The following is a 72,089-nucleotide window of genomic DNA, read 5'->3' on the forward strand; positions in this document are numbered from 1 at the left end:
AAAATATGGTGGTTAATATGGGAGGGAAAAAGCTGGTGTGACTCCAGACTTCTGGTCTGGATAAATGGGTGGATGTATAGCTATCTACTTGTGTTAGTTAGATTCAGTTGTCAACTTGGCCAGGTGAGCATACCTAGTCTTGTTGCTGTGGACATAAGCCAGCAGTACGTGAATCTCATTTGTTGCTAATTACATCTGCAGTCAGCTAGGAGGCGTGTCTGCTGCAATGAGTGATGTTTGACTTAATTGGCTGGTGCTTAAATGAAAGAGCGCAATGTAGCACAGCCTAAGCAGCTCAGCATACCTCACCTCAACACTCGCAGCTCAGCCAGGCCTTTGGAGATGCAGAAAGAAGACCCTGGGGAAGGTTGTCGGAACCCAGGGGCATGGAGAGTAGACCAGCAGAGACCATCCTGTGCCTTCCATGTAAGAAAGAACCTCAGTGGAAAGTTAGCTGCTTTTCCTCTGAAGAACTAACAAAATAAATTCCCTTTCATTAAAAGCCAGTCCATCTCTGGTGTGCTGCATTCTGGCAGCTAGCAAGCTAGAACACTACTGCTATTGGGAACACAGGAGGAAGTTCAGGACACAAAAGAAATATAATCAATCCAGTTAGATTTAATTTTAAAGTGTTCTTAGGACATCCAAATGTGTGTGTGTGTGTGTGTGTGTGTGTGTGTGTGTGTGTGTATATGTATTCAGAGAGGAATTGGTATGAGTCTTTACCTCAGAGGAACTTTCAGGAATAAAAACATAGATTTAGGAATCACTAATATGTAGATAATAGTTAAAAATCATAAGCATGAATGAGTCACCAAGGAAGAGTATTTACCTGGAGGTAGCAGTGAGCTCTGTCAGAACCCTGGGCATCACGAGCTACAGGAGAAGCCTGAGGTAAACTAAAAAAAGGCCCAATAAAAATAGTGTCAAGGAAACCAAGTGATGATGAGCAGTTGCTTGATCAGGCAAGCACTGGCCTGACCATTGCTGCAAGAATATTTTGTGGCTGGTTGATAAATCACAAACTGGTATATTAAATCATCAGACAGTTGATTGCATCTGTGACTGATTACATCAGCAATCAACTAAGGCATGTCTCCCACAATGAGATCATCCAATCAGCTAAAGATTTTTAAGGAAAAAGAGAGATTCTTTCACTGCTTCTTCAGCCAGCAGAACTCTACTGTGCAGTTTATCCAGACCCTTCATTGGAGCTGCCAGCTTCACAGCCTGCCCTATGGATTTTGGACTCTTCCATTCCCACAGTTGCCTGAGACACCTTTATAAATCTCATATTTACACATCTCTCCTGTCGCTTCTGTTTCTCTAGAGAACCTTGACTAACACACCGAGTGATTAGATTATTTTCCAAAAGAGCTGAAGAGTCATCACATATGAAGAAAGAGATAATGATGGAAAGAGTGTCCACTGGGTTTAGCCACTAGACATCTTCGCCAAAGCAGTGTGAGTCAAACAGGGAAGTGAGCACCAGAGAGCAATGGGGAGGGAGGACACAGAAAAAGTGATTGCAAGCTGCTCTTTGAAGAAGGTTGGCTAAGAAAGGAGGTCATGAGAAAGGGAGGAAGAAAGAGAATGAGATAGAGCCAAGAGATTTAAGTAGGTTTACAGCCTGTAATAAAAAGAGTAGAGAAGAAGGTACCAGAGTGGACTGCTGATAAATTGTGTGGTATTTGTAACTAGACATACAGTTTCAATTAGACCTGACTGGCTGTGCCAGCCTGAACAAATTAACAATCATTTCTAAGACAAAGTTTCCATATTAAAATAGGAATAATAATAAGACCTACCTCATCTAGGTTGTTATAAAGTTTAGATAAGAAGCAGATCTATATACCTATATATAGAGAGAGAGTATGGCACAATGACTATCCCAGAGTAAGCACAGCCCCCGGCTAATGATGTCTATTATCCTGGCATACATAAGATAAGGTGACAAAGTAAAGAAGCATGTGCTTTTGGTAATGGTAATGATAAAAAACATAGAGATAAGGTATTTTAGTTTGCTCAAGCTGACAAAATGCAATATACCAGAAATGGGCTGGCTTTTAAGAATAGGGATTTATTAATTTACAAGTTTACAGATCTGAGACCATGAAAATGTCCAAATCAAAGCATCAACAGGAGATCCAGTGGTCCTGAACTTCTCTGTTCCATGGCGAGGCACATTGCAGAGTCTGGTGGTCCCTCTCTCTCAGTTTCTGGCTGCTTCCTTTCTGTCTGACTTTCTTTCTGAGCTCTCATGCCTTGTCCTCTGTCTTCTGTGTATGTCCTTCCCTCTCCTTTTCTGGCTCTTTCTCTCTGTCTTTCACCCTGTTATAAAGGACCCCAGTAATAGGATTAAGACCTACCTGGAGCACCCTCAGTGAAAATAACCTAATCAAAAGGTCCCACCCACAACAGGTCTATACCCGCAGAAGTGGATTAGTGCTGAGAATGTGATTTTCTGAGATATATACAACTTCTAACCATCACATAAGGTTGTACAAATATAAAGCTCTATATTATACATTAGAAAGTTTAAGCAATGTGTCCTAAATAAAACAGTCATAAAAAAAAGAAAACTAGATAAATGTTACATTGATGAATACTACCAATAATTAGCAGAATAGCTTTGCTGTTGGTAGTGTTAATAGTAGTAGTTGTGCTAAGTGTTTCAGCTAGTGCTAGTAAGCTCTGGTGCCATACTAAAGACCATGTGTTAACATCTACTCACACACCTCTGATTATCACCTTCATGCAGCTAAATCCTAAATCTATGTGAGAGTTCCAACTTTCTACATCATGTCCTGATAGAAATTCCCAGCTAAACACCTCACTTAATGTCTCAAATCCAGATGTTCTAAATCAAACCACATTTTTTACTCTATTTTTTAAATCCATGAGCACAGTTGTCTATTTAGATAACCATAGGAATATGGAAATGCATGATGGCTGAAAAAGGAGAAAAAAAGAGATGGAGAAAATGAAAATGAAGAGAGGAAAAGACAAGTATAAAAATAAGGTAGGTAGAGAGGGATATTGAATTCCTTGACAATGTCTGAAATCTTTAAATTAAAAATATTTTAATTCAGTAATATTTTCTGTCCCTTGCTGTTTTTTTTCACTAGGAATAACCAAACTTTCTAGACAAACTGATTGAACCACTCATTCATCCATTCAACAAATATATATTTTACCATAAATTGTGAGAGTAGTCCTTATAGGTATCGCCAGAAAGCAGAAAAGTTAAGAGCCACAATCCTACTTTCAAGTTGTTATTAGCAACTTGGGAAAAAAAGAGTTAAGTTATCAAAAAAAAAAAAATCATTAAAGCCCAAACCAGAGGGTGATGTTCCCAGACTTCCATGGGGCAGAGGTTAGTAGACTTACTATTCAGCAGCTTACTTTTGAAGGTTCCCCTTGGAGAACTCTAAACAAAATTAGCAATGTAGCAAAGGCAGTACTGTGAGGGAAATCTACAGCTTTAAATGCTTACATTTAAAGAGAAGAAAGGACTCAAATCAGACACCTAAACTTACAACTGGAGGATTTAGAAAAAGAAGAGCAAAGTAGAACCAAAATGAGCAGGAGGAAGGAATTACAATGGAGACGAATGAAGTAGAGAATTAAAAAATAATAGAGAATCAACAAAACCAAAAGTTGGTTCTTTGAAAAGATTCATAAAATTGACAAACCTTTAACTAGACTTACAAAAAAAGAACAGAGAATACAAATAACTAAAATCAGAAATGTAAAAGAGAACATTACTACACAAACCACAGAAATAAGAGGATACTATGAACAAGTATACGCCAAGAAATTAGATAACCTAGATGAAATGGATAAAATCCTAGAAACACACAAACTACCTACACTGACTCAAGAACAAACAGAAGCTCTCAATAAAGACAAATAAAGATGTTGCATAAGTAATAAAAAAAAACTCCCAAAAAAGAAAAACCAAAGACTAGGTGGTTATGCTGATGAGTTTTACCAGACATTCCAAGAAGAATTAACATCAATCCAGCTCAAATTCTTTCAAAAATTTCAAGTGGAGAGAATACTCCTGAGCTCATTCTATGAGGCCAACATCACCCTCATACCAAAGCCAGAGAAAGATAACACAAGGAAATTGGACCATTTTCCCTTATCAGTATGGATGCAAAATCCTCAAAATTACAAGCAAACCAAATCTAAGCACACATTGAAAAAATATATACCATGATCAAGTCGGATTTATCTCAGGTATGCACGGGAGGTTCAACATAAGAAATCAATTAATGTCATATATGACATTAATCAAATAAAAGAAAATTCACAAGTCTTTCAATTGACACAGAAAAGGCATTTGACAAAATTCAGGATGCTTTCATGACAAAAACACTAGAAAACGAGAAATGGAGGGCAACTCAGTTAGAGGCATATATATAAAATCCACAGCTAACAACATACTCAATGGTGAAAGTCTACTCTCTCCCTCTTAAGATCACAAACAAAACGAGGATGCCTACTGTCACTACTGTTATTCAATATTGCACTGGCAGTTCTAGCCAGAACAATTAGGCAACAGAAAGAAATAACATGCATTCAAACCAGAAATGAAGAAGTAAAAACTTTCCCTATTTGCAGATGATATGATCCTATATATAAAAAACTCTGAAAAATCCACAATATAGTTATAGAGTTAATATAGAAATTCAGTGGAGTTTAGGGATACAAGATCAACATGGAAAACTCAGTGGAGTTTCTATACAAAAATAATGAACAATCTGTAAAGAAATCTAAGGAAAAATTCCATTTACAATAGCAACTAAAAGATTCAAATATGTAGATACAAATTTAACCAAGGATATCAAAGTCTTGTAGTGTTAAAAAAATTGTTAACAGAAATTAAAGTCCTAAATAAATAGGACATTCCCTGCTTATTTATTGGAAGGCTAAATATTATTGAGATACCAATTCTACCCAAACTGCCTTACAGATTCAATGCAGTACCTACCAAAATTCCAACACCCTTCTTCTCAGAAATGGAAAAGCCAATCATTGAAGATATAAGGAAAGCAAAGAGAAGTGTTCTAAATAGTAAAATTATTTGGCAAAATAACGATGAGAATTTGAGTAGGCAAGAAGAAAATTCTTTGCTTAGTGGAAAATTACTCCACATTTCTCTGTAAATCATGATTGAAAAGCATGCTCTATTACCCACAGCAGTAAATGCGAGCTAATTGCTCCTAAGGCCATAAACAGTAAGGTCTGCTCAGTAAATACCAAACCTTGAACTGGTTCTTGTCTTGATAAATTCCCTTTTACATCCTACACATTAACCTTTAAAACAATTTAGTCCTTTATTCATTTCTAAGTAATTACCAAACACATCTTTGCTTTCTTTTCCCCCTTCCCCAAACTAACAGTTCAAGGTGTTTTTTTTTTTTTTCACAAAATATGCAAAAATGGTTTTCTGTGTGACAGGCTAACCTGAATGGCCTTGCAAGGAACAGCTGCATTCATCTATAGATAGAAAATGAAAAATCATAATGTTTAGGTCAAATAGCCTGCATTCGGTGACTAGAATGAATATTACTAATAACAATGCTTTCAGAGTAACTGAGATAGCTCTAAGAAATTTTTTCTGTATAAAGTTTCCTGTAAATGACAATATGCTGTTTGTCTTCTTCAACTAAAACAGCATCTATTAAAGAGAACTTTCCTAGGCAAAATATTAAAATTTTACAAAATAACATGGTAAAGAAAAATGACAGAGCATTCATTTAGATGTTACTACAAATAAAACCCAAGCAATGTAAAAGGTAAACATCCTTTGGTTCCCTTACCTTCATCTTTTAAAGCAAATGACACTTGCTTGCATTTTATGAGACTCCGAAAGATTAAGATGCAATCAAAGTCCACACAGCTACTAAATGACAGAGTGAAAACTTGAATCTGGGTCTCTCGAATGCTCAGGTCCTTTCAATACAGTCCATTGTTTCCCAAAAGTACTAGGTAACTTTGAACAGAAGAGGAGAAAGCCTTGGAGGAGAAATAGGATTGATACATTTACCTATTCCTTATAATTAGAATAAAATAATATGTCAAAGTCCTGAAACGCTAAAAGGTCACATCATTTGCAAATTCAAACACAACTTAGCCAGTGTGTTCATCTTGCTTTAGTAATTAAAAGATACCTAAAGAGGTAGCATATATCTCTGCCAAAATCAAAAGTATGTATGTTGCACATTTAAAAAGAAAAGTCATCATACTTCAACCACAGCAGATGTAAATGATCTACACAGATCTCAAGCAATTCAGCTTGGAGGAAATCAATGTGGCCACAGTTAAACCCGAAAATGTCTCAGTCTGCTGAGTACGTTTTCTTGACTGTATATAGAAATTTTGGGCTAGGAAATATGTATATAGTCTATCAAATCCTGAAGAAAAATCATTTTTCTAGAATATGTGTGTAGGGGCATTTTGGGTAATAGGCTGACTAGAAGGAAGGAGGGAAAGTCAGGAAATCAAAGTGTGAAGTAAACCAGTGTTGTAGAGTTAAAATTTTATGTAAAGTAGCAATGTCTACAAGATAGACTGAAGAGTGTCTTTTCTAACATAAAATATCTGGCCTAATAGACCATCAGGAAAAATTGTTCATCTTGGGAGAGTTACACTTTTGCTCACTTATCTTGTACAATCAGGAGTAAGAATCTTGAACTTAAAAGACTAATTTTGTCCATAGTCTCAAGGAGATCACTAGTTTCACACTTTTTTTTCTTCCTCAAATCACAACTTTGTATTTGGGAGCATAAATGTTGCCACAGCCTTATGAAAATGTCTCACCCAGGGTAAATAAAAACATGTTTATGCAACAGCTTCCTTTGGGCTTGAAAAATACAAGGAGTAATCTGATAGAAAAGGAACACTGAAAATCTTCAGTTGGGATTGAAATTCATCCCATGAAATTACTTCTCATTCTCTTAATTGGCTGTATTTCCCCTAGTATTTCAACACACATGTTTGAATGGTTTCCTGTGACTCTTTAGAGGGACAATCTGATAAGAAGATCCTACTTTTGTCACTTTCTATTTCATGACAGAATTTTTCATGCTCTAATTACACTTAAAGGACTCTGCTTTATTAACCAAATGACAGAAAAAGCAAAGGCATCTAATACTTATTCCACCTGGACATTTCACATAGCTGAATGACTCTTCCTATTTAAAAATGCCTCTCTAGTGCATTTATTAAAATGAGCTTTCAACAAAACCATTGAACACAGACAGAAGATAGCTTCAGCTATGCTAAATCCTGAATTCCTCTGTGTACCAAAATAGCTTCATAAATATTTCAGAACAGAAAGGGGGGAAAGCACTTAGAAATTAGAAGTATGGCAGTGTCTACAATTTTAGGTATAGTCACAAAGATTCAAGTTAATTCAAAAGTTATAGAGCACCTAGTATTGTGTTGATAATACTAGGCTATGGTCAACACAGGTGACACAAAAAACAAATAGCAGTTTCAACTTTCAAAGAATTCATGGGTCCAAGTGAGAAAGGTAGACATATGAACAAACAATTCAAAAATATTGTGTTAAGTGCTCTGGTAGAGGCCTGGAAAGATTAAACAGAAGTAAATAGCAGCTTCAATAACCTTGTTTTTAGCCTCTGCCATGTGTCGGTGTGCTAAGTGCTGTCATCCATGATATCTCATTTAATCCTCATGACTAATGTCACAGTTAGATATTTTGAGGGCTGTGAATTCATTTATTCAGAGAGGATTTATTGAGTTTCACCATATGCTGGCACTACTTTATGCACCGATTAAATAACAGACAAGACACAAAAATCCTGATAGAACTTCCATTATTTTGGAAGGAAACAGAAAATAAGCAAAATAAATAATTAATTATCTATTACAAGGGAATAAGTTATATGGAGTAAATTAAAATAAAATGTGGAAAGAGTACGGGGAGTATAATTTTAAAATGGAGTCAGGGTCAGGAAGTCTCCCAGGAGAAAGTGACATGTGAATGAAGATCTGAAGGAAGTAAGAAAGTGGAAGGATGCACTGACTGAGAAGTAGATTGGTGAATGATTGTGGATACATATGATCGAATATTGTGCTGCTACAAAAAGGAATGAAGTTGTGAGGCATGCAATGATATGAATGAACCTGTGGGACATTTGATGAGACAAAATAAACCAGAAACAAAAGAACAATTATTGTTTGGTCTTCTTTAGAAAATGCTTATAAGAAAACAGGGGCCTAGATTGTAAACTTTATATATATATAACCCGGTATTTAGAGATAAGAAAAAAGCTGATCAGGTCAGATTAAGGAAGGAATACAGGAGTAAGGAGGACATTGTCTATATTTTAGAACCACACATACTCTTTGAGATCAAAGGAAGAAAGGTTTATTTGGTCTGGAACCAAAATTTTCTGTAGCGCATAATCTAACTCAACCTATCTGTGTAGCTCATTTGAGAAACTGAAACACAGAGAGCCCATAATAAGAAAGAGGGCCTTTAATCCTGAATAGCTTAATGTAATGCCTGGATATACCATAGAATATATTAAGCAGATGATTAAAAAGCAATGACAAAGTCCCTTGAGGGAAGGGAGAAAAAATATTGAACTATTAAACCTTACCTCAGAGAATCTGCTGAAACTCTGCCAAACTTTAGGGATGCCCAAATAAGTAGGCCAAGCCCTTGATCTTGAGGCTTACTCTTGTGAAGCTTATGTAGGTTAGCAGAGAAGCTTAGCCTACATACAGATAAGCCTAAGAGTTACTTCTGGAGGACCTCTTTTGTTGCTCAGAGGTGGCCTCACTCTCTCTAAGCCCAACTCTGAAAGCGAAATCATTGCCCCCCACCCTGGGTGGGACATGACATTCAGGTTGTGAAAGTCTCCCTGGCAGCATGGGAGAGGACTCCCAGGGATTAGCCTGGCCCTGGAACCAAAGGATTAACAATTCCATCCTGACCAAAAGGAGGGAAAGAAGTGTAACTAATAAAGTATCAGTGGCAGAGAAAGTTAAAAATAGAATCAAGAGACTACTCTGGAGGTTGCTCTTATGCAAGATTCAGTTAAACATTGCTACCTATCATAAACTTGCCAAACCCCAACCAAAACCCTCCAGCCAATCCTAAAGAACACTTGGGCAATATATAAGACTCCACAAGGGTTCCATGCACTAGAGTAACTTTCCAGAAACCTACAACCTCAGGATGGGTCCTGGACCAGATAAGTCCTGAAACCTAGAGGGCCCATCTCTCTCAGAACATCATCTAGCTTCATCTCCCTACCCCATATTAGTGACAGCCCCTTCCAACATGAAAAAGCTAGAATGCCTGTAGTCCAAATAGTCCTAAAGAGAGGGATAGAAAGATCAAAGGTGATGATGGAGTTATGCAGAGAAGATAGGATTTGACAAACGAACATGATTGTGGAATCATTAATTGATATTTCTTTCAGTCTCCAGTATCTAAGAGCAGCTAGGAGTAAAAACCTAAAATTGTGGAATTTTAACCCCCATGCCAAACTCTGAAATTTGTTCTACAACTAGTTGCAGTGTTGTGCTTTGAAATTTATTGCTTTTTTGTATAAATGTTATTTTTCACAGAAGAAAAGTCGATTGTGATGATAAAAAAAAATTATTCCTTCTAGTCTCCTATATTCTTGAGAGATAAGAAGGAAAAACCTGAGAGGATCGTATGGTATCCCATGACAAACTCTGGGATCTGTCCTGTAACTACTTGTGAAGAGTGCTTTGGAAACTATTGCTTTTTTCTTTCTTTGCTTTGTAAATATGTTATATTATACAACTAAAAAAAACCTTTTTTTAATCTAGCTCTAATCATCACTTCCGGCATATAACATTTATTGAATATTTTTCCAACCATGAAAGAAGTCATGTCATTGGCATTTCTTCCATAATACAAAAAAGATCCTATCTGAATAAAGCATTAATGGTATAGGTCCTTCCACCAGGCTCTAGCAATGCAGATTCAGAGTTCTGAATGCATGTGAAATCATTCCCTGGAATGTATTTTTCCCATAATTATTATTACTTAGTTTTTATTTTCTATTTCTGTGTTATTTTGTTATTCACATCCTTATTTTAACAACTTCAAGTCTTTGTAGAAGTGTTAATGAAGAGATACATAAATATACAGGGAAAAAGATGAAGTCATAAATTAGATGTGGGGAAGGACAAAGAAAATAGATGTTTAATTCAAACCTTTCTTGGTTTCTTATGAAGCAATGGTCTAAGGAATTGAATATTCACTGATAAATTTGATTTTGCTACCAATTCTTACAAACTCCCAAAAAGAGTGTGAGCATCTGAAACAGGAGAAAACCCACAATTCAAGACCTTCAAACAACCAATTTCTGGAGACAAAAGATGGACATCTATCTAAATCTTCTATTTCTGGTTTCAATTATCTCCTACAAAAATATTTTAGTAAAATAAATATAATATTTTCTTGTTCTGGCTGCTTATAATAGTCATGGATATAAAAAGCATCAGAAACAACAAAACGGGTACACACACACACACACAAACATGTATAGTAAGAGCACACCACTATACTGCAGAATACATGGGAGTCATGTCCCACATAGCAGGGAGGGCAGTGAGTTCATTTGCCAATTGGCTTGGACAGAGAGGCCCCATCCGAGCAACAAAAGAGGTTCTCTGGGAGTGACTCAGGCATAATTATAGATAAGCTTAGCTTTTTCTTTGTAGGAACAAATTTCATACAGGCGAACCTCAAGATCAAGGATTCAGCCTAGTGAATTGGTTATACCCACTGCTTACATTTCAGGAATTCTCTAGATGGGAAGTTGAATATTTCCTTCTTTCTCTCCAGTCCCCCAAGAGGACTTTCCAAATACTTTTTTATTCTATGCCCATGACTTGATTTCTTAACGTCAAAATCCACTTAGAGCTGCTTCCTTTTCTCAGCTCCTGTGGCCTTCTGGAATCTCCTGGGGCAGTTTCCTTCTGATTTTCTAAACATCCGTGTCTTGGTTTCTGTGTGGGCTCTTTTGAAGACTCCAGTAAACTAGTTAAGACCCACTTTGAATGGGTGGAATCACATTTCCATGGCAACAACCTAATCAAAAGATCCTACTCACAATAAGCCTACACCCACAAGACTGCATTAAAAGAGCATGACTTTTCTGGGGTATTTGACAATTTCAAACCAGCACATTCACCCACTGTGAAAATTCACAACCAAGGCTATGATTTTTATTGAAACCTTTCCTTCTATGAGGATGTGTGTTGTCCAAGGTTCTATCTGAATCTCTCATAATCTTCTATCTAAGTCTATCTTAGACTGCCCAATACCTTTAGTTTAAAAAGACTGGCCCAACCTTCCTGAGCACAAGTGATGAGAATTGCCTTTATTGCATGCACTGTTTGAAGCTTTGCTTCAGGAAGAAATCCCTTGTAACTTTTCCTTATCTAATTCATCCCATGGGTAATTCCTTAGGAATTGTTTGGATAGCTTGATCACACCCTTAGAAACTAAAATCTTAGGCTGTTTTACCTGAATATATCTACAAACTTGTTGTTGGAAGTGAGCCTTATTTGACATTTGACATTAATCACAGACACTGAAGAAACAGCTGAGGAAGCCAGAACTGTCTTCTGTAGCCAAACAAATCTCACTGGACCCAGCCACTGCTTGGTGTTGTTTTAACTTGTTGTGCTGAGATGTCACACCTGACAACCAGCTAGCACATCTTTCCAAGGACTTGCTAGGTTTAGTTTTTTTTTTTTCCTGCCTCTAAATACAACACATGTTAGCAACTTTCACTGACAGATTTCAGCAGTATTTTTCCCCTAGTCAAGCTGTTAGCTCAGTTGTCAAATACAGGGATTTTCTTAGTCTTCAAAGAATTCAGGATCATAATCAGAATTAAGGGAAAACAGCAAAGTCGATTGATGGCAAGCACAACCATCAAGATTTTCCAGCAGCTGCTTTGTTGTTTACATATCCTCCTCACCCCACCCCCACGTCTCCAGCACACAGAATACTGAGGAAATGTACCTGGGTTTATAGATACAGATAACTGAAAAGTACCGCTATAGATGAAGTAATGGTCGAATGAAAGGTGATTTTTAATTATCAAATTTCTTGGGTCTGGTAATGTTTTTGGTTCATACAGAGTCCCTTAGCTGACCCCTAGATTATATGTGGGTTCTTCCTAAGAAGCTAGAAAGGTGGGGTGGTGAGCAGAGGCAGGGAAGATGTCAAGGACCAGGTGGAACTTGGGCATGCTATGTAAGAGGCCTTGTTCAAATTATTAAATCCACATGGGACAAGGCAAGCAATGCAAAACTGTGTCTAAAGGTAAATGTATGAGAAAAGTTTGAGTGGTTTGGCATTGGAGAAAATTGAAACGGAGTGAGGGAAATTGGGGATTAGATAAACCTGGTTGTCAAATATTTAAAGACATGAATGCTGGTCTTGAAGCTGGGTATTCTTTTTAGGGGGTTCCTGAGACATCTCTTTGGGAACAGAGTTTCCTCAAACAGTCTCAGTATGCACTGTGTTCAAAACAATTACAGTGGTGGAAAGGCCATAGAAATAAATTACCCAGGAAACATGGTCCAAGAAGTATAATTTCTGTTTTACACAGAAGAATCTAAGCTCTTTGCAAAAGAGACATTTCTCTATTTATGAGCAAATGAGAACATGTTCAGGGTCTGGTGCAGCTGAGGTCTGTTATGCAGGCAGAGCAGTTTTAAAGCTGCAATTCTGCCCACAACCATGACCTACCGGGAACGCGAATCCAAACTGTTTGTCAGAGTTTGTTTAGGGCTTTCCACGGCAGCTGCTTCAGTTCACACTTACAAAGGAAAACAAAGTCAGTATTAATGAACAAGGTCTTTGAGATCCCACCTGTGTTATATCATCAGCAGGAGAAAGATTTAAAACTTTCCTCTCCATCTCAATCAAGCCAAAATTTCTTACTTCAGTATTGCCGCTTAATGTCTTGGGCTCCTGAGGCAGATTTACTCACAAAGTACAATGTTGAAGGTTTTTTTTCTTCCTTTTTATATAAATTTGAAGTAAAAAAAGATAAGGTTAAGGTAAAGCAACTGTTTATATAGGCCATACTTTTCTATGATTTACCTTTCACTTAAAACCAAGGCACAAAAACCCGAATTCACCATCATTTTAAAGAAAACCCTTAGTGACCCCAACAGTTGCCAAGAGATTGGACACCTTCTACATTATGCTACGTCCTTCGAGGAGTGTAGTAATTTAACTCTTTTTTGGCACACTTGCCTTGTGTTGTTTGCAAATAATTTGTGTCCTCATCTACTGTTAACACCTACCAGAAATAGAAACAGAAAAGTTGATCTCAGTGAATGATTGCATTGGTTCAAATTCCCTAGGATCCTATATCTGTCCAGTCCTTGAGGCAACATATGCTCAGCCTGGTCATACCTGGCAGGCTAACAGAGCATATTTCTTTCATACAGGGCATGGTTGTGAATCCTCAGGGACAGCATGGCCCACATTTACCTCTGAAACACAGCTGTCATTGGAATTTGAGAGGCAGCATGACGAATGGTGTTTAGGAAGCCATGTGGTATTATGGAAAAAGAACTGAATTTGGAATCAGAAGGCAAGTGTTCAGGTTCCAGATCTAACCCTTATTAGCTGCATGATTTCAGGCAACTCTCTTCAAATGCCGCTCTTCAGTTTCTAATTTGTAAATATGGATAATGTTTCTGAGGCTCAAATACAATAATGTGAAAATACTTGGTAAACAATGAAACAGCATATACATGTAAGACCAGAACATGTAATTAGCAATCAAAATTTCATATTTTGCATCACAGGATGTCAATTAATTAGCCTATCCCAAGTAATTATATTAACTCATTTCCAAAAAAAGATCAATTAAAGAAAGACCTTTCTCTCCTCATTCTAAAGTGCTTTAGTAGACATTTACTCTTCAATATAGTTGTAATTATTGTGAGAATCTAGGGTACACTGGAGTCATATAGTACTGTCAGAGATTTTGAAGCTATATTGATTCATCCGCATTCACATTTTTCTCATGTCCAGGTAAGAAGAATGAGTAAAGGCAAAAATAAATGGTGCACTCTTGACAAATCCTGGGTTCAGCAGCCTCCTTCAGCTGTATTTAATCATGAGTAGAAATTTCAGAATAAAGAATCTTCACAACCTCTTGGAAAATAGGTGCATTATATTGATATGTAAGGCTCAAATATAACTTTGACTGAAGCTGACAAAGGAAGACTCCCAGAAGTGGGAAATTACCAGAACTCTAGACTGGCTGGACTGAAAGCACATCTCACCTCAGACAGTGGCATCTAATCTTGCTGGAATCTGTTTTCCATCTATTAAATGGTGGAAAGATGGGGGGTGGGGGTTACAATTCTATTGTTCCTAACTTTCTTGTGTCATAGGCTTTTTTATATATTAAAAACCACAACCACCATATAAGGAGACATAATATCATCTCTATCTTATTATTAACTGAAGCTTAGAGTATTTAAATAACACAAAATAAAATTTATACCCAATATCAGGGAATTCAAGGAACCTCATAGGCATCTACAGAAGATTTCATGTTAAGGCTCTCTAAATTAGAGCACATAATTTTTCTACCTGTGAGTTTCTTTTCTAAAATAGAAAACACATATTCTCATTTGGGTCACACACAAAAGCATACCCTGATGTGGCCCATTTCCTTCCAATGATAGAAGAAATATCACCTACAAATGGGCATGTAAGACTATTACCCTGGAAGATAAGAGCATAACCGCATCTTTTCAAATAATGTCAATGTTCCTAAGTAATAGAAATAGATTCTATTCCTGATGACACCCAGATAAACTGCTACCAGTAAACTCTGAATTCTCCCTCTGGTTATTCTCTTTCTAAATGCAAACTAAATTGGCCCATGAGCTGAACACTTACCATTTGAATCCACCCCTGTCTGAGCACAACTTTGTCAAATCCAAATCAATATGGATCAAATGTTAGAATGCGATCAACATATTTGCAGATGTGCAAGTTCTCCAAAAACGTTGCCTCTGTGGACCCTTTTTTAGGAGACTCTAAAATGTAAATCGCAAAAATAAATCACTACAATGTAGACCAAAGGGAGCAAAACATGTATCTGTAAGGGTTCTCCAGAAAAACAGAACCAATAGTATATCTAACTCTAACATCATCTAGATAGAAAAATAGAAAGATAGATGATAGATAGATAGATAGATAGATAGATAGATAGATAGATAGATAGATAGATATTTAAAACATCTATTATAAGGAATTGGTTCATGCAACTGTGGGGACTGGCAAGGTCAAATAGGCCACAAGCTAGAAACTGATAAAGTTGATGCTGAAGTCCCTAGTTGAAATTCCACGGTAGAAGCTGGCTGGCTGGAAATTCCAACAGCCAATGCTGAAGTTGAGGCAGAAGTTCTGACCTCTGAAATCATTAGTTCTGGCTTTTAAGGCCTCCAAATATTTGGATATGGAGACCTCCCACATTGCTGAGGGCAATTGTCTTTGTTGATTTTAAATGCAATCAACTGATTATAGACACAACTGATAGATACAAGTGCCATCTATGAGATAGTCTTCCAGTAACCAGCAGGTCAGTGCTTGACCAAACAACTGGACACCATAACCTAGCCAAGCTGACACATGAAATTAACCATCAATATAAAATGCAGGAAATAGTAGCTATAACACAGGAGATCTCTTTGAATGACAACAAAGAGAACTAACAGTTATTTTACAGAGCTGTGGAAAGATGTCAGAAATCTTAGCCAAAAACTTGAAGAAAGCCAAGGAAAAGGAAAAAGAGGTAACTGACTCCCGAAAAAATGAAAGTGTATAAAAGAAAGAAATAATCATAATATGCTCAGCAGTAAATAATATTTACAAGGTAATAATAATGAAAGTTCTGAATGTGAACTTAAACATCAAGTTATTTCAAAAGTTTTCAGGAAGAACAAATACACGTACATGTATGTGCGTGTGTGTATGTTTGAAGAGAGATATTAGAGAGCCAAATCCACATCTTACAGACAACAGATAATACCAAATGAAAAAACAGTAATAGAAGCATTCTGTTAGAACTATGTAAATAATTACTAGAAGCAACAGCTAAAAGGCTTGAAAATGTAGGAGGTGAGAGATGGAATGATGAAAGGCAGAGTTAAACCATGTAATATTATTCAACTTTTTAAATTATGCATAATAAATACTTGGATAAATCTCAAACAAACATTAACAAGATGAAAAAGAATATAAACAGCAACGATCATACCCGCCTCAATCTGGGAAGGGTTATGTGCTGCTGCTGCTGTTTCCCTGTGTTCCAGGGAGGTTCTGTTTCTACCTGAGCTCATCTTTGTGGAACCTCTTCCTGCACCCCATATTGGAGGCCACAGGTCCTCGTGATTCCATAGAGTATCAGAGCTGAAATTGTTATGCAATTTTTCATTGTTTTCGTTTAGTTACGATTAAGAATATAAAGCTTCTGGGAAAAAGAGATTCCTTTCAATGAGTCAATGGGTTTTAAATCATTTTGGTTAAATGATCCAGTATATTGCTGGTACTAAACAACTGAGTCAAGATCAATAGTGGAAATCCCTGCTTTCAACTTCTCACGTTCAGTTATATGAGCTTTCAAAAGTCATCACTAGGTCATGGAGGTTCAGCAGGCAGAGTTCTTGCCTGCCATACTGGGGACCCGGGTTCAATTCCCGGTACCTGGTCATGAAAAAAAGAAAAAAAAAAAAAGAAGTCATCACTTATTACACTGGTATGTTGCCTGGTGGCAGTCCACTCCAATTCTAAAATATGTGCTCAAAACCAAAAGCAAAATGGCATACCAATCAGGAAATCCTGACTAGGGATATTTTGAAAATATGGAGTATGAGTCAGAACTGTGTCCCCCAATGCAGTAGGTTGCTGAAAGGAAAGGTCACTATTGCCTGCTCAAGATTTGAATGAACTATGGATGTGCCAACACTTTCTACTTCCACCATTCCTAGTATTGCCATCTGTTTCCACTTCACAAAAGATGGCAAAGAACATCCAGAATGGGTCTCTTACTAAGAACCCAGACCATCTTTGTTCACTCTGTCCACCCAGTAGCTACATTAGATTTTGGACTTCGGCACACAACAGACTCTTTTATAGGAAGGATCATTTAGCTTTCTCCAACCACCAGGGAACACCTCATAAATTTATACCTTTAAATGCTCAAAAACGGATAAAGACAATGCAGATGATTTATGCTCATTGTTCTAGGAAAACAATTCTATAAGTTATATTAAAATGTATGAATTTCCATATCAATTTTTCTAATCTACAAAATGTGTTTATACACCCATTTCGTAGTAGAAAGGCTAAAGATAGCCCAACCACCCATCTAATGCATGTTTCCCACCCTATCCCTGCCAATAATGGAACACCAGTACCGAGGTATCTCGCTTCATCCAAAAGCAGCCCAATTGTGTACTCTACTGAGACTTGGGAAATCTTTCTTTGATCTATGGCTCTGTGGTTTGCACCCAACAATCATTTTATTTCCACATCTTAGTTCTTAAAATATTTGATGACAGTATTCAGTTCTCCCACCACAAGTCTTTTTTCTTTCTCTTCTGTTTTCAATTTACATATCCCCAGTTTCTTTAGCTATACTCATTCACCACACCCTTAATTCCTTTCACTGGACAAGGTAATATGGAGAATAGAATTGCTTGGGATTTTGAACAAGTGCTTCAAAGACAGAAAATCCTGTGTTCTCTTCCTATTTCTGCCCTATATGTATATGACTTTGAGCAAATAAAATCTCTAAGTTTCAGGTTCCTAATCTATAAGAAACAGAAATAACAATACTCACCTCTTAATGATATATGAACAAAGACTGATCTAGAAGCCTGAAGGATAACAGGCATCAGGAAAATGCTCTGTTGCTGTTGCTGTTTCTGCTGTGGTGGTCTTTGAGTGCTCCAGTTTACCTGTTTCCTATAAAGGGAAATACCCAAATCTGAGTGTGATCTGGCCAGCAGTGAGCAGTGTCATAATATTGGGCTACTGGGCCAAGTTTTCATGATTGGCAGATCTCTGCCACTTCTTTGCTCACCCCTCTATCATGCAAAAGGTACTGATTTCTAGTCAGGCCATAGAGCCACGTCACTCTTTTCTACTATCCAGGTCTAGCCCTGCACTAGAATACAAATGAAGAAAATGCTGGGCTGTGCTTTAAATTCCAAAGGATCTCTTTTGTTGACTCTGAGGAAAAATGGCAGTGTGGTCTCCCTATCATAAAAGGTGAAATGGTAAAGATACAATGCAAACTGTTAGACCATCATTGCTGGTCCTTTTCTAGTAATGTACATGACTAGAAAACAAGGCCTTGGATATGCAAGATGGAGCATGTACAGGTTACAGAGCAATGCTAATGAATAGTGAATGCCATGTTAATTTGGATATCAATATTCGGGTATCAAAGGAAATCTTCATTTGAAGAATAAACCCTGGATATCCTCGGGAAAAATTACCAATTTGTATTGAAGTTAGTTCCAATTAAAAAAATAAAGTCAAGGTGTCCATGGATTATTTTCCCATTCAATGGATATGGCCTCTCAAGGAAGAGAAACCCATGAGATCGCTGAGTTTTGAGAACAAAAACCACAGCAGAGATGGCAAGGCTGAAAAAGTCTGACCAGATTTAGGGTAAACATCTGTCTGTGACACATAAATGGTGTGAATTGAATGCATTTGCTTTTTGTTGAACAGAGGCTATTAGACTTTTAAATATTATGGTTTTTCTTACAAAATTAATATTCACTCATTGCAGAAAACTTAGAAAATTCAGAGGAGCAAATAAAAACATGAAATTCTCCCATAATGTTACCACCAGAGAAAATCACTGTTTTTAAAATCTGGGTATAGAAAGCAGATACTCTTTTCTTTTCTTTTGTGGGATCCTCAAATCCAGGCCCATCAATCAGGGTTTGAATCTCATCAGTTCAACCTCTCTACATAATCTGTGTCCTGAGTTCAAATCCTGCTGATTTATCTTTCCCTCTCTCGGCTCAGCCTCATCGCTTTAACCAGATCTGATGTGGCACTGTGTGGGGCCTGGTGCCCCAGGAATACAGCCAAACTCAAGCTGGCACTTGGGGCCCTTGTCATCTAGGCTCCCACTGACACTTTAAGGCATCTCATACTCCTCCCTCCCCCCCATCTACACACAGAGCCCCACACCATTAGCTCACACGTGTCATGCCTTACTTCACAGGCCTAGGCATTTGAAGTTTTAAGGACTGGAAGTGGGTGGGAGAGAAGGTGCAGTTAAAGTGATTAGAAATGCAAAGAGAAAGATCAAATTTTGTTCTTCAGATTAGGATTAGGCAGCATGACCCAAGTGAAAGGGGATTTTCTAAATAACTTAATTCCAAATTACTTTGACAAATCAGTCACCAAGCTCAGAGACGTGAGTTCCCAGAGTCATTCTAGAGTGTAGAGAATTCCTCCTTTGGCCCAGACTGGAATCAAGAGAGAAAATGAGATGGAGGGGAGTAAACAAAAATGACTCTCCTTCCAAAGCCAGTGATAGTGGAAAAAAGAAAGGAAGGGGAAAGCAGGAGAACAAAGTGGCCTACTAAGGATCCTAATATTTCCCTTTTGGGTGTTGGCCCAGACAGGGAGAAAATAATTAAGTTGTAAGGGTAAACCGAGGTCAGAAACAGGTTATTGTCCCCACTCCCTGTTAGGACTCAAATAAGAAATGAGATTTTCCAACACTTATCTGATATGTGGTCACTTCCATTTGATAGAAAAGCAAGGACAGGTACAGAAGGGGGCACCTGAGGATTTGTCTTTACTGAATGACCCTTGGTACACAGATGATGTTTGGAGTAGTTGAGTCTGGTTTAGGAGTAGGAGGTAAGGGCTGCTTGGCTCATCACAGAGGACTCTAGAAAGAGCTACAGAGCCAACCACAAAGTCAAGGCCAAATGGGATTTCCCAATCAGATCCAAGAGAACACTCCAGGTCCAGCAGGAGCCTAGGAAATAACAAGCATCTCCAAGGCAGAGAGAACCCAACCAAAGTGAAAGTTAACTGGTCTCAAACTTCATGCACATTTCAGCAGGCAGACAACATCCGGTTAACAAGGGGCATCAAGTCTGTGGACCCTGAGTCTTCCCCACCTCCACAAGACCACATAAGTCACACCTTTCTCAATATAACAAGGACATCATCTTAGGGAAAAAAGTCAAGATGAGAAAGAAGTTACTGAATGACAGTTTTATCAAAGAAAAATGAAGTTCTTTATCCAAGAAAGACAGACTGTTTTCTAAATGGACTATTTTGATAATTAGATCTGATGAAGCTTTAATTCCTATCGAACATTTAACTTTTTTTTCATTTATCAGTAAATAGGGGTTTTGGAAGAAGGTCAATTTGTTATGAACATAATAAAGAAATTTCATTTTTATTGTGCATACTAATTGTGAGGTGAATTACATTTATGAATCTGCTCCTCCAAATCTGCTACTCACAAAAGCTTGATTCAAATTGCCAATTAGTTCCATCCCTACAATGGTTATTTATATTGAGATCTCATGGATACAACCTAAGGATTGCTAAAAAAGAGTAATCCATACACTGCAGAAAGAAACGTATACATTTATGATAGAGTTACCTTAGGTAAAAATCTGCATAAATATCTATAAAGTTACAAATTAGGTTTCTCAAACTCCCATTTTCTCCTCCCAAATTAGTAGCAAAAGCCTTAACTTCCAATTTCGGGCTCATATGCATTCTTATCTAGTCTCACTTCTTCATATACTGTCTAAGCTTTTCCTTCACAAGTCTTGTGTTTTCTTGCCTCAAGTCCTTAGATGTTGCTTCCTTTTACCAAGGCCCTTGGTATTGTCTCTGCTACCAAACTTCCTCTAACTCCCTTTAGGTACACTCTATTTAATGAATCTCTATGGAGGCCGGCTGCCTCAAATATAAACTAACCCACTCCGACTGCCTCTGTATTTGCTTGGGTTTGACTTGGGTCATTTGGTAACCTGAGAGTTCTCCTTCTAACAAGAATGCTGTCTGTGCTACTTTGCAAGATGGTTTGGGCATGAGAAACACCTTTGACAGTTATTGAAAAGGGCTCTCAGTGTTCAGCACAAGAATGCTGTAAGACATCCAGTGCACCCATCTTAAACACTGCATACCCAATAATGTGTAGTCGTTAATATTATAACAGCAGGTATCTTAGACACTGCAACCTCCCCGGCACATTTCTCCCCTGGATTTACGCTTACAATTACATTTTTGACATCATTCGTTTTTGCATTTATCACTTGCTGTTTTGGATAAATTGCTTAGATTTTGAGTATTTTTTATTACTATCCTTCTGAATGTCTTAAACTTTTGTAGTTATGAGTGCACTGCCTTCAGTTAGTCAAGTTAGAGTTGACAACTTAAAGAAGTTCTATTTAATGAAATTGTAGGAAAATTCTGCTTGGGAATGTTTTTTAATCTAATGAAGATTTTTATTCTTCTGTGAAATCTAATGATAATTTCTAATGCAGTAAAATTTTCATAAAAAAATGAAAGCAGAATCTTTTCTTTTCTGTTCTTATATAAACACATTTTTAAATACCATGAATTAAATGGAGAATAGGAAAATAAACATTTCATTTACATGACATCAGCATTCAAATCCATTACAGAGATCAAAATGAGCTATCCTGCTTTGTCTCCTGTCCTGGATGTGACTTCCTTTCATCATGATTCATATAGGCAAACCTCTGGCCAGTTCAATATGGGTATAAGGAAGAAGAGCCCAGAACTTTCATCCCCATGCCCTGTCTACTATCCTTGGAATCTCAGGTAAAAGAAAGAGGCGTAAACTGAGGGAATGCAATTTGCCAATGTAGGTGCATATCCCCTAAAATAGTATATTCATGCACTTGATAAAAAATAGCTGTTCCCCTATTTTGTACCAGATACAGAACTGTGCACTCTAGAGTAAACAAGGACACGGTGCTTGCCTTCCAGAAACTCACAAGATATGCACAAATTGTCCTACTAGGAAGAGACAATGGCTGCAAAAGAAACCGTATCAACAATAATGCTAGAGAAGTTCAGAACAAGAAACTTCCAACTGGGTGTTTGGAAAAGGGTTCAAGTAGAAGATCACTTTTGGTTGAGGTATGCTTTCTCAAATCAGACACAAGGATTTTGGCTGTTATACTGGAGAATGAAATAAAAATGCAGAGAGAGAAAACCAATAAATCAGTTTTGGGTATAGAGATTAAAAGAAATCAGAAATAGGGACAGCGGTGGGAAATGAAGCAACAGAAGGAGAGAAGAAAGTGTTGAGTAAGAGATGAAAGGCAGAAGAAAAAACTTGTTCTCCCCTCCCCACCCTGCTCTAGGCTCCCAAGACACTCTCAGGAAATCAGAACAATTTTCGAAAACTGCAGAACTAGGGAAGATATGTTTGTTCAACAAAAAGCAAAGTAGGCTATTAAGAACATAATCCACTAGAACAGGAAACGCTGACTGTGCCAGGGTGCATCGCCTTCCTGATGTATTTGTTCAAGTCAGCTGATTTAAGAATCTGTGCCTCATAGGAAGTAAAAATGTAAACAAGATCAAACACAATTTACATGACATGTTTTATTCAACTGAGTTTTCCCTGAAATTCACATGGGCTGGGTAAAAACAAAAAAGGTGGAAGATTGTTAGCATCAATTTTTTTCCTAAGATTCTGCTATATTTCAGCCATAATTTTGCAGCAAGTCTGTCAGGTAGAATAAAAGCTATCCTGCTTTGTCTCCTGTCCTGGATGCGACTTCTTAGATTTCTTCATCTAGAACAGAAATATTACATAACGAATAAGACTTGTAAAAGAATTATTCAAGAAAATCGGGAGATTTGCGTATGTTATCATTTAGAGGTATGGTTATAGATTAATGGGAAAGCAAAAAAAAATTTTCAGTTAAAAAAAGAGATATTCTTTAGTGTCTCGAAATGGCACACAGCATGACCATCCTATCTTATGACTCTGAAAATGCAACTCCCATAGACAATTGAGTACACTGGCCATGCAATTTCAAACTGTCCCCTGAACATTTTGTGCCACTGTTGTTTTATGTGTATTACTCACTAGCAAGTTATTTTGTTGTGCCCTTTTAATTTGGGGAAGGATTCAAACAACATCACAATTCTAGAATCATCACCATGCAATGCCAGTTAAGAGGTTTTTAATGAAGTGCTTCCTACTGGGACCCCCTATATAAAACAAGTTGCCTAAAATTGCAAATATAACCCTGGCCCAATAGGATTTTGGCATCTAAAGGGGAAATATAGACTCAAAGTCACTAAAGAAGAGAAAAGGGCAGCATACCATAGCTAGGGATATTTTTGCAAAGGGGATTTTCTTCATTGCTCTATGCTAAATGGTGTAATGCTGGACTGAAACCTCAATTTAGCTAGTTAAAACAGCTGCTTAGAAAGAAAAAAATCAAAGGCCAATGCACATTATGAAACTGACCTAAATTCTCTACCTAATGATTCAATAAATGCTTGACTATAAAGGGGATAAAAGTACTTAAGTTAAGAGATGAGGTTGAAGCTTATCATAACTTGAGTAAATTTGTACTCTGAGGAAGAGAGTTGATCCTATCTTCTATAAAAATGTTTAATCAAATACAAAATTACTATAAAGTCAACCTTAAACCTATCAGGAAAATGAACATTTAAAACAATGACATCAATAACAAAAAGAAACTCACATCTCCCCGTATTTTAAGGTAGATATGTAGATGATAGAGAGATAGATACTTTATGTTAAAGTTGCCTCATCATTGATCAAACATACTGGCCTAAAAAACACAGCTCACCATGTGACAACATATTTTGAAGAATAATGAATCTCTCTCACTTTAGGTGAGGATAGTAGTGCTAAATAATAGATTTTACTAATAAATCTACTGCCTAAAATTGCAAATTTAGACTTGGGAAACCTGTTCTTTTTTAAAAGGCAGCACACACGACAAGTCAAGGCAGCCACCCATTCAAGATGTGTTTATTGAACAACTTACTGCTTACCAGGCATTGATCGGAATGTGGAGTCTGGAGACACAGAGCTGCATCAAACACAGTCCTTCTTGCCAGAAGCTTGGTAAGGGTCAGGTAATCACAAATACCTTGGAACATAGATTTCAGACTGGTGAAGTCTCTTTCCATTGGACCAGAATCCTTAAATGAAAATCTCAAATGCAATTTAGAAAGATATTATGAAGAAAATCTAGCCCTTCCAAAATAGTGACACAACCTTGCTATGTGCAAGAAAAATTCGTCCTCCCAGATTCCATGGTATGAGCACCAATTTGTATCTCAACAACTTTAAGTAATCCCCTTCCAAAATTTTTGCCTGTGATCACAGAATGTACACTTAACCTGCTGCTTCCAAAAAATATTTTTAGGAAAACTTTCATATCCTTTCCTCTGTTCTTAACTTTTTCAAATTCTGGCAATGTCCTCCTTATTTCCCATTTCTGCCTATTTCAAATTTACACATCCATCAAGACTCAATAAAACGTCATCTTCTCTTCTCCATGGAGTCTCTCTAATTCATTCTGTTATAATTTAGTTATATACTGCTATGGCAATTGATTTTTGTTTCAGTTACAGTTAATACTTAATGACACACTGGAAGAAATGTGACCTGCACCTGCCCACTCCTTTAGATTCGAGATCTCTAAGTCTCTGGACACTGCCTTCCACATCTTTGCACACATAGTACATATACCACTACACATATTCAAAATAGCTCTCTTCAACGAGTGAATGAACAAAGGATTCATGGCTTAAAGCCACGACATGTAGAGTTGATGACTACATAGTGAGAGCAAAAGCAGATATTGCACTGGCCAAACAGCTGTCTTTCAGGAAAGCCTCCTTCACTCACTTTCAGCAACACCGAGGTGACCTCAAGAAATTACTGAACCATATCCCAAATCCTGGACTTCCAAATGACCTACATGTTAAAATTCAGACCAGTGAACAAATTTGCAAATTGAATTGTCAAAGACTGTCTTAAAAACACGCTCCTGTAAGCAGGCTTTCCTTGGAAGAGAACTTCCTGGATGGTCTCAGAATTACTGGATTCATCACTGCATTTGAAATTCCTTTAATCAAAGGTTAGCATTTGAAGGAAAAACCAGAATGCACATGACCACTTCTTCCCTGTTTCACCTCTGCACATTATGACTGAATTGAGGTCCTTCTTGACTATCCTGGTTAATACTGCACACTACCTGCTCCCCCTTCCCTAATTTACCTTTTTTCCCCCAGAAAATGCTTATTATCTCTTTTATTTACTTACTTTGATAGTTGTTTATTGTCTGTGTTCCTTACTAGAATTTAAGCTCCACAATAAATTTTAATTTTGTTATCCTAAGAACCTACAACAGTGCCTGGTACATAGGAAGCTCTAGATAAATATGTGACAAAGTAGTGAATAAATTAGTAGGTAGGAGCCTGCCTTCTTAAGTATTTCTCTGTCAGTGAGATCAGTAAAGGACTATAAATAGAACTGCTGACTATATAATATACAGAGATTAAAGAGATTTAGCATGCCAAAAATACATATTTATACACTTACATACTTATGTTCACAGAGAATCTCAGTGAGGGGAGGAAGGGGTAAAAAAAAAACTCCGGGTGGGCCACGGTGGCTCAGCAGGCAAGAATGCTCGCCTGCCATGCCAGAGGACCCAGGTTCGATTCCCGGTGCCTGCCCATGATAAAAAAAAAAAAAAAAAAAAAAATACTCCTATAAAATCTCAACTTGCCCACAATATCTGGGAGACCTTATAGGTACAGTTCACTACTAGAAAGAGGGCAGTCTACATTTTACCTAATGATGCACATGTGTGCAGAAGGTGCTACAGAACCATTACTTTCCCTGTTGATACAGGGTTTTCAGTTGGTTTAGAGCAGGTTTCTCAAGCATGACACTATTAACATTCAGAATGAATAAGTCTTTTTTTTAGGGCTGACCAATACATCATAGGATGTTTAGTAGCCTCTACCGGCTAGATAAAAGTAGTTGCTGACCCCAAGTCATGACAATCAAATATGACTCCAGAAATTGCCAAATGTCACCCATTGCCAAATGGAGATGGGGTAAAATAGCCCCGTGCTTGAAAATCCCGGGTTTTGAGTCATCTGGGATGAGTATCTTTCAGTCCTTCCCTCTCTGACATCACTTCTTTCTTCCATCTGAATTCCTAATCTGCATTTTCTACCTTTCTACCTTCCTCTCAAAGTCCCAGCTCCAGCCTGGAGGCTTCTAAGTTCACAATGGCCAACATTTCATATTTGTCCGGAAAAAATGATGGACAATCTTCACTGGCCAAGACTGGAGAAAGTTTAGGTAGGTCACAGCAAAGCACCTACAAAAAGCAAATAGAAAGGAAAACAGCTTCATCTTGCTAATATTGATCACCTTTCAGAGCATAATTTCTGAGCATTCTTGACCAAGTTTCTGCCTTTATATCATGTCCCCCAGGGTAAAAGAAGGAAAAAAGAGGAAGAAAGGAACAGAGAAGCTTCCTCACTGCACAGCCTCTTTCATACCCTATTTATCTCTGGAGTGGTGAACCAGAGCTCCTCAGCGATGAGCACCCAAGAACTCTACTTTCAATAATTTCAATTATTCCTTTCAATAATAGACTTCAATCAGAAAAACTTTTTTTCTAATATCTCTGAGAAAGAGACTAACATCTATAGCCTCAGTTACTGATAGGGGAGAGAGATGCAGTTTCTCATTTCTTCTGATGTCTTTTTGATAGATTTTAAAGCATCAAAGCCCTTGACAGGACCCAACAGAAGCAAGGAGAGATATAGAGAAGTATTAGGTAATAATGCAGACTTTAATCACCATTCTTGCTTAAATGTATTTAAAAAAATACTGCTTTGGCCTTTAAATAGTTTTGCAAGTCACAGTTTCTGACAGCACTGTCCAGAAAAATGCACTGTGTGCCCAAGGCACTAGCACGGAATCAAAACATCCACTATAAATATCATGGCGAATCCGATTGCACCAGAGAGAAATAAACTTCCTAGGAGCAAGTTCGAGATTTTCCAGGAAGCACTGATTCTTTCAGCACATTAGAGAGATCGTTTGACATGCAAAGATTTAAGAGCTCTCTAAACACGCAGCTATATAGGCACACACCCAGAAGACAATTAAATTGGAAGCTCGTTTTCCTGAATTCACAGCAGGGATATAAAAAGCAGAGACAGGAGGTTGATGGAAATTAGATACTGTTTCCCCCATGCCTTTAAAAATCATGTACGTTACTGGGATTTTCATTTTCCTTACACCCAGCTTTCCATATCTTAGGACTACTTATTTGCAGGTTTCTTGCCCTTGTATATATTATAAGTAAAAAGCTATCAATCTCCCTTATACCACGCATTCAGAAGGCCAGAAGAGAGGTTACTTTCCAGTGCATTCGGCATCAGCCAGGGGAATATTTGATTTTGCTTCCACCAGACCTTCCACATTCAACCTAGGGTGGCTCAGAAGAAAGAAGTTAAAGGAAATGGAATGGGGAAAGGAGAGAAATAAAAAGACTTTGGCATCAGCATTTTCAGAGCATCCAACTGGGTGGATTATTTCTGGGGCAAATAAGACAAACAATCCAACACAGTAGCTTTCTTTTTAAATAAAGGAGTGCATGCTAAACATATCGTACTGAAAATATTTTCCTAAAGCCTGATGAAATGTCGGGTTGAATAAGTTGGGTGTAAGGTAGCCACACATACTTTCTTACAGGAAGGTGTCTTTTAAGCTAGATTTAAAAAAAAATTAGAGACATAGCTCATGAGGAGGAATGGAGAGGAATGGTGCTAAAACTCCTGTCTTTATAACTGGAAATACAAGCCTTGATGTGTGTAGTAAATATATAAAGCCTCTATCTATATAAAATGCATCATATCAACTGTATTAAAATTGTGTTCTTGCTTCTATTCCAGCAACCATCTCTGTGACCGTAGTGAACACTTAATATTCCTTACCTTTGTTTCCTGGTTTGTGTGTGCGTGCTGGTTTTTGTTTTTTTTTTAATGTATTTATTAATTTAAAAAATTTAACAAATGAACTAAAACATCAACATATATAATCAGTAATTCACAATATCATCACTTAGTTGCATATTTAGCATTTCTTAGAACATTTGCATCCATTTAGAAAAAGAAATAAAAAGACAACAGAAAAAGAAACAAAACGAAAACAGAAAAAAAAAAGATTATACATACCATACCTCTTACCCCTCGCTACTTTAGCATTTCATACTAAATTTATTTTAACATTTATTCCCCTATTATTTATTTTTATTCCATATGTTCTACTTGTCTGCTGACAAGGTAGATAAAAGGAGCATCAGACACAAGGTTTTCACAATGACACAGTCACATTGTGAAAGCTATATCATTATTCAATCATCATCAAGAAACATGGCTACTGGCTGAGCCCCCAGTCTTGGGGTTTGTTCACATGAAACTTAACCTCACAAAGGATAGGTCAAGTCTACTTAAAATTTAGGTCTAAGAGTCACCCCCAAGAGAGCCTCTTTTGTTGCTCAGATGTGGCCTCTCTATCCAGCCAATATGATGAGCAGTCTCACCACCCTCCCCCTCTCTGGGTGGGACATGACTCCCAGGGGTGTGGACGTTCCTGGCAACGTGGGACAGAGATCCTGGAATGAGCTGAGACTCAGCATCAAAGGACTGAGAAAAACCCTAGAATGAGCTGAGAATTAACATCAAGAGACTGAGAGAACCTTCTTGACCAAAACGGGGAAGAGTAAAATAAGGCAACGTGTCAATGGCTGAGAGAGTCCAAACAGAGTCGAGAGGTTATCCTGGAGGTTATTCTTACGCATTAAGTAGATATCACCTTGTTGTTTAAGATGTAGTGGAGAGGCTGGAGGGAATTGCCTGAAAATGTAGTGCTGTGTTCCAGTAGCCATGTTTCTTGATGATGATTGAACAATGATAGAGCTTTCACAATGAGACTATGTGAATGTGAAAACCTTATGTCTGATGCTCCTTTTAGCTACTATATCAACAGAAGAGTAGAACATATGGAATAAAAATAAATAATAGGGGGAACAAATGTTAAAATAAATTCAGTTTGAAATAGTGGTAAATGAAAGTGAGGGGTAAGGGGTATGGTACATTAGTTGTTTTTTTTTTCTCTATTATCATTTTATTTCTTTTTCCGTTGTCTTTTTATTTCTTTTTCTAAATCGATGCAAATGTACTAAGAAATGATGAATATGCAACTATGTGATGATATTAAGAATTACTGATTATATATGTAGAATGGAATGATTTCTAAATGTTTTATTTGTTAATTTTTTTAAATTAATTAAAAAAAAGAAAAAGAAAAAAAGAAACATGGCTACTGGAACACAGCTCTGCATTTTCAGGTAGTTCCCTCCAGCCTCTCCACTACATCTTGAATAACAGGGTGATATCTACTTAATGCATAAGAATAACCTCCAGGATAACCTCTCCACTCTGTTTGGAATCTCTCAGCCATTGACACTTTGTCTCATTTCACTCTTCCCCCTTTTGGTCGAGAAGGTTTTCTCAATCCCTTGATGCTGAGTTTCAGCTCATTCTAGGGTTTTTCTCAATCCCTTGATGCTGAGTCTCAGCTCATTCTAGGATTTCTCTCCCACGTTGCCAGGAAGGTCCACACCCCTGGGAGTCATGTCCCACGTAGACAGGGGGAGAGTGGTGAGATTCCTTGTTGTGTTGGCTGGGGAGAGAGGCCACATCTGAGCACCAAAAGAGGCTCTCTTGGGGGTGACTCTTAGGCCTAAATTTTAAGTAGACTTGACCTATCCTTTGTGAGGTTAAGTTTCATATGAACGAACCCCAAGACTGGGGGCTCAGCCTATAGCTTGGGTTGTCCACACTGCTTGTGAGGTTATCAAGAATTCAACTTGGGGAAGTTGAATTTCCCTCCGTTCTCACCATTCCCCGAAGGGGGCTTTGCAAATACTTTTCTACTCGCTGATCGAATCACTCTGGGATTCATCGGGGCATCACTCTGGGCAAACCAACAAAATCTCATGTCCTACCTGAGATTCCAAGTACTTAAGGTGTTCAATCAAACTATCTACATAAGTTATACTAGGAAATGCACTAGTCAAAATATAAATTTTGTACCAAATAAACATTTTTTGCTTTAGTCTCACACATGAGGTGACATTTTAAAATATTAATTACCATCTATTTTCAGCACCCTGCAGTAATGACATTCCTTTGTTCTTCCTCATGCAAAAACATTTTAAAAATTTGTACATTTAGTCACTATCATTATACACTCTAGGCATTCCTAGATTACACCATCTCAATATTTAACATCTATCTTTTTTTCTGATTTCATTTATGCCCCCAGCCCTCCTCCCTCTATCATTCTCACATGCAGCTTCATTCAGTGTTTTAACATAATTGTATTACAGTTAGGTAGTATTGTGCTGTCTATTTCTGAGTTTTTGTATTGAGTCCTGTTGCACAATCTGTATCCCTTCAGCTTCAATTACCCAATATCTTACCCTATTTCTATCTCCTGGTGGTCTCTGTACCAACAAAATATTCCAAGTTTATTCACTAATGTCAGTTCATATCAGTGAGACCATACAGTATTTGTCCTTTTGTTTTTGGCTAGTCTCACTCAGCATAAAGTCCTCAAGGTCCATCCATGTTGTTACATACTTTGTAACTTTATTCTATCTTACAGCTGCATAATATTCCATCATATGTATATACCACAGTTTGTTTAGCCACTTGTCTGTTGATGGACATTTATGGCTGTTTCTATCTGTTTGCAATTGTAAATAATGCTGCTATAAACATTGGTGTGCAAATGCCTGTTTGTGTCTTTGCCCTTATGTCCTTTGAGTAGATACCTAGCAATGATATTGCAGGGTCATACGGCAATTCTATATTCAGTTTTTTGAGGAACTGCCAAACTGGTGTGTGTGTTTTTGAAGTAAGATAATTAGGCTAGATTACATCTTGAAGTCTACCAAAAAGGACTGTCAAAATTCGTGTAGCCTCTAGGACTCTTCTAGTCCTGAAGACTTATTTGATACACATGTAAAGGTAATTTTTTTTCCTTTATTCTTTGTTTGAAAAACTCCTGTATTGTTTAAATTATAGTCACTTTACAGTGCCTTGGAGAAAAAAGAAACATAAACATAAATACAATATGATAGGCAATTATTTAAAGGATGTGAAATAAATGGCCTGTAAAGACCTTCCCCATTTGTTAGTTGAACTATTTTAATTTTCTACCTTTTAATTAGGCCATGACATTATATTATCTGAGAGAGAGAAAAATACAAGTCATGCAGTATATTAACAAGGACTATAGTATGTCTCCTGGGTAGCAACCATCCATTATTGCCTGAAAATAAGAGCACTGAGGGATTGAAACTGAACCAGGTGTTTTTTTTTTTAAACGGGGACAGAAGTAAATGGGAAGGTCTTGGTGCATGAGGCATTGCAGAACAAGACAAATTTTTCTACACTGGGGAAGGCAAGGCTTCCAGGCTAAGTATCTCCACCCAAGAAGCCAGGGTAGAAATGAATAAAAGTGCCGAGGTTGCAAAGAGAAGAAGGGGAGAGGCCCATTAAAGGTAAAATTCCCCTATTTTAGCATTTTTCCAAGTTCTCTCCCTTTTCAGATCTTTTTAAATAATAGTTTAAGAATGTTGCCATAATGTAAAGAGAATGGCCAGGTCCCTTTATCCCAAAGTGAACAAACACCAAAAAACGTATTGGTGAACCCTTAGGTATCTCGTGGACTTGATGGTACCTGAGAGGAGACCAAATATGCTATGTAAGACCAAAGCTGTCCTGCTACAAAAAGGAGGTTCAAAGTCCAAGAGGACTGACCTAATTTTACCTTTTCAAAGTCTAGAAAAGCTATCAAATGCTGGATTTCTTCCCAAAATGAGGCAAATTGGTGACTGAGTCGCTGGGTCGGCTAGTGCCATTAGACTGTCAATCATTGATTTCTTTTTCTTTTAACATTTTAAAAAGGCATCTCCAGTGTGTGAGAGAATAAATGAGTCAGCTCAATGAATATAATGTTTACTGTGGCCTTGGCTCTCTTAGAACTTCACAAGACCTGAAAAGTGAAAGTATATGCAAAAAAGGAGGCTCCTTTCTTTTTTGCCTTGTCCATTCCCCACCTTACCCCTACTTTGGAATTTCACTAAGTAGTTTCTCCTTGTGTACATATTTAAGGTGATTGACAATATTATCAGACTGTTGAGAGTTTTTCTTAAATCTGAATTAGCAAACCAAGAATTAGAATTTGTTACATTCCTAGGACAAAGGTTGGGTTTCTGAACAGGGACTTAAGCTACCACAAAAACACAAGTTCTATTTCCTGGCAAAAGAGCCTACCAGTGATAATTCTTTAAAACAATCAAAAGAAGCTTTCATTCCATGAAAAGTCTCCATCTGACCATGTTTATTTTTTAAAGGTAGATATACAAAGGCAAATTCATCTTCCCAGACACATATATTACAAACTATACATAATCTAAAATGTTCTGATGAAGGTGAATCACCTAAATCTAAACTGCATCATGTGTATAAAATCCCTAATAGGCAGCTGTGAAAGCATGAAAAGGTTTAGTTTCGGTCATCCCACAGTCTTCACTAGCCTCCCAATATCATGATGATATACCTCTACAGACCCCATGTACATTATACTTTCAATATTTGAGTAAAATGTCCAATAAGAAAAGGAGGTTCATTTTATTATTAGCTAATAAAGCAATTACGTTCCATTGAAACATAAAAATCTGTCTGGAGGAGCTGGACTGGGCTGAGAATTTCTCTAGATACAAAAAGTCAGAATTCTGGGCATTGAGCATCCCCAATGCCACTCAGAAAAATGTTGAGCTATAGAGCCCAATGTACCTAAAATATTTGGATGTAGAAATCAATTCTGAGCACGATCTTCCTAATAAGGAGCTCTAATTCTTTATCTACATGTTTTTCCAATATTTGCAAAGAGGACACAACTGTCCACCACTGAAGAGAGATGCGCTTCCTCTGTTCTCACCACAATGGTCATATATTTGTGCTGAACAGTTATCCTCTTTCCTGGCTGATTGCATGTGGTAAGAATACAGTCCACTGTAGGAACTAGCTCACGCTTGAGTTGAATGAAGGCACCCAAGAGCACCCCATTTTATGCCAAGTGATTATCCATTTTGGTGTCATTTAACACTACTTGACAGATACCATTTACATGTACAAAGCAACTCCCTGTACAATGGCATATTAAAAGTAACAATCAAGGCACAACTATCCTCCTTTTTCTCCACTCAGAAAGGAGAATTGCCATATAATGGTTATGTATAAGGAAAATTTTGAATCTGAATTAGTTTTTTAACTAAAACAGTCACTAAATGTGACACTTTCATTTCATAGCAAATTATTTTCAAAAGCAAATTGTTTGCTTACATCAGAATATGACACTCCATCGTGTCATTTAGCATGTAAATTAATATCTCTTAATGAATTACTCTAATCCAATGACAGTGTAAAATAAATACCTTTCAGTAAAGAAAACTGAGCAGGGACTTGATAATGAAACTAGAATGTCAGCTTGCAAGAATTCACTTAAGGAAGTTTCCTGTGATTATTTTACTCTGGAGTGGAAAAATTCTCCCAACTGAAATAATTTTCCACTGAATTATAGTCGGTACCATGCTCAAGTCATGTCTGCAGAATCAGGAGTGTGTTCTTCACAATACTAAGATGAAATTTCTCAGAAATTCTGTAAGGTGGGAATTTAAATGGTAGAATTCTTTGGCTAACATTTAAGTTTCCAAGACGTTTAGAATCTGACCCTTACTTGCTTCCATTCCAACCTTAATCCCCACTATTTCAGTTTGCTGATGCTGCTAGAATGCAATATACCAGAAATGAATTGGCTTTTATAAGGGGGATTTATTAGGTTACAAATTTACAGTTCTAAAGCCATGAAAAGGTCCAAATTAAGGCATCAACAAGGGGATACCTTACTCAAGGAGGGCTGATCATATCCAGGGTTTCTCTGTCACATGGGAAGCTACATGTTGATGTAATGTCTGCTGGTTCATTTCTCCTGGGTTCTAGTTTCAAACGGCTCTCTCAGCTCCTGGCACCTCCTGGTTCCATCTGCATTTCCAAATGTCTGTCACCTGGTTCCACCTCTCTGCTCTCTGTCGGCTCTGAGCTCTATGTTTTCTTCCTTCTATTCTCTTCATACAGGGCTTGAATTGGGTGGGTCACATCTCCATGGAAACACCCTAATCACAAAGTTTCTCCCAACAACAAGTCTGCCCCACAAGACTGTAATAGACGAACATGGCTTTCCTGGGAGATGCCTAACAGTTTCAAACCAACACACTCACCATTATCCCACTTCCTTCCACCAACAACTTTTTACACTGCATTTTACATCCAGTTATTTGGGACTTCGTCCCTTGTGCTGGTTTGAAAGGAAGTATGCCCCCTAAGAAAAGCCATGTTTTAATATAAATCCCATTTCATAAAGGTAGAATAATCTCTATTCAATACTGTATGTTTGAAACTGTAATGAGATTATCTCCCTGGATGATGTGATTTAGTCAAGAGTGGTTGTTAAACTGGATTCGGGGATGACATGTCTCCACCCATTTGAGTGGGTCTTGATTAGTTTCTGAAGTCCTATAAAAGAGGAGAATGAGAAATTCAGAGAAAGCAGAGAATGCTGCTGCACCAAGAAGCAGAGAGCCCACCAGCCAGTGACCTTTGGAGATGAAGAAGAAAAATGCCTCCCAGGGAGCTTCATGAAACAGGAAGCCAGGAGACAAAGCTTGCAGATGACACCATACTCGCCATGTGCCCTTCCAGACAAGAGAGAAGCCCTGACTGTGTTCGCCATGTGCCGTCTCATTTGAGAGAGAGAGACCCTGAACTTCATCGGCCTTCTTGAACCAAGGTATCTTTCCCTGGATGCCTTTGATTGGACATTTCTATAGACTTGTTTTAATTGGGACATTTTCTCGGCCTTAGATCTGTAAACTTACAACTCATTAAATTCTCCCTTTTAAAAGCATTGCATTGCATTCCAGCAGCTAGCAAACTGAACATCCCTGAAACCAGTTATCCACAAAGCAACACTATTCAAATCCTGGCTCTACTAACTACCTGTGTAAACTGAGGCAAGTTCCTAAACTGTGTCCCAGATTCCTCATCTACAAATGGGAAGCAATAACACCCAATTCATAAGGTCACTGCAAAGATCAAATGAGATTATCCATGTGGAATTCTTAGCACAGTGCCTCTCAGGAAATGTACAATAAATATTGCTTAGTACCAAATACAAAAAATAACTCAAAAGAGATCATGTACCTAACTGTAAAACTATAAAACTTAAGAGAAAATCTTTGCGACCTTGGTTTAGGCAGAATTTCATAGATACAACACCAAAAATATGACCCATAAAAATACTGATAAATGGAAATTTATCAAAATTTAAAACTTTTCTTCAAAATACAATGCTATAACAATGACAAAATGTTCACAGAACACGTCTGATAAAGGACATGTATCCAGAATATATAAAGAACTCTAAAGATTCAATAATAAGAAAGAAATAATCTAAGAAAAATGCATGGACAAGGGATTTGAATATATATATTTCACCAGAGAAGATATATTGATGACAAAGAGTTCATGAAAAGATGCTCAACATCATTAAGTCAGTAGGGAAACTAAAATTAAAATTACAATGATATACTATTGCATTCCTATTAGAAGGGCTGAATTGCATTTAACTGAATATTCTACTCTGGGCTATAAAAGAATAAAGTCATGCTTCTGCAGTAGTTAAAAAGGGAGAAATGGTATTTAATTATCTGAACATTGACATCAAGTTTTAGGTGACTTGTAAAATTTGTGTTAACAAATGTTTTCTTTATTGGGTGCAGAGTCTCTCCTTAAAAGAAAGCAAAGCAAATAAGCAAAATGAGAAAAAAATAAAAACATTAAAAAAAAAAAGAAATCAAAGCACCTTTGCTTTCAATACACATAGCAACATAACAACAAAACATCTGACTGAGAGTTCAGTATAGAGAGGTGGAGAAAAAAAACACCAATATTTTTGTCGTCTGAATTGACCAATCAATGAAATTAAAATGGTCAACAGTAGAAGGAGCCTCAATGCTTTCCCCCAAATGAGAATCATGAAAAATGAGATATATGCCTAGTTTTCCTGAGAAATAGGACCAATGATTTCCAATTGTAGTTTCTCCATCTATAAAATTAGGATAATAAATCCCTATTAACTACAAAATAAAATAATTTATGACTCTTACTCAATAGGTTTATAGAATATGTTAAAACTACCTAAAAAGGCATAATAGATGTTTAATAAATATTCATTAAAGGAATGAATGAGTGAATAAATGATGGAGACACTATGAGGAAACAGGTATTCTCACACATTATTAGTGGGTGCTCAAAATTTTACAACCGTGCAAAGGGTAACTTAGCAAAAGCCATCAAAACTACATTTTGCACATTAATCCTTTGAGCAGAAGTTTCTTTTCTGAGAATTTTTCTCAGAGATGTACTTTCCCACATTCAAAGTGACTTATGAATAATATTACAGTTACCCCTTCCACATTGTGGGGTTTAGGGGCATGGCACCTCACGATCTGAGAATTCTGGGCAAAAATTTTTGGCCCTCCCTTTGTACCAGAGAAGTCTGAATTTTTTTTCTTTTATGGGTTGTTCACGGTATCCTACTGTAAAATATGGACTAAGTATTTGGTCTTAGGCTATATGTAGGTCAATGTTAAGTAAAAATATTGTATGAAAAAGAAGTAAAAAATATATATATGAAATAAATATGTAAATTTTTTAAAAATGAAAAACTGTAGGTACTTGTCCTTTCCTTTCAAACCTTGAGGGTTATCAGCTTTACATTGTGAACTCTGGTACAAATATTGGTACAAAAGAGCAAGGTTACCTGACCTGTCGCAGCATTAAAACCCAGGACTCGCTTCTCTTCTTGGCCAATCTTTGTTCTTTGAGGCATTTTTTCCAATATAGGACAGTTTTGTCAGCATTAATAACCATTCAGGTTTGTAGTCTTTCCCTTCAATCAGTTTTTTCAGAGTTTCAAGAAACTCCTTAGCTGCCTCTTCACCAACTTTTATATTGGTAGGCTAACCCTTTTGGCAGTTTTTCAAACCAGCTTTTACTGGCCTGAAAATCCATAAGGGTAGACTTGCTTTAGGGAATTATATAAGAACTTAATCTTTCCTTGTATGATCCAGAATCTACTGGAATGTCTTCTTTATAACAATCCTGCACCCAAAAGAATGTTGTGCTTTCTATGCTAGAGAGATGCGGATTCTGTGGTTTATGCAAACGATTTGCAGTTGTTGGTATAGCTGCAGCAATGTCTTCAACACCATAATGTTGGCCAACCGCAGCACACATTTTGCCTGAATGAAGCATATCCAACAATTCTACTTTGTCCTTCAAATTCATCACTTTTCTCTGTTTTTTGGAAATACTTTCCAAACCACTAGGAACATTAAGCTTGGAATTCACGATTTTAATAGAGTTTATGGCATTTAAAGGATACAAGATATGAAACTAGAGATGCAAAGATCACTGAGATCACTGTGAGATGTTACATGAGAGAGTGCCATAAACATGCTTGGCATCCCCAAACCAGTCCACAAGACTGAAGAGCTACAAATTTAATTTTAAGAAAAAAATTGTATAGCTGTTCATTTATACTATTAAACAGCAAAATACATACTGTAAGGGAATAGTATACATAATAGTACATACATTTTATGCATTTACTAATCTTTTTAAGATATCTTTACATTTCTAGCCTTAGTACATTCTCTGCTGGCTTTTGCATTCTTTTCTAAAACTTATAACATATTTTAACTTTAAAAATATATTGCACATATTTATGGTATTAAAAGATAAAACATATTGATATCATACCATACTATACATATATTTTATGCACTTCTGAGTTTCTGAACTTTTTCTGTTTTATCTGCTGGACTTCATTGTTGTCTGCAGCTTCCACAAAACTCCCCCAAAATTCCCATTTAATTTTTTATGCTGACCTACATTATATTAAAACTATGATGGGAAAAATAGTGATGTGGAAGGGGTAGCTATATTCATCATAGCATTGCATGTATTTGCAAAATTCTGTAAATAATCAAAGTACTCTTCAATAAGAAACTGGTTAAATTAAGATCTATAAAGCAGAAAATTATACAGCTGCAAAAAAAAGGGAAATATGAGAAAATTATGTGTTCATGTGGGAAGATCTCTAAAATTACCAGCAGTGAGAAAAAAGCAATATGAAAAAACATTACATTTTACTTTAGTGTAAAAAAAAGTGAGATAGGAATATAATATGTGCTTATGTTTTCATCAAGAAATTCTTGAAGAATACATAAATACTAATACAAATAATTCCCAGAAGACGTAGATGGGCAAAGAGTAGCATGAATGAAGGTTAGGAGAGGGATTTTGATTTTTAAATTATATGACTATATTACATATTTCTATTCTCATTTTGTAACTTAAAAATAGTCTATTTGTTTATAAATTCAAAGTCAATTCTCCTTTGCTAACTTTATTTTATTTTGAGTTTTCTGGACCTGCTTCAGTAGTACTTCCCTTGGACTTCTTAAGAGTAAGATAAAAGTGAAAGGATCATTTTAGAACTGTTTTTTATAGTTACATTTGTTAAATTCTACCTACATAATTGCCTATAAGGATTATATTTTTATAATATCTATTTATAAACAGCTTCCTGATTTAGAAAATACAAAACTATTCCTGATTAATGAAGTTTTCATAGTACTATTTAAGTACAGAGCACTTTAAAAATATTTTAAGAGATACTTTATATATAGATATCTTTGTAGTCAGTAATACTATGATAATGAATAAACTCAAAAGTGTACTATGACAAAGCTACAGTGGTCAAAACAGCATGGCACTGGCATAAGGATAGATATATGGAATCGATCCAGTGGAATATATTGACCAATGGAATCACATCTATGGGTAATTGATTTTTTGACAAAGCTGCCAAGTCCACCCAGCTGGGACAGAAGAATCTCTTTAACAAATGGGGCTGGGAGAACTGGATATCCATATCCAAAAGAATGAAAGAGGACCCATATCTCACACCAATACAAAAATTCATTCAAAATGGATCATTAGATCCATTAGATCCAAAATGGATCCATTAGATCTAGACATTAGAACTAGGACCAAAAAACTCCTCGAAGAAAATTTGGGGAAGCATCTTCAAGATGTTGTGGTAGGACGTGATTTCTCAGACCTTACACCCAAAGCATAAGTAATGAAAATATAAATAAACAAAAAGGACTTCCTCAAAAATTTAATACTTTTGTATTTCAAAGCACTTTTTCAAGAAAGTGAGAAGGCAGGCTATTCGATGAGAGAAAACACTTGGAAATCAAGTATCTGATGAAGATTTAATATCCAGAATATACAAAATCCTACAACTCAACAATAAAAAGACAAACAACCTTATTGAAAAATTGGCAAAAGAGTTGAATGGGTACTTTTCCAAAGAGGAAATACAAATGACTAAAAAAGCACATGAAAGGAGGTTAAGCATCTTTTAGCTAATAGGAAAATGCAAATCAAAACCAAGATGAGATCATTTCACACCGACTAGAATGGCCACTATTGAAAAAAAAAAACAGAAAACTACAAGTGGTGAAGAGGATGTAGAGAAATAGGAACACTTATTCACAACTGATGGGAATGTACAATGATGCAGCCCCCATGGAAAGCAGTTTGGCAGTTTCTCTGGAAGCTAAGTACAGAACTGCTGTATGAACCGGCAATTCTGTTGCTAGGTATGTACTCAGAGGAACTGAAAGCGGGGGTGTAAACAGACATCTGCACATCAATGTTCACAGTGGAATTATTCACAATTGCCAAAAAATGTAAACAACCCATGTGTCCATCAATTGTTAAGTGGATAAATAAACTTTGGTATATACACAGTGGAATATTATGCGTCTGATAAAAAGGAATGAAGTCCTGATTCATGCAACAACATGGGTGAACCTTGAGGATATTATGTTGAGCAAAATAAGCTGAACACAAAAGCACAAATATTGCATGTTCCCAGTAATATGAACTAATTATAATGAACAAATTCTGGAAGTTAAAATAGAGTATGGATTACCAAGAGATAGAATGAAGGTAGAGAATGGGCAGATGATGCTTAAGGTATACAGAATTTTTAATAAAGTTGATTGTAAATGTTTGGAAATGAATAGAGGTGATGGTAGAACAATACTACAAGTGTAATTAACAGTGCTGAGTGTAAGTATGGTTGAAAGAGGAAGTCTAGGGTTGTGTATGTCATTAGAAAGAAAGCTAGAGGATAAAACATGGGCCTGTATAACATAGCAACACCTGTTATGAATGATGACTGTGATTAATTGTACAAATATAAGAAAGTTATTACATGAACCAGAACAAATGTATTACAAGGTGTTAATAATAGGGTAGAGTATTGGAAAAATACAATTAATGCAAACTAAGGACTATAGTTAATATAACATTGTAATATTTTTTCATTAATTGCAACAAAGGCACTACACCAAACCTAAGTGTCAAGAATAAGGGTGTATAGGAGTGTGAGGTTTCTTTTCTGGAGCAATGAGAATATTCTCAAAATGATTGTGGTGGTGAATGCATAACTCTATAATTATACCAAAAGCCATTGATCGGACACTTTTGATGGACTGTATAGTATGTGAAAAAAAAGTTACAAAAAAAAGTACTATGTATGGAACTCTTTAGTATAGCTGCCAAAAAAAAAAGGTGTATTAAGTTATGTAAATTGAATAAAAAGAAATTTAAAAAAATATAGTTTTCAAAAACATAACTACAGCCATGCTAGTAGATAGATAGGTAGGTCAGTACATAGGTACAGGTATAGGTATAGGTATAGGTACAGGTACAGGTATAGGTACAGGTATAGGTATAGGTATAGGTACAGGTATAGGTATAGGTATAGGTACAGGTATAGGTACAGGTATAGGTATAGGTATAGGTACAGGTATAGGTATAGGTATAGGTATAGGTACAGGTATAGGTATAGGTATAGGTATAGGTACAGGTATAGGTACAGGTATAGGTACAGGTATAGGTATAGGTATAGGTACAGGTATAGGTACAGGTATAGGTATAGGTATAGGTACAGGTATAGGTATAGGTATAGGTACAGGTATAGGTACAGGTATAGGTACAGGTATAGGTATAGGTATAGGTATACAGACATAGATACAGATACAGAGATACAGATACAAAATAGATATAAATAATACCAACCTTGGTTCACAACCTGGGTGGTATAAGAGATATTACTACTTTTGTTGGTTATTATCTTAATTTCTGACATGAATTTCACCAAGGAATATGTAAATTTAATGCAAGTCATCCTCCCCTTCACCATCGTCAACCTTCCACCCTATAGACCCAAAAATATTGCTCATGTCAAGAGTTTTGAATCTCATACAATGTGGAGGCTCAGGAGTGAGGCAGGGAGGAGCAGTCCCTATAGTCAGTGGCTGCCTACGTGATCTAGCCAAGCTGTCCATCATCTATGCCCTCCACAGCCTGTCCAATCTGTCATGCTCAGAGCACAGTAGGAGCCTTTTTTAAATATGTGAAATCTGTTTCTCTCTAGGGTCTTGCTACCTAAAGACACTGCCAAAAAGCCAGACGTTCATACTGACTGCTCTGAAATCCATAGGTAATGCTCTCCTCCTCTAGCCTTAGTGAATCTCTATTTAGTTTCTCACTTCCTCCAGAAGATTCAGCTTTACTCATCCTGTCCAAAGTCAATATAAAAGCTGTAAGTGGGACTAGTGTGTTAACTTTCATCCAAGTGCTTAAATGCAAAGTAAAATCTTCCAACATTCTGAGAAACCCACCATAGCACCTGATGAACTATTTACCTCAATGGAACATGCACTCACACAAATTTGTGTAAGCCAGGTGGGTTTATGATGGTCATAAATATCTACCAGACTGGTAGCACATAATATCTACCAGTCACTTTCTAAAAGCCTAACATATACTATAGCACTGAATACCCTTAATTTCACCATACTTACTAGTGGCAGAGCCACAGTTGGAAGCCAAGTGTGACAGTCAGAGAATAACATCATAACCATCAAGTTGCATTGCTTTTACACATGCAGAGATGATCCTGGTTTGCCTTTAGTTTATAGATATCTAAGCCACTTGTAAGCCACTGCAAGAGCAATGATGTAATGCTATAATTTAATTTAAGTATCATTTATTGCTTAGCTCAGACATGATGCATCAATAATCTCATACAACCAAATGTATTTCAGTGTGCTTACAACCACATTTACATCTTTTTTAAACATTTTTATTGACAAATCTTCATACACATACAGTCTGTACATGGTAAACAATCAATCCCATTGACATCTTAAAGGCTGCTTTAGCAGTTTATTTGTTTGTTTTTTTAACATGAGCAGGTACCAGGAAACGAACCCGGGTCTCTGGCTTGGCAGGTGAGAATGCCACCTGCTGAGCCACCGTGGCCCGACTTTCAGCAGTTTTGTGTTATGATTTAGAGCCCCCACCACAAGATCCATCTATGAAAATAATTCCCAAATACCAGCACAAATTTCAAAAAACATAGCAATGCTTTAAAGTACATTTTATGATATAATTATAACAAGAGATGAATCAATGCATAATTGTATAATACCCTCTTCAGTAAGTTTGTAAATAGTAACATATGTATCTTTCTGTGTTATTCCATTCCTTCCAAATTTGTTGTTTCCAAAGACAACATGGCATTAGCCAATGACTTGGAATATATTTTACAGCATAATCCCCTTCCTTGTGTTACAGAACAGGTTTCCAGGTCATCAATGTCAATATGGGTCTGATAGTATCTCAAGTATATTAAAACACAATTTTATTTTTATATAATACAGTCTGCTATGGAAACCAGACTGCTTTCACATGCCTGTGCAAGGTTTTATGAGCCAGACCCAAGGGCTAAGAACTACACAAGACAGATTAATTTCATTAGGGCCGGTATGACTGACTTGGACTATAAAGAATAAGCAGCCTAGATGGGAACTAATCTACTTTACATCAAGATCATCCCTTGTCATCATGCCAAAACTAAATATCAACAGGCAGGAGGTATGCGGGAGGGTTTGCATTCTTTGTGAAAGAAAAGAAAATGTCTTCATACAGTTTATGGTGGCAAAAGCATGTCTATTTACTTAGGTTGGATTATATGATGTACAAATAAAACTGTTTAAAAATGAACAGGGAGAAACAAGTGGTAGAGAAAATGCAGAGAAAGAGATATATCCACCCACTGTGGGTAGGAAACTGAGAGGTACAGCCCTTTGGAGGGCAGTGTGGTGATTCCATAGGAGGTTAGGGGTAGGGTTGCCATATCATCCTGCAACCCTATTGCTCAGTATAGACCTGGAGGAACTGAGTGTGGGGACACGAATGGACACTTGCACACTGGTGTCTATGGCAGCACTGTTTGGATTCACAACAGATGGAGGTAGCCTGAGTACAATGACTGAGGAATAGAAGGGGGGACTGTGGTTTCTACATACAATGGACTACTGAGCAGCTGCAAGAAGGAATGAAGCTGTGAAGAATGTAACTAGGTGAATGAACCTTAAGGACTGTATGTTAAATGAAATGTCAGGAGCAAAAAGACAATCATCATGCATCACTCATATGGACTAACTATAATATAAAAATCCAGTGATCTGAAGTCAAGAGCATGATTATCAGGTTGTGGTCCATTGTAAACGTACTAGATTGTAAGCCCTTATAGCAGTCACATATATTCAAGAGGTATAACTGGCATTTCTAAATTCTGTGAGACTGAGAAGCTTGTATATAACCTGGTCATTCCCAGAAATTTTGGATATTTATGTGACACCTGAGACTCAGATTTAGAGCTCTGACATTATGAAAGTCAGCAGTACCCCACAAAGAAACTGTTTGAAAAGTTGTGAAAGGGATCAGATTTCTACTAGAGATATGAATGAAGCTGATCTGAATAGGACTGGGATAGGTCAGAATACAGAATAAAGGATGATGTTATGCATATTTTAAAACTTCAAATTCTGTGTGAGACCAGAGTGGAAGACGTTTAGTTGGTGCAAAATTTATATTTTGGGTAGCACATTACCTAATTTAATTTGTATGGTCAGTGTTCTACCTTGCTAGCTGCCAGAATGCAACACACCAGAGACAGATTGGCTTTTAATAAAAGGGGATCTATTTCATTAGTTCTTGAGAGGAAAGACAGCTGACTTTCAACTGAGGTTCTTTCTTAGGTGGGAAGGCTCAGGGTAATCTCTGCTGGCCTTCTCTCCAGGCCTCTGGGTTCCAACAACGTTCCCCAGGGTGATTTCTTTCTGCATCACCAAAGGCCTGGGCCGAGCTGCAAGTGCTGAGATGAGGTATGCTGAGCTGCTTGGGCTGTGCTATGTTGAGCTCTCTCATCTAAGCACCAGCCAATTAAATCAAACATCATTCATTGCAGCAGGCATGCCTCCTAGCCGACTGGAGATATAATCAACAACAGATGAGGTTCACATGCCATTGGCTCATGTCCACAGCAATAGAACTAGGCACCTGCACCTAGCCAAGTTGACACCTGAATCTAACTACAACAGTCTGTTTAGTTGAACACTGTAAGTCAGTTTAGTTGAATACTATGGAATCCTGAATAGGGCATAAGATCTTGGTTTATCCAGGTTAGTGTGATGCCCCGATATATCCCAGAGTAATTTGGGCAGTGAATAAAGAAGTATTTGCAAAATCCCCTTGGGGGACTTGGGAGAAAGGAGGAAATTTCAGCTTCCCCATTTGGAGAATTTATGATATTCTCACAAGCAGTGGGGACAAAGAAATCAAAAGGCTAAGCCCTTGATCTTGAGGTTTGCCTCTATGAAACTTATTCATGCAAAGGATAAGCTAAGCCTACTTATAATTATGTCTAAGAGTCACCCCCAGAGAACCTTTTTTGTTGCTCAGATGTGGCCTCTCTCTCTAAGCCAACGCAGCAGGTAAACTCACTGCCCTCCCCACTACGTGGGAGTGTAAATCTCCCTGGCAATGTGGGACAGAACACCTGGGATTTGCCAGGACCTGGCTTCATGGAAAGCCTTCTTGATCAAAAGGGGAAAGAGAGAAATGAGACAAAATAAAGTTTCCGTGGCTGAGAGACATCAAACAGTTGAGATGTTATACTGGAGGTTATTCTTATGCATTGTATAGCTATCCCTTTTTAGTTTATGCTGTATTATGGTGACTGGAGGGGAAGTACTTGAAAGTACTTGAAAGTTACAGTAACCTTGATTCTTGAAGATGATATATAACGATATAGCTTTTACAATGTAACTGTGTGATCGTGACAACTTTGTGTCTGATGCTCCTTTTATCCAGGGTGTGGACAGATGAGTAAAAAAATATGGATAAAAATAAATAATAGGGAGGATAAGGGGTAAAATAAATTGGGTAGATGGACATATATGTGATCAATGAGAGGGAGGGGTAAGGGATATGGGATGTATGAGGTTTTTTTCTTTTTTCTTTTTCTAGAGTAATACAAATGTCCTAAAAATGATCATGGTGATGAATATACAACTATGTGATGATATTGTGAGCCACTGACTGTGTACTGATTGTACACCATCCATGGGCTGTCCATGCATGAAAATTTTTCAATAAAAATACATATATTGAAGACTTCCGGAGAAGATGGCGGCTTAGTAAGACGTGCGGGTCTTAGTTCCTCCTCCAGAAAAGCAACTAAAGAAACAGAAACAATACGAAACAGCTCCCGGAGTCACGACAGAGACCAAAAAGACAGTGTACCCCACTCTGGAACAGCTGAACGGGCAGGGAGAATCTGCTGCGGTGAGATACCCGAGGGGCGCGCGTTTTCCCGGCCGGGGCGGCTGGCGACTGGGGTCCACTCCACGCACGTGGCTCCCCGGTCTGACTGGGAACGTTGGATAGCGGGGCCCTCCCGTCACGCTTGGCGTTTCGGGCCAGCTGGGCAATTAGGACCGGCACTCTCCCAAGCCGCGGCGGCCAGCGACCCCCACCTCCACGCGCGGTTTCCCGGGCCGACTGCCGTGCAGACAGACGAGCGCCACGAGCGCCACCTACTGGGCAGGAAAAGAAAAACAGAGCCCAGAGATTTCACAGAAAAACCTTTCAACCAGCTGGGTCCCACACCCAGGGAAATCTGATCAAATGCCCAGACACCAGCAGAAAATAATGGATGACGCTCGGAAAATTGAAGATATGGCCCAGTCAAAGGAACAAACCAATAGTTCAAATGAGATACAGGAGCTGAGACAACTAATGCTGAATATATGGACAGAAATGGAAAAACTCTTCAAAAACCAAATCAATAAATTGAGGGAGAACATGAAGAAGACATGGGCTGAACAAAAAGAAGAAATAGAAAATCTGAAAAAACAAATCACAGAACTTATGGGAGTGAAGGACAAAGAAGAAAAAATGGAAAAAACAATGGATACCTACAATGGTAGATCTAAAGAGACAGAAGCTACAATTAGTGAACTGGAGGATGGAACATCTGAATTCCAAAAAGAAACAGAAACTATAGGGAAAAGAATGGAAAAACTTGAGCAGGGGATCAGGGAACTGAATGACAATATGAAGCGCACAAATATACGTGTTGTGGGTGTCCCAGAAGGAGAAGAGAAGGGAAAAGGAGGAGAAAAACTAATGGAAGAAATTATCACTGAAAATTTCCCAACTCTTATGAAAGACCTAAATTTGCAGATCCAAGAAGTGCAGCGCACCCCAAAGAGAATAGACCCAAATAGGCGTTCTCCAAGACACTTACTAGTTAGAATGTCAGAGGTCAAAGAGAAAGAGAGGATCTTGAAAGCAGCAAGAGAAAAACAATCTGTCACATACAAGGGAAACCCAATAAGACTATGTGTAGATTTCTCAGCAGAAACCATGGAAGCTAGAAGACAATGGGATGATATATTTAAATTACTAAAAGAGAAAAACTGCCAACCAAGACTCCTATATCCAGCAAAATTGTCCTTCAAAAATGAAGGAGAAATTAAAACATTTATAGACAAAAAGTCACTGAGAGAATTTGTGACCAAGAGACCAACTCTGCAAGAAATACTAAAGGGAGCACTAGAGTCAGATACGAAAAGACAGAAGAGAGAGGTATGGAGTAAAGTGTAGAAAGAAGGAAAATCAGATATGATATATATAATACAAAAGCCAAAATGGTAGAGGAAAATATTATCCAAACAGTAATAATACTAAAAGTTAATGGACTGAATTTCCCAATCAAAAGACATAGAATGGCAGAATGGATTACGACCCAGCAATACCACTGCTAGGTATCTACTCAGAGGACTTAAGGGCAAAGACACAGACGGACATTTGCACACCAGTGTTTATAGCAGCATTATCTACAATTGCAAAGAGATGGAAACAGCCAAAATGTTCATCAACAGACGAGTGGCTAAACAAACTGTGGCGTATACCTACGATGGAATATTATGCAGCTTTAAGACAGACTAAACTTATGAAGCATGTAATAACATGGATGGACCTAGAGAACATTATGCTGAGTGAGTCTAGCCCAAAACTAAAGGACAAATACTGTAAGGTCCCACTGATGTGAACCGACATTCGAGAATCAACTTGGAATATATCATTGGTAACAGAGACCAGCAGGAGTTAGAAACAGGGTAAGATAATGGGTAATTGGAGCTGAAGGGATACAGACTGTGCAACAGGACTAGATACAAAAACTCAAAAATGGACAGCACAATAATACCTAAGTGTAATGTAACTAGGTTGGAACACTGAATGAAGCTGCACCTGAAATATGGTTTTTTGTTTGTTTGTGTGTTTGTATCTTTTGTTTTTGTTTTTTTTTCTTTTTCCTTTTTATATATATATATATATTATTAGTATTATTATTTTAATTCTCTTCTCTATATTAACATTCTATATCTTTTTCTGCTGTTTTGCTAGTTCTTTTCCTAAATCGATCCAAATGTACTAAGAAATGATGATCATACATCTATGTGATGATACTAAGAATTACTGAGTGCATTTGTAGAATGGAATGATTTCTAAATGTTGTGTTAATTTCTTTTCTTTTTTTTGATTAATAAAAAAAATTTAAAAAAAAAATACATATATTTTTTTAACATGGGCAGGCACCGGAAATCGAACCTGAGTCCTTGGGCATGGCAGGAAAGCACTCTTACCTGCTGAGCCACTGTGGCCCTCCCTCAATAAAAATATTTTATTAAAAATGCAGAAAATGACAAGTGCTGGAGAGGATGTGGAGAAAGAGGCACACTGATCCACTGCTGGTGGGAATGTCAAATGGTGCAACCACTGTGGAAGGCAGTGTGGCAGTTCCTCAAAAAGCTGAATATAGAATTGCCATATGACCTGGCAATACCATTGCTAGGTAGCTACTCAAAGGACATAAGGGCAAAGACACAAACAGACATTTGCACACCAATGTTTATAGCAGCATTATTTACAATTGCAAAGATGGAAACAGCCAAAATGTCCATCAACAGATGAATGGCTAAACAAACTGTGGTATATACATACGGTGGAATATTATGCAGCTGTAAGATAGAATAAAGTTATGAAGTATGTAACAACATGGATGGACCTTGAGGACATTATGCTGAGTGAGACTAGCCAAAAACAAAAGAACAAATACTGTATGGTCTCACTGATATGAACTGACATTAGTGAATAAACTTGGAATATTTCATTGGTAACAGAGACCATCAGGAGATAGAAATAGGGTAAGACATTGGGTAATTGGAGCGGAAGGGATATAGACTGTGCAACAGGACTAGATACAAAAACTCAGAAATGGACAGCACAATACCACCTAACTGTAATACAATTTTGTTAAAACACTGAATGAAGCTGCATGTGAGAATGATAGAGGGAGGAGGGCTAGGGGCATAAATGAAATCAGAAAGAAAGATAGATGTTAAAGATTGAGATGGTATAATCTAGGAATGCCTAGAGTGTATAATAATACTGACTAAATGTACAAATTTTAAAAATGTTTTTGCATGAGGAAGAACAAAGGAATGTCATTACTGCAGGGTGCTGAAAATAGATGGTAATTAATATTTTAAAATCTTACCTTATGTGTGAGACTAAAGCAAAAAATGTTTATTTGGTACAAAATTTATATTTTGACTAGTGCATTTCCTAGTATAACTTATGTAGATAGTTTGATTGAACACCATAAATACTTGGAATCTCAGGTAGCACATGAGATTTTGTTGGTTTGCCCAGAGTGATGCCCTGATGAATCCCAGAGTGATTCGATCAGTGAGTGGAAAAGTATTTGCAAAGCCCCCTTTGGGAAATGGTGAGAATGGGGAGAAATTTAACTTCCCCAAGTTGAATTCTTTGATATTCTCACAAGCAGTGTGGACAACCAAAGCTATAGGCTGAGCCCGCAGTCTTGGGGTTCGTTCATATGAAACTTAACCTCACAAAGGATAGGTCAAGTCTACTTAAAATTTACGTCTAAGAGTCACCCCCAAGAGAGCCTCTTTTGGTGCTCAGATGTGGCCTCTCTCTCCAGCCAACACAACAAGGAATCTCACCACCCTCCCCCTGTCTACGTGGGACATGACTCCCAGGGGTGTGGACCTTCCTGGTAACGTGGGACAGAAATCCTAGAATGAGCTGAGACTCAGCATCAAGGGATTGAGAAAAACCCTAGAATGAGCTGAAACTCAGCATCAAGGGATTGAGAAAACTTTCTCGACCAAAAGGGGGAAGAGTGAAATGAGACAAAGTGTCAATGGCTGAGAGATTCCAAACAGAGTGGAGAGGTTATCCTGGAGGTTATTCTTATGCATTAAGTAGATATCACCCTGTTATTCAAGATGTAGTGGAGAGGCTGGAGGGAACTGCCTGAAAATGCAGAGCTGTGTTCCAGTAGCCATGTTTCTTGAAGATGATCGAATAATGATATAGCTTTCACAATGTGACTGTATTATTGTGTAAACCCTGTGTCTGATGCTCCTTTTTATCTACCTTGTCAGCAGACGAGTAGAACATATGGAACAAAAATAAATAATAGGGGGAACAAATGTTAAAATAAATTTAGTTTGAAATGCTAGAGATCAGTGAAAGCGAGGGGTAAGGAGTATGGTAGGTATAATCTTTTTTTTTTCTGTTTTCATTCTATTTCTTTTTCTATTGTCTTTTTATTTCTTTTTTTGAATGGATGCAAATGTTCTAAGAAATGATGAATATGCAACTAAGTGATGATATTGTGAATTACTGATTATCTATGTTAATGTTTATTTCATTTGTTAATTTTTTAATTAATAAATGAATTTAAAAATATATATTTTTAAAAAAAACGATCATGTTGGGGAGTGCAATGGTGGCTCAGTGGCAGAATTCTTGCCTGCCATGCGGGAGACCTGGTTCGAATCCTGGTGCCTGCCCATGAAAAAAAACAAACAAGATCATGCCTTGCACAAAATAGATATTCAATAAATATTTTTGATTAATTAAGACAGAAGCAGCTTAAAAAGTACTTAGATGGTCTTACTGTTTTGTTTATTCCCTTCAACTAAAATCAGTGTTTCTTAGAGTTAAATATGCAAATGATATAAATTATCCAGGGATCTACTTGAAAAGCAGGTTCTGTTTCTGTAGGTCTGGTGTGAAGCCTGAGGTTCTGCATTTCTTCAAACTCCTAAGTAATGGCCTTGTGACTGGACCATGAAACATACTGTAAGTAACAAGGCTGTAAACCTTCCTTCAAAATGTTCTTGTGCATTATTTGCACAATATCATTGTGCTCCCAATACACCATGTACCTCCCCTAACGTATCACAGTATTTATAATTTTTTATTTTTTGCCCACATCACTTAATAAATTATAATTCTCATGGGGTCAGGGACCACATTGATCTGGTTCTCGGCTGTATGCTCAGTGCCTAACAGATAATTAATACCTGATAAATACTAATTGAATGTTGACCCATCAAATAAATAAACATGCACAAAAGATACTCTTTTAAACACACCCAGAAACACATGTAAACAATCCTGTGGCTACTTGTGCACAAAAATTTCACTTTTTGGGGGGTGATTTTTCAAAGTCAGAACAAAATTAATAATTGTAATGATGGCTAACATTCATTGAATGTTTTGTATATTAACTCATTTAATCCCCGCAACAGCCCTATGAGTAAAGATTATTATAATTTCTATTTTAAAGGTGGAAATGTAGGCACAGAGTTGTTAACTATCTTATTTAAAGATACACAGCTAGCAAATGGCATTGCTGAAATACGAACCCAGGCAGTCAGGCTCCGAGTACACCATGATTTTGAAAACACTGAATCACTCTTTAATGTAGTCAACCTTTTTAACTATGTGCTTTACATCTGGAAAATGGGGATCAGACCCCATCTAAAGACTACACTGCAGAATCTTATAGCTTGGATATTTAATTCTCTTCTTGAGCAAACCCCCAGATTTGTATCATGAAGTAATTTGCAATTTTGCTGAGGTACAAATGTAGTGACAAGAGCCATGCAGGTGTTCTCCACAAAAAAGAGCTATTGGCTAGTTCAGGGAGAGAAACTAATGAAGGACCCAACACCCACATAAGCACATAGGTTTATTTTTCTCTTCTTGTCTTTGTACACATAAGGACTTCAACGAAATGGTATGCTATGTCAGTATTCTCAAATTTCAGACTTGCAAATAGTTAGGAGAGAACCCTAAAAATGTCAAAGACCTACTCTGTGACTTTGGTTGACTTTCTCTTATATGGACACCCGAATTATAAATCTTTGCATAATTAAGGAAAAGCAGGGACTGTATGCATTTAAATATATAAACTTTCTTTAAAGCGAGATGACAGTTTGCAACATTTATGAAGAGAACACAATCAAACACCTATTTTAAGAGACAGTCACTATGGTAACAAATTCTGAGTTTGAATTCAGAAAGCCAAGGCCTTCTGCTACTGAAAGATTCCCTCCGATTTGGAAGCAAGTACTACGTATTATTTTATATTGGATCTTGTTTTTGTCCTACACTGGATAAGTTTCCATGTTCCTTACATAAAGGAAAATCCTATATTGTTCTATAGAATAACTTATATTACATATTTACCCAAATGGGAATCTTATTGTTTCGATCTCTCTCAAAGACAAATAAAAATAATGATGAACTATCTCACCCAAAATATTAACAGAGGGTCGTACAAATCATGAAACAATTGGGTGGTTCTATAGTCAGTGATTTCAAAGGTCCGCAAATTTCATTTTTTCCCAGAAAATCATTTCCTAGATTAATCAATGAATTTTAGCACATACAACTGTATTCACACCTAGGTAACATTTTACCCACATCATTTTATTAAATATTATTAAGAGATCTTCCTGCATACAGTGAAGCATGTATTTATAATAAAAAAGGGTTTCCCAATTAATGGAAAATACTTTCAGATTTCCTGCAAACAGGCAAGACCATACATGTGATTTTAAACTTTATCAATATTTCCCTAACCTCTTTAGCTTCTTGCTTGCTAAACTCTTATTCACTGAACCAGAGAACTAAAATTTCAGAACAATAATATAGTAATAGTAATAATTACTACTCTTTAAGCACTAGCTAGGCATCAAGTCCTGTTCTAAGCCATTCATGTGGGCACCAGATTTACAGATTTAGCACAACCAAGGAAAGCCAGAGAAAGTGCGCACTTAAGGATCTCAGAATTGTTTATTGAAAAGAGACAACAGTATTGATAGTATTTTTAACTATTAATTAAATTAATAATTAATTTTAATTCTGATTTTAATTTTCACCGCAACCTTATACACTTGCTAAAGGTCCTTAGATATATTACAGATACGCTTCCATGACCTGTAAATCCTCCATGAATCCATTATACAGATTAAGAAACCCAGTAATTGTTCCTGAGGTGTTATAGTTCGTGAAATGAAATATTGAAGGCACTGTGTGAAAACATTGATAAGAATTCAGAAAAATGGTTCATACTGAATAAAGACAGAAAAATTGCTGGCAGAATATGTAATAGATATGCAATACACCAACTCACGAATGCACAACACATGAGTATTTCCTACAATAATATATTAAAGCACCATTTTCAATTTTTATTTTTGCAATATCCCCAGTATTCTGAATTGCTACTTTGCATAAGCAAACATATTATGAATACTATATGAGGGTTCATGAAACTTATATTCTTTAGTGCACACTTTTTTAAAGGCCTTACTTTATGATTTCAGTTGTTTGCTATAATATATTGGTGTAAGAAAAGCAGTCAGATTCTTTAATACTAATTAGATTTTCTATTCAAACACTATTATTTGCAATTAGTATCCCTATAAACTATTTTTACAGTATTAAAGAGGATATAATAGAGCAGCAAAAAAATGCACTTATTTTTCACTCTCCATGATAAACTGAAGTATACCAAAGTGATAAACTATCAGTTATATATGATTACTGTCTACAATATTTAAAAATAACTGTCACCATCTGACTATCACACTTATTTCTGTGCTATTCTTTATTTTTTAAATCAGCTGTTTATTGAACCCTACAATTCAAGCTAGTGACAGAATGGATTTTTAACCCTTTTATAATCATTAAAAAAGGAAAATCTACACCAATTATTCCAGGTAGGTGATCTACATTCATCATTCCTTACGTTTTAAAATCCCTGAGAGCAGGGTGCACTCAGACGAAAAGAATGACCTTATTGAAAGTCTTTTGTACACAGGTAAATTATTTTCAGCAGTAACATCCCAAAGGGGTGTGCAGACATTCAATTGGTCTGGAAAGCCAAGACTAACTTTCCAGGAGTTCCAGTAATCTTCCTGGCCCTTCGGGATTATTTAGTTTCTGAGTTATGCTTTCATACCCAAAGGAAATTAAAACGGGTCCTTTCTTTATTCCTTTGGTCAGACCCGTGCATTTTAAGCCTAACAACACTCCTCGAGGCCAGTACGAGGCCACCTCATTGATAATGCTACCGAGGTAAGGAAAGGGGCTTCTGTGTCCTGCCCGGTGACGGACTGCCGGGCAGCTGGCATCTGAGACCCCACCCGGGGCCCATGCATTGATCCTGACCACACTAACCACCAAAACTGCTTTGTAATCAGCTTAAATGGGCTTGTTTACTCTCTACTTTTCTGTTATTGAAGTAAAATGGAAATCTGCTTTCAAAGATCGACCTATCAGCATCTCCTTCCCTGGCTTGCCTGACCTTCAGGCAGTGCAGCTGCCTGAGTAGTTAAAAATGGACTGTCAAGCTGGCTTTAATTTCCGCTGTTCTGCTTCCCTATGTCCTCCCACTTATCTATCACACCCTCCTTACCCCTTCTGTTGTTTTTCTTGCTAAAAGTTTTTAGCCTGGAAAGCTAAAACCCGCCTGTCTGGGCCCTAGGCTGCAGACCCTGGTTACACCGAATCCAAAACGACCCTGGAATCAACACTAGAATCTCCTATTTGAAACAATCTTCCCTTTCCAGGCAACACCACATTTTCATCTCCTTGCCAACAACATAAACCTCTACTCATTTGTGGAATGTCCACTCTGAACGAATCATCTCCTACTTACTGGCACACCAAAGCGGGAAAAAGGTGGTTTAGTAACTTTGGAAGAAAAAACATTTGGCTTCTTGCTTATGAATTGTGCGAGCCTGTTGACTTTTTCCACGACGCCTCTGTGCCTCTACGTGCTCAGCCTCAGGACTACACATCAAGCCTCAGAGGGATTATCCCTAGCAGAATACAAAACTCTAAATTGCTCCTTCCCCAAGCCCCTTCAAGACCTCCAGAGCTGACGTTCCTCCCTCTAACAAGGCTCTCCAGGAACGCCTGCCTCTGGGAATGACAATTGCCCCCAAAGAGCGGGCGGGTGGGGGGAGGCAGCTGAGATCTCACTAAAAGCTTTTGTTTAATTTCTTGGCAAACCTCTCACCTCATTCAAGCTCCTCGAGCTCGTGAGGCCGGGTCTAATTAGACAGCCAGGCTCACCATTCCTGAGGAAAAAATTCATTAGTCACGAATGTAACAGCACGAAGGGTGCTGGGGAACCCGGGAATGCAGTAGCTGATTAGGACGTCCTTAAACGTTGGAGACCTTTCGAAGAGCAAAAGGAAAGCTAGATGTCACCGAACGTAAGAGATGAGGCTATTGAAACCCCGGAGCGCGGAAGAGAGTTGACTTGGTAACTCACTGAAAATCGAAATAGATGTAAGCTGCCCTCAGAATGATACAGCAAAGCCCCTGGTCATGGTAATAGACAAAGAGCATGAAATTCCTGCTGCTGGGGACAGCATCTTAAACTCATCAGCTACGTGAGTGCGTGCGCGCGCTGGAGGGAGGGGTCACCCCAAAGAATCCAGATTGGCGTCCAAGGGGAGGTGGTCAGTGTTTGGCCAATCGTGCGCCCGGAATTGTAGTCAAGCTGACCCGTGGCCCCTAGGAAACAGCTGATGTCAACCCTACACCAGGCTCATCCTTTACTCACAGCGGTTCGCCTGAGGCCCCCTGGACGTGTCCGGGTTGAAATGCAACCCGACCCTGGGAGGGACGGGGCGGGGCCGCGCAGGTGGGCGGGCCGGGGCATGGTGCGGAGGCCGGACCCATAAAAGTGCTCGCTGCCTAAGAAACGATGCTGCTCAGGGAAGCCGGCATTAGGTGGGTGAGGGCAAGCAGGGTGTCGATCTCTTCTTGGATCTGGAAAACGCCAAGCTCTTGGGGGAGAGGAGTGCCTACCTGTTTACCCCGCAGCATTGCTAGCGAACGGGTCAGCTCCAGTTCTTGCCCCCGCGAAGTCCCGGCAGGTGAGCGACTCTCCAGCCTTGGTGGGGGAGGGGAGGGGCGCCGGGGTGAGCTCCGCGGAGCAAGTTCGCTCCAAGTTTTGCCACCTTTGAATTCGGTTTAGGTTGTGAATGTAGTTGGCGTCTCCGCCCATGAGACTGCAAACTTGAGTTGCAGAGGTTGTTTCCCCCCTCTTTGGAAAATGAGTGCCTCGCCTAGTTCGCTCCAGGAGCCTCTGCATGTCTCTCCTGCTTTTGCATATGTGTCCTTCTCGCTTCCTTTTTCCAGCGCCCCGGAAAGGCGGTTCAGCCCCGCGAGGGAAACGGAGCCGTTGACCATGGTTGCAACCGGCAGTTTGAGCAGTAAGAACTCGGCTAGCATTTCAGAGTTGCTGGACCGTGGCTTCCACTCTGGGAGCCTGCTAAGTGGTGAGTTTCCTACCTCCCCGCCTCTCTTTCCTCCGAAGGTCGCAGCCCCTCCTTGGTTTGGCCAGGCGGACTGCTGCTTTGCCGCATTCATCGGTGTAAGAGGTGCCACAAAACTCACCTGAGGAAAACCTTTTCCAAACTCTTTCCATCTTCTGTCCATGACAGTGAGAAACAAAAGTGGCAAAAATGAAATACCCTGAGGTCCTCATTGTTTTCCGCTGCTGCCAGTTAGGTTCATTGAAATTAAAAGTTATATAGGTCCCCTACCATATATAGTTGTGAAGTTATGGTGAATTTTAATTGTACAGTTGTGTGTTTTAACAAATGTATGCACCTGTGGAATCACCACCAGCATCCTCCCCCCCACCCCATATACCCATGTGTCCATTTGCCATCAGTTCCCCACTCACTGATAGGCTTTTTGTCAATATAGATTAGTTTTGCCTCAATAATTGCATATAAATGGAATGGTCCAGTATATGGTCTTTTATATCTGGCTTCTTTTGCAACATAATGTTTCTGAGATCCGTTCATGTTGTTGTCTATATCAGTGTGTGTTCCTTTTTATTGCTGAGTAGTATTCTATTTGTGGATATACCTATTATTCCAATTTTAAATGGGAAAATATTGCCAGTTATCCTGGACATATTATCATTTGCAAAAACAGCAATTGCTAGGTTAACACCTGCTTTGCCACTCAAGAGCTGAAGGACCATAGAAACTTGCTTAAGCTTTGAGCCTTCCTCATTTAGAAATGAATGGTTCAATCGACTCATTCTGTAGGGTATACCTCCACAATTCTCTTTCTTCGACACAGATAAAATTTGAAGTCCTTATGGTTTGTTCCATTAATTATAAAATAATGATCTAACTGAATCCATAATGTGGAAGGAGGAAAACATAGTAGCAGGAAGGTGAAGTAGTAGACTTAGGGAGGGGAGCCAGGAGGGCAATTGCCTATTGGATTGACTGCATGTGTGTGGTGTGGCATCCTGCCAAGTGGTAGGATTAATTTTGGAGGTAGGTGACCAAATGTAGAGCTATCTCTTTTCCTTTGAGCAAATCTAATTTTGTTTTCCTAGGACTATTTTGTTTTGGTTGGCTAAGAAAATCTACCCAGTGAGTTATAAATATCTTTGTGAAGCTCAAAGGTCTTCTCTCCTATGAGCAACCTTAATCAAAGAGTGTGAAGCTAAAATTGGGATCTACAGGCTATTCCAGTAATGGCTTTTAAAGAAAGACACAGATTTGATGGAAATATAATATAGATAATCAAGTTCATGCCAGACTCACTTAAAAGCAGTAGCAAAATTTCTGTTTGTTAAAATGAGTGCATATATTCTTAGAATTCAAGGGGAGCTGCCCCTTGGTCCAAAAGAAGGTTTATTACCATTTTTATAAATGATCTCTGTAAAAGAAAATTAGAAAATCTCCATAAGCAAGTAAGCAAGCAAGAAAAAAAAATGAAAATCCCTAATGCTCTTTCTGCTTTGAAATATCTACAATTAGATTTTGTTTCATTTTGTTTTGTTTTGTTTTTGAGGTGCAGGGTCCAGGAATCGAACCTGGGTCTCCCGCATGAGAGGCAGGCACTCTAACTACTGAACTATCCATGCACCAATACAATTAGATTTTTGATGTATAGTTTTTAGGATATCATACGTGAGTATGTGTGGAAAATGGTTATCTCCTATCCAGTCTATTTATAATAACCTTTATTTCATGGATGAACTTGTAGTATCAGGGAGAGCAAATTAACAGGAAAGTCAGGTCGCCTGACTACCAACCAAATTTGAAAACAAGTTGATATGGTAGATGAAAGTAACCAAAGTTGCTATATTGGTATGTTTTTCTGGCCCCTGGATTTCTTTATTTTTTTAATCTTAAACTTCTGCTTCCTACAGATTTTGACTACTGGGATTATGTTGTTCCTGAACCCAACCTCAACGAGGTGATATTTGAGGAGACCACCTGCCAGAGTTTGGCTAAAATGCTAGAGAACTGTCTGTCCAGATCAAAGCAAACCAAACTTGGTTGCTCAAAGGTCCTTGTCCCTGAGAAACTGACCCAGAGAATTGCTCAAGATGTCCTACGGCTGTCCTCCACTGAACCCTGTGGTCTTCGAGGTTGTGTTATGCACGTGAACTTGGAAATTGAAAATGTATGTAAAAAGCTGGATAGAATTGTATGTGATTCTAGCGTGGTGCCTACTTTTGAGCTTACACTCGTGTTTAAGCAGGAGAACTGCTCTTGGACTAACTTCAGGGACTTTTTCTTTAGTAGAGCTCGTTTCTCATCTGGCCTCAGGAGAACGCTGATCCTCAGCTCAGGATTTCGACTTGTTAAGAAAAAGCTTTATTCATTGATTGGAACAACAGTCATTGAAGAGTGCTGAAAAGAAAGAGTGAAGAAGGTTCTTTTTATGATTGGGTAATAAAACTATGCAGCTCCTCAATTTGTAGTTTGTCCTGCCCAGCCTCAACAAGCAACCTCAAATTTAGTTCATCTTTTTGTTTCACATTCACAGCAACCCTAGCTAAAAGACTGATTTTGAAAAATGCCCGAAGAGTGTGTACATTTTATGATATGTTGTATTTTTTACAGAAAGGAATAAAATAAGGAAGGAAAAGAAACACTCCACTCGACTTTAGGCTTGACTCAGAACTTTTTCCAGGTAGTCTTGCTAATAGACATATAAGCCAAATTTGCCTAGTTTGATTTTAGTGTGACTTCTGTTTCTTTACGTTCTTAAAGAGATCCTTTTCAGTCACATCTTAGTAAATAAAAGCAATCAAAATTTCCACAAGTTGATATCACCAAGTTCCTTCCTTTATTCAAATTTGAAGGGTTCTTATACAGCAGGGTAGAATTAAGTGGATGAGCTTAATTAAAAATTTAGCCTTAGGCAGGAGTAAAAAATGTCACAGAAACAACAGAACTACTTCTCAGTGTCTTTATATCCTCTCCCGCCAAACTGTTTTAAAGAGGTGGCAAAAGCTTGAACTGCAGTTTTGATAACCACAGAATTTTTAAAAATGACCTTATGGTATGATGTAAGCTCAGTTTTTCTAGTTCTCAAAGTATTGAATGTTGTCTTTAAACCAGAAAAATGAAAAGTGTTGAACTGATTTTTTGTGTGTGTCATTGATGACTCCCTGGTTGAGTGAACGGTGATTGCAGATGGGGAAGGGAAATGAGTTCTCAGATCCTGTTCCTTTCTGATTCACTTTATTTTAATTTAGCTTCTTTTCAGTATTACATATACTTAATACCAGATGAACCATTTTACCATGTCAGTGTTACCTCATCACTGTCCTTTTCAGGAAATTGAGATATCTCTCCTTGCCCCAAATCTTCAAAACAGATAGCCACATATGACTACTTTTATTCACTAAAATGGGCATATTTACAAAGTCTACTTTGGCTATGGAGATCTGGTTGTAGTAAGGTCTAGAGAAGAAGCAAGAGTACATCCTTGCAGGTAATAGATAAGGAGCCCATTCAAGTCTTCTGCCCAAGCAATTGCATACCACTTTACACACCTAATGCCAGGATCGAAGGGACTGATGCATTCATCCTGATGTTACTCAGAAGTGGTTGTGCATCTGATACTTATGAGACCATTAAGTGACCTAAAATTTAACTATTCAATTTAACAAGTGTTCTAATAAATTGAACTCTTCAGCTGTTTGAAAACATACCACAAAACAGATCTTTGTAGGGATTGGACCAGGATAAATCAGCTTTGTTCTGCATGTCTATTTCTGTTTATGGTTTTAAAGGTCACTGTGTTTCTAAAACTGTTTAGAGTCATCACCACAAAGGTTGAGGTTCCTTTGGCATGGATGTAGAGTTGTTGTCCTTTTCCCACTAACAGTTGTCTTAGACTCTCTTGCCTTTTATGCTTCTGCAATGGTGATGGCTCATGGAGGCTCTTAAATTAATTCCTGTTAAAGGAAATTAAAGTTTGTCTATTTTTGACAATAAAGCATCATATATTTTTAATTCTCTTGGCCTCTTTGTTTTTTCTGAGTTTATGCAATAATCTCCCTAAATAAATAGCCAAAATGCTGAATGATGCATTTGACAATATTTGGAGGAAGAAGACCAAAAAAATTTTATCTATTTTTTGACAATTTGTCTCTTTAATTATAGTATTCTAATTTTCTTTATTCAGTGTGTTTACATATCAAAATTTTTTCATAATTTTTCAACTGTAATAATGCTTTTTATAAGACATTAATAATTTCAACTCCTTTGTCAACTCCCTTTTTAAAAACAGCACAAAACTCATTATGTTTTCTATAGTTTAACCGATGACCAAACACAGATATATCAAACTGTAAGATCCATGTATGTTTTCATTTTTATCAGTATTTCAATTTGTATAACTTAGATGCTTCTAATTTTACTACATGTATACATCAGTTTGAATATTTAACCTTTTGTCATCTATCTCTTCTGTTTCCCCAAATTCACTGTCATTAGTTCATATTTCTCATGCTAAATAGCACACATTTAAAAAAGCTTGCTATGTACTGGGCTCTGTGTTAAGTGCGTTATATAAATTATCTCATTTGCTTCTCATGACAATCCTATGAAATGAATACTAATATCATCTCCATTTTATAGATAAATGACCAGATACAGAGAGGTTATGTAAACTGCCCAAAGTCACAAAGTTATGTGACAGAGTCAGGGTATAAGACCATGGTAACTTGAGGCTGCCCTCTTACTTTTAACTGCCACACCAGGCTGCCTTCAAGTTTCCGAGGCAGCACAGAGACACACTTTATCAACTTCACTAAAGGTCTTTGTAAAAAAAAGATGTCAGAAACATTTGGACTAAATTTGAAAAAAGAATTCTTAATTTCATTTATTTTCAGGTAGGAAAAAAATGAGGAAATTTTTATAATATTCACCAGTAATTGAAGTAAGAGGCTATGCTAATTAAAAATATATATGTATATTCAAAGGATATGCATTTCAATTCTAGTGCCTTCTTCACTCTCATCTTGTGCAAACTGGGAGGCTTCTTCTTCGTGTACCTTCTGTATTCATTTTCAAAAAAAAGGCATGCTTAGTCCCGTATTATTTCAATGAGAATTAACTTATCTAGGGATTGTGAGGGCTTCCTGAGAGGAAAGGATCTCCCTCGTATTAATAGAAAAATAATATTTAAACCCTCTGCATCTGCCACAGACAAGGAAAGAGAGAGATTTTGGAGAATCTCATGGGAGAAACTGGCGACCAGACATAGAAGTGGTGTACATGACTTCTCTCTAAAGCTCGTGTAGAACTGAGTCATGTGGCCCCATTTGACTGCAAAAGGAGCTGGCAAATGTGGTAGAATGGTGTGCAGAGAAGGAAAAGGAAGTGAACTTGGTGAAGGTCAGGCACAGATTCTGCTACACAGAGACAAGTCAGCTGATGAACCACAGAGACAGCCCAGGTGCAGACCTATGCAGGCATGGAAAGTTGACTTGCAGCAGAGCTGGCACTTAATAAGTAAAGGATGGTGTTTTCAATAATGGGCACTATAACAATCATTCATCTCCATGAAAAAATGAAATTGGATGCATATACAAAAATCAATTCCCAGCAGATTAAAAATAAAATATGAAAGAGTAATTTCTAGGGGATAGTAGCATTTTTATGATTTTGATGTGAGGAAGGATTTCTTAAATAAGATCCAAAGAAATAACTAAAACTTCAATTTATGAAATAGAGGTAGTGAAAAGACAGGTCTTGAACTAGAAAAAAGTATCTTCCACCCACATAACTGAAAAAGGGTTAGTAACCAGAATAACAAGAATAGTTCAAGAATAAGAAAAACACAAACAACCCAAAAGAAAAAATGTGGATAAAAATTTACATAGGCACTTTAAAGAAAAGAAAAACCATATGGTCACTGAATGTATGAAAAGATGCTCAATGTATTTATAATCAGGGAAATGCAAATTAAAAGCTTGAAACACCAATGTCTCCATATTGGTAAAAAAATACTAGTCTTGGAATTCCAAATATTGGTGAGCATATGAGGAAAGAATAACCACCTCAACATCCTCGTGTGTATCTATTCAGATTCTGGTACCATTTTGTAAAGTTAAAGATAAGCAGATTATATGATCCAGCAATTCCATCTTCAGTTGTCAGTCCTGGACCAATGTTCTTCATACTTCTTTGCTTATTGTATATCTAAAAGAATTTTGTGAAATTATGCCCTCTACCACATTTTTAATTGCCATTCAATTTTTTCATCCTAAATTTGAAAAGCTGCAAATGACGTAAGTTCCAGTGTGTGGTAAATGCAGATCTTTTTAAATAAAACTATTACATCATCTTGTTAAAAGTTTCCACTGGAATACAAATAGCATAGTAATTTGATACAGACCAGCATCTGTTTAGAAAACACTAAAACAAGGTCTTCAACAGAATGAAATTTTTCAGTGCTTTTCTTTTTGCTCCTGTAACTTATTAAAGTCAACATTTTATACTGAATTTTACCTTAATGTGTTTTATAATTGAAAGCCTTTTATTAAGGATTCTTCTCTTCTCTATAAACAAGATTATAAATTGAAATTATAATTAAAAAAAAAATTTACAGGGCGGTGCAATGGTGGCTCAGTGGCAGAATTCTCGCCTGCCAGGCCAGAGACCCGAGTTCAATTCCTGGTGCCTGCCCATGGAAAAAAAAAAAAAAATTCCTGTGACACAAGGCTTTAAATGTTAATGTTAATTTTTGTTCAAATTAACTTTACAAATAATAATAGTACCCAATGATCAAAACAGCATTAAATTTGTTTTAATTTATATTTAAGTATTAAATATAAAAAATAGGCTATCTTTTAATGAAGTGACTCTTATTACATAATTAATCTATAAATAAATACCACTTTTTGCTAGAATTGGGTTCAGAGTCATTTCTTATTTTTTATTTCTATAGATGTAAGCTCTGAAAAAATATCTGCATAAATTAAATGGGAATGGAGGAGATTTGGTTATTGGAGTTTTTGAACTACTTTCAAGATATATGCCAAAATCCCATAAAAATTTATTGCAAGAAATTATTTTTATGATCAGTCTGCAGATAATACAATTAGTTTTTCTTTCAATATTGTTGAAATCAAACGACTAAAGGCAACCTCACTTGCGAAAGGATTTGTTACTCAGGCATTTGGAGTAATTTGCCTTCTCAATACTATCCTGGAGCATTATTTCAAACTGTCCCTTTGGTGCCCAAGAGACTTTTACATCCCTGGATAAAGAATTATAATAAGATTTGCCATAGTGAGAGATATGTCTTTCTTAAAGTGTGGGAAGAGCATTTTTACAGAGGAAGTAAGAAATCAGGATCTGCTCAGATAAGTTATCAACTATAGAATGGACAAATAAAATGTAGTACGGTCATCAGGGAATGCTTTACAGCAGTGAAAATGAATGGAATTTAAATTGCAAATGACATGGGTGCATCTTTGGGGCATGATATTGAATACGAAAAGAAATCACAAAGAATAAATAGGACATTTTCCCATTTACATGATGATCAAAAACATGGACAATTAAATTGCTTAGCCATACAAATATTTGTGGCTAATCCATGAAAAAAATCTACAGATTTATAAACACAGATTTTAGGATGGTATTTATAACCGAGGGGAGCAAGTAGGTAGGAAGAGTAAAAGGCTCACAGGAAATGTCAAAGGTAACAGTGATGTGTTTTTAAAGAAGTAGGCATGCATATGTTTGCTGAATACTGACTCTTTATGCTCTACATGTATTTTATAAATCTTTTTTGTACTTAATATTTAGTGAAATATTTAAATATGACAATATCATACACGTAATTAACGGCCCTTCATTTTATATATAAATGTGTTTAAAAGAGTTAACAGTACAAATATAAAATTGTTCTTCCACAAATATAACAAATGTACCACACTAATGCAAGGTGTTAATAATAGGGTGGTATATGGAAAAATATATACCCTAAATGTAAACTGTGGACTATATAGTTAATAGTACAATTTTAATATTCTTTCAATTGTAACAAAGGTACAACACTAATGTAAAATGTTAACAACAGGGTCATTTTTCACATGATTTTCCTGTAAACCTACTTGTCTAATTTAAAAAAATAATTAAAGGCTATGGGCATTTTAAAATTCTTGAGTAACATTCAAACTATCTCTCTATTTAAGAAATTTCTATACTAACACTGAGTATATTTTCACTAAACTAGCTCTAAGACTCTAAGACAGGAAGAGCTGATCATTTCTTTGGGAGAGTAGCTTTTCCCAGTATAAACATTTTGTGCAAACTGCAAAAATTATAATAGCCAGCTTTCAATTAATCTCATCAGGAAGGAAGCCATGGAATAAATAATGAAACACAATATAAAAGTAAAAAGCATTATCATTTGGCTATGAGCTATGAATTATTAATCTTGCAACAGATTTACCATTGCAGGGGATAATATTAAGTGATTTTTATTTCCTGAACATAAAATATCTGAGAAATTAAGGCAGATTATACTGACAAATTCAAACTAGTTGGAAGAGACTACCAATGAAGTTGACCGTCTGAATAACTAAGGTTTCATCTTATTTCTATAACCAATAATTTTTTCTAGTTAATAATATGATAGATATTAATAAATTTAAATTATTTAAAACATGCTTATTTGATCTACTCAAAGCATGCTGAAGAAAAAGCAAAGGCAGTTTGATTCATATAAATCAAATTATAACTCCAGTGTGGCTTTGCTGAGAAAGAACAAGGAAAGAATTATAAATCTATCCCTTATCAAGGCAAAACTCCAGACTAAAGCCATTTGGAGGAAATATAGAAGAGCATTTTTCAAAGTCCTATCAGTAATAGCATAAGGATATTGAGTTAGCTGTTACTGTGTTTCAGAGAATTCTCTGGGCAGCTACCTCATAATTCATATGCAACTTTCTATACAGATTTACACTGTGGAATATAAAGGAAGTACTAGAAGCAGCACAGCAGATAAGTTTTAACATGAAAGAAAGCCTACTGTCAAGAGCTCTCGAAGGTCTGAGATTTGCTCTATTTTCAAGCTTACATATCAACCTGCCACAGTTTCATGAATTCTTGTAGAAAATACAAGACTCCTGGGTCAGAGACAAAGGATTTTATTATCACAGCACAGCAAGCAGCATTAGCATCAGCATATTTGCATCAGTTCCCTCTTTCTCCCAAGTCCCACAGTAGCAATGAGGAAAGGCCCGAATGAATGTCTCTGAGGTATCTTACAGAAGAGAGACCCTGAGTTCAGAAATCCAAATCTTTTATAATGGGCAGTAGGCCTGTCTGCCTTTTGCTCCAGGGGGAGACACTGTCTTTCAAGGCCGTTCACTATACTAATACTCTTAAAAATATAGTTCAGAACAAAGGGCATCACTACCCACTAGTAAGACATGCAGAAACACTAGAGATCCATGGAAACTTATCTTCCAACAACGATGTTACTTGTTACAAAGCAAGCACGATAAACTAACGACTTTGTTTAACTGTTTACATAGCTTGAGGTCTGAGCACTAATTTTTAAATAACATTTTACACTGCTTCCTTTAGTCTCTTTACCATAATGTTAGCAACCATCTCATCAACATTATCATCTTTTTAAAACAATGCAAAAAGAAACAATTTGAAAAAGCAATGATTTTGAATGTGTTCAGCTGGAGCAAATTCTCTCACTGACTTCTCTGAGAAGCCCATATTTCTTATAATTTATGACCCTATTAGGACAGCAGAAAATTATCTGTAAAATGATAGTAAAAAGTAGATAATGGATCACTGTAGACAAACTCTTCTTAAAGATGTTATAAAGACCTTAGATTCTCATGAAAGACATTTAGGATTGGCTCACTTAATAACCATTTAAACTCCATTCTGGCATGGCTTCCTACACTGAAGAATCTGTGGTTTGGGTTTTGACAATGAGATTCATTTATTATTGAGGAAGGCAGATTATGAAAGACTTATTTATTGGCATGGACTATGGTGCTGAATTCTGCAGTTTGCTGATCATGGCAGAGATAGCAGTTAAACTGAAGGTTGCAGTTTTATAGTATGGTTTTTGGGGACCAGTCCTGAAAGGCAGCTTAGCAATATTTCTCAGTGGAAATCTTACCGGCACTTCAGTCACAACATTCTTCCTTGTTTGGGATTGTGCAATGCTTGGGCAAGATATTTATCATTTATGACTCCTGGTTCCTAAAGAACAGAAGCAAATCTAGTTGTTGGTAAAAGCAAAAAAAAAATGCCCTCATACATTTCCATATCCCTTTTGAGGGTGGTACTGCCAAGAATCCCTGGCCTAAAGATTTCTACAACCCTTCCAATGATCTTTTCAACTGACTATACACCTTTAAAAAATGTCTATGTGATTAAACTAACCAGAATCATTTCTGTTCTCTGCAATTTAGAAAGTTGATCACAATAATGTTATAAAATAACAATTACTTAATGCATTTTCCCACAGCACATATAATTCCTCTTATCGTTATTAACATCTACGTACTTTCAATATATAAAATCATTTATATTTTGAGGTTTACAGTCTAATACTGGAGAAAAATTATACAAAATCCTAAATAGCTAGATACAGCTAAGTAAATGAAAATGATAAGTGATAGAAGAGTTTAGAAAAGGAAATGTGCTTAACAGAGATGATATTCACCTAAGAATGAAAATTGTGAGAAATATGAAGTTCATAGACAAGGATGGGCTCACTGAAGGAAGAGAAACTGTGTTGGGCTTTGAACCATATATAGGACTTATGTAAACAGGGCAGAAGAAAGATGAGGGGAAACACGAGAACATTTTTGGAAAGGAGATTATATTTGGCTTGCATAGGTTCTAAGTAGAATAATATGGTTTGACTGACAAACAGATTTAATTAGGTAGTAATTCTTAATCTTCATTTCTGCCCTAACATAAACTGCAAGTCTAGAATCACAATACATGCCCAAGACGCTTCTGATGTTACAGGCATTCCATTGATCGTTCTTTAAAATAGATATATATAGTAATAGCATATATATATATATATATACACATATATATGTAAAATATAAAAAAGTTATTTTAACCACTTTTAATTGTATAATTCAGTGGCATTAATTACATTTACAATGTTGTATCACCATCACTACCATTTTGTTCTTTCATTTTATTTCTCATTTGTGAAATATATTAGAATACCAATAATTAAGAGTGGTTATTACTGGTATAATCTTGTGAAGATACTTATAAAGTATTGATTTGGTGGCTATTTGGAGGAAAAAAAAATTGTGGACTCACTAGATAGGAGATTCTCAGGCAACAGGAAAGGAATATGTATGCTATTCTCCGGAAAGAATCACTATCACTGTTTGGTGTTATAGCTCTGCCATGAAGTACCAAAAGAACCTGAAAAACCTCCCAGGAAAAAACACCTAGAGATGCTAGATACAATAAAAAACTGGTAAGGTTCCAAAGACAACAAAAAAATATGGTAAATGGAAAGCTAAAAAGAACAAAAAGACAGCAAAAATGATTATAAATATAACACTAATCACAATAAATATATATCAACTAAATTAATTGCTAAAAGACCTCAATTATCAAACTTGGTTAAAAATTTTCAGCTCTATGTCGTTTATTAGAAAATCCCTAGAACTCAGAAATGTTGAAATAAAAGTAAAGTAAAAATATACCAGGCAAAATTAACAACAAAAAAAAATCTAGAAGAATTGCATTAATATTAAGAAGAAAGGACTCTTGGAACAAGCAGCATTAATACAATGAAGGAGATCACAACATAATATAGAAAGAATTTTCCAGGAAGATATAACAATTCTGGATCTGTATGCTATAATAGCCATTAGGCAGGATATTCTGATTCTTCTTCTTGTAACAAGATATGGTTGAATTTTCCCACATCCACCCCCTTGAATTAAATATGATCAAAGAAATCTGAGCAGAAGTGTCAAAATGTAGTATCTGTCAGGCTGAGTCACTGAGTGATGAAAATGAGTTCATTCCTTTCTCTGCTAGCCCAAATTTGAGATGTAGGGTAAGTAAGAAAAAAACCTTATATTGATCCAGTGAGTTTTGGGGCATTTTTGATAGTGCAGCATAGCCTGGTCTAGTCTCATGAAGACCAGGTTACGCTGATCTTCATGAGACTAGACCAATAACATAGCCTCAACATTAGAAATTATATTGATCAACTTAAAATCATAATGGGTGATTTTAATATACTTCTCTCAATAACTGAGAGTGCAATCAAAAACAGAATTAAAGAGGTAAATTATTTTAATGACATTATAACCTATTGTATCTAATGACCATGTATCAAACTTTAAACTCCCATCTTAATAGCTACAAATCATTTTTCTATATAAAAGGAAAATTTTACCACATTTTATAACATGGAACAAATCTTAAATAAAGACTGGTCTGTGAAAGCCACCGTAAAACCCTCATATATTTGAAAATTTAAATATACATACAGATACTTCTAAATAATTCACAGGTCAAAAATGATAATTTAAAAACTTAGAATTGAACCATAATGAAATTGTTACATAGTAAAATGTGTAGAATGCTGTATTAAATGCTACTGGAATGCAATATACCAAAATGGAATGGCTTTTAAAAAGGAAAATGATTAAGCTACAAATTGACAGTTCTAAGGCCAGAAAAATGTCTAAACTAAGACATCCCGAGAAAATTATCTTGACTCAAGGCAAGCCAATATCTGTCACATGGGAAGACACATGGCTGGCATCTGCTGATTCTTATTCCCAGTTCCATTGCTTTCAGCTTCTGATTCCAGTGGTTTTCTCTCTAAGTGTCTCCTTTAGAACACACTTTTGGGTTTTGGTTTGCTTAGCATCTCATGGAAAGTCACATGGTGACATTTGCCAGATTCTGTATCGCCAAATGTCTGTATCTAGGTGTGCCAGTTTGAAAATATTATGCACATCAGAAAAACAATGTTTTAATCCAGATTCAATATTGTGGAGGCAACTGTTTCTTTTAATCCCAATTCAATATTGTAGGGCAGAAACTTTTTTTTATTGTTATTGATAAAACAATGTACAAGCACATATTCTTTTTTTATTAATTAAAAAAGATTAACTAACAAAACATTTAGAAATCATTCCATTCTACATATATAATCAGTAATTCTTAACATCATCACATAGTTGCATTTTCATCATTTCTTAGTACATTTGCATCAATTTATAAAAAGAAGTAAAAAGACAACAGAAAAGAAATAAAATGATAATAGAGAGGAAAAAAAAACACTATACTTCACATGCAGCTTCATTCAATGTTTTAACATAATTATATTACAATTAGGTGGTATTGTGTTGTCCATTTCTGAGTTTTTGTATCCAGTCCCGTTGCATAGTCTGTATCCCTTCAGCTCCAATTACCCATTATCTTACCCTATTTCTATCTCCTGATGGTCTCTGTTACCAATGACATATTCCAAGTTTGTTCACTAATGTCGGTTCATATCAGTGAGACCATACAGTATTTGTCCTTCAGTTTTTGGCTAGTCTCACTCAACATAATGTTCTCTAGGTCCATCCATGTTATAACATGCTTCATAAGTTTATTCTGTCTTAGAGCTGCATAATATTCCATCATACGTATATACCACAGTTTGTTTAGCCACTCGTCTGTTGATAGACATTTTGGCTATTTCCATCTCTTTGCAATTGTAAATAATGCTGCTATAAACATTGGTGTGCAAATGTCTGTTTGTGTCTTTGCCCTTAAGTTCTCTGAGTAGATACCTAGCAATGGTATTGCTGGGTCATATGGCAATTCTATATTCAGCATTTTGAGGAACCGCCAAACTGCCTTCCACAGTGGTTGCACCATTTGACATTCCCACCAACAGTGAATAAGTGTGCCTCTTTCTCCACATCCTCTCCAGCACTTGTCATTTTCTGTTTTGTTGATAATGGCCATTCTGGTGGGTGTGAGATGATATCTCATTGTGGTTTTGATTTGCATTTCTCTAATGGCCAGGGACATTGAGCACCTCTTCATGTGCCTTTTGGCCATTTGTATTTCCTCTTCTGAGAAGTGTCTGTTCAAGTCTTTTTCCCATTTTGTAATTGGATTGGCTGTCTTTTTGTTGTTGAGTTGAACAATCTCTTTATAAATTCTGGATACTAGACCTTTATCTGATATGTCGTTTCCAAATATTGTCTCCCTTTGTGTAGGCTGTCTTTTTACTTTCTTGATGAAGTTCTTTGATGCACAAAAGTGTTTAATTTTGAGGAGTTCCCATTTATTTATTTCTTTCTTCAGTGATCTTGCTTTAGGTGTAAGGTCCATAAAACTGCCTCTAGTTATAAGATTCATAAGACATCTCCCTATATGTTCCTCTAACTGTTTTATGGTCTTAGACCTAATGTTTAGATCTTTGATCCATTTTGAGTTAACTTTTGTATAGGGTGTGAGATATGGGTCTTCTTTCATTCTTTTGTATATGGATATCCAGTTCTCTAGGCACCATTTATTGAAGAGAGTGTTCTGTCCCAGGTGAGTTGACTTGACTGTCTTAACAAAGATCAAATGTCCATAGATGAGAGGGTGTATATCTGAGCACTCTATTCGATTCCATTGGTCGATATATCTGTCTTTATGCCAGTACCATGCTGTTTTGACCAGTGTGGCTTCATAATATGCTTTAAAGTCAGGGAGCATGAGACCTCCAGCTTCATTTTTTTTCCTCAAGCTACTTTTAACAATTCAGGGCACCCTGCCCTTCCAGATAAATTTGCCTATCGGTTTTTATATTTCTGAAAAATAAGTTGTTGGAATTTTGATTGGTATTGCATTGAATCTGTAAATCAATTTAGGTAGAATTGACATCTTAACTATATTTAGTCTTTCAATCCATGAACACGGTATGCCCTTCCATCTATTTAGGTCTTCTGTGATTTCTTTTAACAGTTTCTTGTAGTTTTCTTTGTATAGGTCTTTTGTCTCTTTAGTTAAATGTATTCCTAAGTATTTTATTCTTTTAGTTGCAATTGTAAATGGAATTCGTTTCTTGATTTCCCCCTCAGCTTGTTCATTGCTGGTGTATAGAAACACTACAGATTTTTGAATGTTGATCTTGTAACCTGCTACTTTGCTGTACTCGTTTATTAGCTCTAGTAGTTTTGCTGTGGGTTTTTCAGGGTTTTCGACGTATAGTATCATATCATCTGCAAACAGTGATAGTTTTACTTCTTCCTTTCCAATTTTGATGCCTTGTATTTCTTTTTCTTGTCTAATTGCTCTGGCTAGAACCTCCAACATGATGTTGAATAACAGTGGTGATAGTGGACATCCTTGTCTTGTTCCTGATCTTACGGGGAAAGTTTTCAATTTTTCCCCATTGAGGATGATATTGGCTGTGGGTTTTTCATATATTCTCTTATCATTTTAAGGAAGTTCCCTTGTATTCCTATCTTTTGAAG

General features: G+C 37.0%; 1 protein-coding gene and 1 long non-coding RNA gene across 6 annotated transcripts; one reads left to right on the top strand and one right to left on the bottom strand.

The window, feature by feature from the left end:
- Positions 1–2,138: 2,138 nt before the first annotated feature.
- LOC143668106 (uncharacterized) lies at positions 2,139–55,926 on the bottom strand. Of its 5 annotated transcripts, XR_013168307.1 has the most exons (9): positions 55,863–55,924; positions 26,353–26,499; positions 24,149–24,246; positions 17,919–18,043; positions 16,679–16,780; positions 14,972–15,111; positions 12,914–13,064; positions 5,832–6,004; positions 2,139–2,331 (listed from the first exon to the last, which is right to left on the bottom strand). It is a non-coding gene; the product is annotated as an uncharacterized LOC143668106 (long non-coding RNA). The 5 variants fall into 5 exon arrangements; XR_013168308.1 differs by lacking the exon at positions 26,353–26,499 and having other exon boundaries at positions 55,863–55,926; XR_013168305.1 differs by lacking the exon at positions 26,353–26,499 and having other exon boundaries at positions 55,569–55,882.
- On the top strand, positions 55,835–59,711 carry DDIT4L (DNA damage inducible transcript 4 like). Its single transcript, XM_077142696.1, has 3 exons — positions 55,835–56,178; positions 56,444–56,583; positions 58,488–59,711. Exons 2-3 carry the CDS (start codon positions 56,493–56,495, stop codon positions 58,976–58,978), a joined length of 582 nt encoding a protein of 193 aa, XP_076998811.1. The 5' UTR covers positions 55,835–56,178; positions 56,444–56,492; the 3' UTR covers positions 58,979–59,711.
- Positions 59,712–72,089: the final 12,378 nt, after the last annotated feature.

This window comes from Tamandua tetradactyla, chromosome 24, assembly GCF_023851605.1.
Source record: "Tamandua tetradactyla isolate mTamTet1 chromosome 24, mTamTet1.pri, whole genome shotgun sequence".
Taxonomy (NCBI): Eukaryota; Metazoa; Chordata; class Mammalia; order Pilosa; family Myrmecophagidae; genus Tamandua; species Tamandua tetradactyla.

Bases quoted from the DNA above. Each gene is read 5' to 3' on its own strand.
- DDIT4L (XM_077142696.1), top strand. From the start codon at position 56,493: ATGGTTGCAACCGGCAGTTTGAGCAGTAAGAACTCGGCTAGCATTTCA. The intron at 56,584-58,487 runs GTGAGTTTCCTA...TGCTTCCTACAG, and splicing joins CTCTGGGAGCCTGCTAAGTG to ATTTTGACTACTGGGATTAT.